Raw genomic sequence first — 72,089 nt, 5'->3', positions numbered from 1 at the left:
TAATATATATTACGTGCTATGTGTGCATAATGTCTGAATACTTGCTGTCTATGCTGGGTGAGATTTTTATACATGTTTTAAATGATTTAAACTATATATGTATTTTATATCTAAAAAATGTGTTGGGTAAAACATGGGTAGATGAAATAGTTGTTGTGTGACAAAAACAAGAATGATGAGAGGTGATATAGACCATGAGATAAGGGTGAGAGGTGAACCATGAGAGAAGCCTTTTACCCAAGTCTTGGCCCCATCATCTAGCAGAGTATGGATGATAACCACGACTTATTCTAGACAATTTGGTGGAACACTAGTAGAATCGCAACCTGTAAATGTTATTTGAACTGTGTTTTCACCAGGTGTACTCTAAAAACCCATTGACATGTATTACAAATGGATTCTAGGAAACGATACTGTCGATAAACGAGATAAAATCCCATTGACATGCATTGCGAGTGGATTCTCGGAAACAATACTGTTGAAAAACGAGATAACCCTACCAACTATGGATTTAGTTCCTGTTGAGAAAACCCTGGCAATGATGGATTTCATGCTTATTCCTTAGGATAATCCTTAGGAAAGAATGAACAAGGAATAGCTAATTCTTAGGGTAAATACTTAAGAGTAAAGAAGATAATAGGGATGGGTAATTGGGTTAACTGTTTGATGATTAAACATAATAATTATATTATTGTGGGTTGAAAACCCTATGTACTCACCAGGTTTCCCAACCTGGCCCACTCAGTTTATTTATATCACAGGTGTTGATATGAAGTCACATTACATTAAGAGATTAAGGAGATATAAATCACTAGTGATAATGAATGTAATTTCTGTTTATGCTTATGTTTCTGTATTGATGATGACATCCCAAATGTTTTAAAATGAATAAGAATATTTTTCTTCGGAAATTATGTGATAACATATTTTATCATGTTTTATTGGGAGCAAATTCCACAACATTTTATTAAAATAGGTACTCTGATTTTTATAAAGCATAAACAAAATCGGTCTTTTCTGAGCGTGAAAATGGGGATGTCACACTAAAAGAAGGCCTATTGTCCGAGTTTGGCTGCAACGAGACCGTTTTTAGCACCCGCTCCTACGACTCTCCATATTATTGATGGCCGCCAGGGCCGAGCAGATACGCCTGCGGTGAAGAGCATGGCTTTCTAGTTGACGATAAAGGAGGCATGTGCAACTCCCGATGTTGTGATGGGTATGTATCTTCTCCTTGTCTCTTTATTTGTATTGAATTGTTTGCTTATGTTTATGTGTTTCATTTTATGATCGTTCCCGTGAATGGTATCTCTGCTTTGGTATTATTTTATTCGGAGGCTACCTAATCCTTTGTATCGCTTGCAATTAGCAAGATATTTGATGGAGCTCTAGGGGAGCTGGTTTTTCCTCTTAATGTTGAGATTGCTGATGATAGGACAGTCCGGGTTGCGAGTGTTCATCAAAGTTGTACTATGCAGTTAGTCAACGAGCACTATCCGGTTAATCTGGTTCCCATTCCTCAGTGTGGGAACAAGTTTATAGTGGGAGTGGATTTGTTGAGACCTAATGGGGGTAGTGATCGACTGTGAGCAACAGTTAGTTCGGGTTCGGACCCCAAGTGGGGGAGAGTTGGTGATTCAGGGTGAGAAACTGCAACATGGTTTGATTATGTGTTCTACAGTGAGGTCCAAATGCTATCTTCATCATGGTTGGTTGGGTTTTTTCGCCTATGTCATGGATACCCAGGAAACAGTAAGGTGACCATGGATTATGTGCCAATTGTGTGGGATTATCTGGATCTGTTCTAGGAGGATTTGCCTAGGGTACCTCCGGAGAGGAAGGTGGAGTTCAGGATTGATCTGGTCCAAGGTACGACTCCGATAGCCAAAGCACTGTATCAGTTGGCTCCTTGCGAGATGCAGTAGTTGTCTACATAGCCACATGAGATGTTAGACAAAGGATTTATTAGGTCGAGCAGTTCGCCTTGTAGATCACCAATTCTATTTGTGAAGAAGAAGTTCGGGTCTCATTGTATGTGTATTGACTACCGGTAGTTGAATAAGGTAACGGTGAAGAACCTTTATCCCCTCCTGAGGATTGTTGATCTTTTCGACCAGCTTTAGGGTGTATCTTGGTATTCCAATATTGATTTGCGATCGGGTTATTGTAAGTCCCAAATCCGGAACCGAACAATGATCAAATAATGAATCAAGATTAGATCAATCAATTAAGAACAAGAATGGAGTAGAAGAAGAAAGTAATCAAGCAAGGCACATGTTTATAGATCAAACGTCAGGTACACCTCGAGAAACACACATAAAGACCGTGAACTCGACTACTGCTGTTTGCTGACATGATAGACCCTATTTATAGGACATGACCAACTGCAAATGGGTTCACAGTCGTGAACACCTTACAACCATGAACTAACTGACTGCAAACACCAAACAAATGAACAAACCCTCACCAAGACTTATACAAGATAAATACCTAGCCCAAGCCATCTAAATGTGACCTAACAGTCCCCCCCCTTGGTTTGAGCTAGCATAACTTCAGTCTTTTTCGATTAGCAACCCATCCGACTTTCCTATTTCCCCAAGCCACATTTGCTTTTCAATAATTATAGTGACCATGCTTGTAAATTCCTTGGCGGACGGCTCCAGAAGCTCATATTTGCAAACAATTTGATAGAGAGCCAAGGTGTGTATGTTCCATTCTCTGAACCTTAGGAGATCCTTCACTTTAATAAGATGGTAGACACCATGTGGAAACTTGATCATTGGTGTGGCTATGGCCTCATTGTATCCCCAAAATTCCATGTTGTCCAAAGATCCATCTTGATAGTATTGAATAATAGGAATTTATTTCATCTGTTTAGTTGGAGACCACTACACTATCTTCATAGGCTCATTGATTCTGGGGTCGAGAACATCCTTGTCTTTCCTCACCAATGAATTCAATGTTTTCATCCCAACAAACTGACTTTTAACTTGATTCTCTAAGAACATCTTGAAAGCAATAGCCTGAGGATCCTTGGATGGGTTAATAAATGGAGCTTCTAAGAGTTCAGTGACATAGACTTTCATCCAAGAACAGAAGTCATTCTTATCTTTGTAGTACTCCGGATTACCAATTCGTCTTTTCACCACCCATAACTTTAGATTGTCGTGATATCCCCACCTTTTGATTCCTTATCGGTTCCAATACTTGTCACTGAAATGCCTTTTCTCGAGATCAGTCACCGTTAAATTAGGCTGGTCTCCATGAAGATTTTCATCGGAATTCTTCATGAAAAACCATTGTGCTTTCTTTTTAGGAGCAGACGGTTTCTAAGCTCTTTTGAGTGTAACTCGAGGGTTGGCTTGAGCAGGCTCCTTTTCGGAATGATCAACAATACGTGTGGTTCTGACAGGTGGTGGATCTACATGCTGATCTTGCTTAAATGACTGGGTAAGGGCATTGGGAGAAGCCTCAGTTGCTTTAAATCCTTCGATAGAGGATTTAAATTTGTCTTCAAATTCCTCTGCAAGTTTCTTCTTTAAGTCAAAATAGTGGGCAGTCAAGGCTCCAAGGTGGGTTTGTAGATCAGAGATTTGTGTTGTCTTTAGAGAATTATCTGGTTTAATCTTTGAGACTTGGGTGTCGAGGTTTTTAATCAAAACGTATTTTTCAATAACTTTCTGCTTCAATACCCCAATCTATGATTTGAGTTCTGTAATAGATGGGTCCGCATCTCTTGAGCTTCCTTCACCAATTGATATTCCTTTTCCACGCGGTGATAGGTCTGAATCATATTGAGTAAGAAACATGGTGAGGCTTTCTGAATCAACGTTGTGCGTAGATCTTGGAAGAGAACCCCTAGGAGCTGAAGAGCCCCTAGCTTCATATGAAGATCTAATACCACTTGGACCTCTTTGAAAATCAAATTGGGATGGAATGATTGGTGTAGCAGCTGAAGAAATAGGTTGCATTGGTGGGGCCTGTTCACTAATAAGCACTCCTGGCCTCGGATCAGCTCGTCTTCTTTGCAGTGGAGGCTAGGAGGCATGGGTCATCACAGAATCACGCTCCGACGACATAGACATGGAGTGACAACCGGAAGGGGAGGAATCCTTATGGTTGCATCCGTATCAGTTGTGGCACCATCCATCTAAACTAAAGTAAGAGGCGTCACCTTTTGAAGGTCATCAACTCTTCCTATCTCCATTGCTAGTTGTGCAACTTCACTGACATTATCAAAGAAAGAGTTGAGATCCTTAATGCTTGGTTGATAGTCGTCATGCTCAAAATCAAACAGAATGTCATCACCATCAAAACCAGATAGATTACCCATAAAATCCATATTATAATCATCTTCTTCATTATCTTCTTCAACGACATTATCCATTACCCCTCTTTTTGAATCACTCTCTTCATCATCATTTTCATCTTCACTTGCTTCTTATTTTGATACTTGTACATCCTCTTCGGCGACTATGGCAACTGGATGAACGGGCTCTTCTTCCTTTTAAGAAGTGATCACATCATATTCAGATTCTTCATGAGCCAATGAGATTTCAGTCACGGATGAATCACAAAATTCTGCGAATTTTTCGAATTTCACCAATGGATACTTGCCCTGAAACGTGAACTTTCCCTTTCTGTTTTTCTTCATAAGCTCGAACATACTAGAACCAAGGTATTTGAAGTTGATAGTGTCTCTTATTTTCTCAAGTTCCGGGTATTTGCTATTGAAGATCATCTGAAGGATGTAACATCCAAAAATACGACCCAAAATTTTTTGTTTTAATATTAATAAAAATCATATACTGAACGTCATATCATAAAACCATACGTCAAATATCTCAAATCATAATAAAATGTCGTGAAACAACTGTATCAAATCAGACTATGAATCAAAACAAACTCTCAGGACAAAGACCGAAGTTGTGGTGTGTGCGATGCCATCAACCCGAGCTCTTCACTTTACTTGCGGAAGTACCTGAAACCAAAAGTGAAGCTGTAAGCAGGAAGCTTAGTGAGCTCCCCTAAGCTACCACATACCATACAATACATATAAATCACATAATGGGCCTTGCCCACTGCATCGGACCGAAGTCCAGAAACTGCATCGGAGCGAAGTCCGGAACTGACTGGGACCTTGTCCCCTGCATCGGACCGGTGTCCGGAAGTAGCTACATCGGACTGAAGTCCGGAACTGACTACATCGGACCGAAGTCCAGAACTAACTGATCATAGCATACCATAAACACATATCAACTAGCATAACACATATCATCTGACATAAACACATATACTGCATACTGCATCAGGCCGTAGCCTGGAACACATAACACATAAATCCAGTCTGAGCCACGAAGGCATCAAACACACTATCTGCTGCATCGGACCGAAGTCCGGAAACTATTGCTAGCTAATCGGGTCGGCATTGTGGCCTTAGACCCGTTGCTACTGGAAGAGAACTCACCTCGTAATCTGGCTGCTGAATGAACTGCTTGGGAAACTGCCTGCTGCTGCTCTGGTATCTCCCCGGCTACAATTTCCATAAGTATACTCAATCAATCACTGATAACTATACTGAGGGTAAAATGACTATTTTACCCCTAGTACAAGTCAACCTATTGGTCAAAGTCAACATAGAGTTGACATGACTCATCGAGTTGGGTCACCAACTCGTCGAGTCCCTACTCTCACTTTCTTGCTTTTGCTCGCTACTACTCGTCGAGTTTGGCATAGACTCGACGAGTTCCTCTTTGGTACTAACACACAGTCAATCTGCATCCGACTCGCCGAGTTGTATGAACAACTCGTCGAGTCCTCCTTCAACACATGAACACTCTGGCTGTGAGTCGCCGAGTTGTATGAACAACTCGTCGAGTCTGTTCTTGAGGTTTGAAGAGTGCCTTGGACTCGTTGAGTCCCTTCATGAATGAGTCCGATCTCCAAATCACTGAGTCCTCCCATAACTCACTGATTCCACTTGGCATAACACATAAAAGGGAAGAACTCGGTGACTCGCGACCCGACTCGCCTAGTCTGAAGAACAACTCGCCGAGTCGGTTGCATGCAACACTACTCCGATGATTCTGCTCAAATCTAATGCATACAACTTATAGATCTTGGTTCATAAATCTTAGCTACCACATAAAGTTTCCAAATTTACGTGTACAAATGCATGAAAATGGATTTAAAGGCTAAAAGGCACTTGAAGAAATAGATCTAGGGATTTCAAGCAAAAAGGCTCCATAAAGGTGCTAGATCAATGATTTTGGGACTGAAACATGGCTAGACCTGGAGTCCAATCACCCCAATTTGATTTCTCTACCATAAATAAGCTAAGGAATGGATAAAATGGTCTAAATGTGATTCAACAAGGGAGAATAAATCATAGCAACAGAGGGGATCCGGTTTTTACCTTAATAACTCTGTAATGGATGCAAGATCTTGGACCTTGTAACAACCCGCTATTTCAAGTCAGTAAAAATCGAGTCCTGTAACCTCTTTGAGAAAGGAATTAGAATATCATCGAAAAATGAAGTATTCAAAAACTCTATTTGGAGTACACTATGTGGTAGTTATCGTCTTAAGGTTTCAAAACATATAAATAACACAAAAATCCGAGTTATAATGAAGAAGTTATGATCATTCTAAGTTTTACGACAAAAACCGGCAATACGAAGTTGCGTAAAAACGCAAAGTTTCAATAAAACACTTTCCGACCTTAGGTGTCTAAATGAAAGTCGTAGATATCGTTAAACTACAAACATGCATAAAAAGAACGCTCAAATCGGACATCGTATGAATAAGTTATGAATTTTTAAAGAAATTCCTTAATCACGTCATTTTAATACATAAATAATAAAAATAATTCCGGAATTTGCCAACGGAATCTGAACGAAAGTTGTAGATTGTAGTCTCACCTTCGCGGGGATATAAAGAACGTCAAAAACGGAGTTCGTATGAAGGAGATATGAATTTTCGAAGTTTGATAAATAATTTATATATATTTTTTATTAAAACTTCGGTATTATCCGAAGGGGAGTCAGCGTCCTCATCCGAGGTACGCGCTGCGTACTCCTGTACGCCCCGCGTACCCGAGGAACTTGGCCTCAAACCGTCCACGTCGCCCTATGCGAGGCATCCGACCCGCCCGTCCGACCCGCTGTCCCATCCGACCCGACTGCCTGAGCCGTCCCATCCGAGGCTGAGGCAGTCGAGGCTTCGGTCACGCATGACGTACGCGTACGCGCTGCGTACGAGCATACGCCCCGCATACGAGGCCTCTTAGGCCCCCCTATAAATAGCATGCGAGGGTTCTCGGGAAAATGGCCAATTCTCTCTCCTTTTTCTTGCGTTTTACCTCGTTTTCCGTGCTCGCACTACCCCGAAGCCCTGGTCATTTTGTGCAAGTCCCGAAGGTCAATTTTTCTCCCGAGAAATCCCGAGATTTCCGAGGAAAATCCATTTCCCGAGACGAAAGTCTGCCCGGTTTTCCATCTTGCTATCTTCAAACTTTCAAGTGAGTTCATACCCCTTTCAAACACACTTTAAATACATTTTAAATGCTTTTATACTCTTTTAGGGGGGGAATACAAGTAAACATACAGTTATTATCGTGTATTTTATAAAGTTTCACTTCACTTGTTTTATCGAATAAATCACTTGGAACTCATTACTATTATGGAAAACTCTTGTCATACTTTGCGTGCATTAGACATTATACAAAGTATATAATGATTTCAAAGTAACTTTCATTGTTAAGTCGTTTTATACATTCTAAAAACTTATGATTTTGCTTTGTCAAACATTGTGAAAAAGGATAAACTTTGCATAGAAAACTATCACTTTAATACGGGCTTAGTTGAGAATCCATGAGACGTGTATATCTTCAAACGTTACTTTTCTTTATTAGAAAGTAATGCTGCAAGTCCTGTCTATAACCAGAGTCTCCCGTTCGGAGAACGTGTCAAATGTGTATCGATCTATACGGGAAGTCATGATCCCGCGCCCTGACTGTTAGCTACAGTCCGTCTTTTGGGGTGACAGTTGTCATAACGCTGCGACGCCTGAAGAACGTCGTTACAGGCATATTATGTTTAGTATGGTTATAAAACTCATCGGATATACAATTATTATGGTATTATGCTTTTATGAACGAGTAGCTATTAAAACTATTCTTCATCTAATAAATGCGATCTTCGTATAGTTTTACTATATAAAACTATGACACAACTTTTGAGAACGTCGGTTTCTTGCGATTTTCGGTCTTAGAGACTGCCATTTATGTTAGGAAAATAAGGGTTTCTCCTGCATACAAACCAAACAACTAATAGGAAAATAAGGGATTTTCCTGGTGCAATTATTTACAACTTATAACACGAACATTTATATGCATTTCATACTTTTATAAGAAAATAAGGGTTTTTCTTGGAAAACACAACAACTCGTATCTCAACCATTAGGGAAAATATGGGATTTTCTGGATCTAATACATTCACTTTCAACACAACAAATCACAACTCTTTACATTTGAAATGCTGCGTTTTCTGGAAAATATACACCCATTTTGGAATGGCATCCAATTTTTCTAAACTACTTATGAACTCACCAACTTAATTGTTGACACTTTTTCTTTGAAATAACTTGTATTCTCAGGGAACCACTAAGCAGGTTTGGGAATCAACTTTTGGGATTAACGCGCTGGCGTTAATTACTTCTTTTGGATGATGTTTATGTATTTATCTTTTGAACATGTAATGAATACAATTATGTAAACATCTTGGAAACTTTAATATATATGGTGGTGTGTACTTTCCTTACTATGAACTGTTATGATACTGAATATGACGTCCTCCGCCCCCGAACGTTTCCGCCGTTCTGGTTTGGGGGTGTGACAGATTGGTATCAGAGCTTTGTTTATAGGGAATTAAGTATATCAAAACCATTCCTTTTTGATATACAACTATAAACTCAACTGGGCAAAAACACTCTGAGAAAAATTCATACTTTTGAAAGTAAACCTAATTAGTTTTAAGGTAAGCATGCACTCATTTTTATACTAATAACAATTTCATAGTAAATAACTTTAGAAGTATTATAAATAAGTTGTGCAGCACAGGTACGCCTTGGGACATGTAATCGGAACTGGGAAGAATATAGCCTGATCAACTATATTTGTCCAAGAGCCGACTAACGTATGCCAAGGAGTTTCTGTAATGGACAACAAATTTAAAACTTACCAAAAGCATATCGCTAAAGAATATTGAGGGAGTATTCGAGTGCCGTCAACCATTAAACTTAAGGGTAAGTTTCATGTGCTCTAGCTTATAGTAAACTTTTAACTCTATTCTCATACAATCTAAATGGCAGGATTCCATCACCCCAATGACCCCTACTACCCCAACCAAGGTAATGGAGGGTGGATTGAAGAAGATCCTGAAGAAGACGAAGAGCCTATAGAGTTGGAGGGAGGGGATGACTCTGGCACGGATTCGGAGCCAGAAATTATAAATCCACCAATCCCACAATCTCCCGTCCATGTCAGGAATTTCCAAGGACCCACTCCAGTGTGGGGAAGTCACCTCCATCATTGGAGCCAACAACAAAGCTTACGCCCTCCTTACGGCATGTGCCGAGACTTCTATGATGTGAGAGGCGGGGGATCAGCTGACCGAGCACTTCCGGTCATGGTTGGCAAACTTGCCAACCAGTGCTATCAATCTGAAGTGCAAGCCAACCGAATCCGAGAGGTCAATGTGGAAGTACAAATCCACACGGCCGATATCAACCGCCTAGAGTTGTTGCAGAACGACATCCACATTCGCGCCGAAGCGTTTCAAGCACAAGCAAATGCGGCCTTCGCAAAATTAAGAGAACAACAAGCTGCGTTTGATAGACGCCTCATGGAGTCGAAGCAGTCCGACACGGAGTCGAGCTCCAAACGCAAAGCGCACCGCAAGTAGTACTTGCCCAACTCTCAAATTTTGTTATAAATTAGGACTTCGGATAAAAGTATTATCTTCTTTAAATTGTTCTGTAATCGGAGGCCTTTAGAAAGGCCAAGAAATTTTGTCTAGACCCCACTGTAACACAACTATATGTTTAATATATATAAGGGTATACCCCTTTTCTTGTTGTTGTTAATCATGCGCAATTCGTTCGATTCATTGGTACATCTATTCAAACTTTACTTTCAAGCTCAAGACATTGTGTCAGTCAAACCCAACTTCTTAGAAATATTAGAAGTTAACTCAATATCATTCAACTCTGAACTGCCAAAACTTATAAATTTTTCCATATTTTTTTTTCTATTGGCAGCACGATGCCTCCTCGTCCAAACCTAAGGCCCAGGCCGGGCACGGTACCACCACCACCTCCACCACCAGCTTATGATCCAGCCATGGTCCAGGCTGCTATCACAGCAGCAGTAACTGCAGCCCTCTCGCAAATAAACTCTCACGGAAATGGAGGGGCGGGAAGCAGCACGAATCATCCAAATCATGGCACTGGTCATGGTCAAGGAAGAGAATGTACTTACAAGGAGTTCTCTAACGCTAAGCCAAAAACTTTTAATGGAACTGGGGGAGTCATTGCACTAATGCAATGGTTCGAGAAGACCGAAACGGTCTTCGAGATCTGCTCATTCCTAGAAGCAAGCAAAGTCAAGTTCGCTGCTTGCACTTTCATGGATCGAGCCCTCACTTGGTGGAAAAACCATGTGAATTCAGTGACGCTCACTGTCGCCAACGCCATGAGTTGGGACGATCTAAAGGTTCTACTACTGGAAGAATACTGCCCAAGGGGCGAAGTGCAAAAGCTGGAGCAGGAGCTCTGGAATCTGAAAATGACTGGGTCTGACCTAGTCACCTACACAGCTAGGTTCAACGACCTCGCTGCACTGTGCCCTACCATGGTCAACCCAGAATCAAAGAAGGTTGAAAGGTACATTTGGGGGTTGTCACCCCAGATTCAAGGGCATGTCCTAGCTTCCGGCCCTATTACCTACAACAGCGCTAAACGCCTGGCTCAGCGACTCATCGACCACAGAGTAAAACCCAGTATCATTTCAACAACCGCAAATCCACCTAGGGAGGCTCAGGGCCAGAGTAGGCCTTGGAACAAAAGGAGGGGACAAACTCTCCAGGAAAACCCCAAGAAACAACAAGTAATAGCGACCCACGCTATGACTGTACCTGTGAACCCTGCCCCCACAAGCTCATATAATGGGAAACTTCCTAAATGCAACCGATGCAACTTCCACCACCACGGTCCTTGCCATTATCTTCAATGCACCAAGTGTAATAAGAAGGGACATACAACCCGCTATTGCAAAGGGCCAACCTAACCATCCGTCCCCACTACTAATACCAGGGTAAGCCGCGCCTGCTTTGAGTGCGGAGACACGGGGCACTACCGCAGGGACTGCCCAAAGGCAAACAACCGGAATACCGGCGGAAGGGGATGAGTTTTCGCAATGGGACAAGATGAAGCCATTGCAGACCCTACTGTTGTTACGGGTACGTTTCTTCTCGATAACTCGTATGCATGCATTTTGTTTGATAGTGGAGCAGAAAGGAGTTTTGTGAGTCACGACTTTAAAGGCCTGCTAAAATCAATACCACAATCATTAAGTGAACCATTCATAGTAGAAATGGCCAACGGGAAAACCGAAGGCACTAAGGAGATATACTTAAGCTGCACCCTAACTTTAAACGATAATCCCTTTTCAATCAACCTCATGCCAGTCTCGATTAAGAGTTTCGATGTCATCATTGGCATGGATTGGATGAGTTCTCATCATGCGGACATTCTATGTTACGATAGGGCCGTTCGCCTTAATCTGCCAACCGGAAAAACTTTCATTGTCTTGGGCGACAAACCAAGTACCACTCTTCGTATCATCTCAAGTATCCAAGCTCGGAAATGCCTACGCAAGGAGTGTCACGCATTCTTGGCACATGTTGTAGATGTGAAACGCGAAGTCCAAGACATCAAGAGGGTGCCCGACGTACGCGATTTTCCCGACGTTTTTCCCGAGGACCTTCCGAGAATACCACCCGCGAGACAAGTTGAGTTCCGAATCGATCTAGTTCCCGGAGCTACCCCAGTAGCCAAAGCACCCTATCGATTAGCCCCGACAGAGATGCAAGAGCTATCCAGCCAACTGAATGAACTACTTGGAAAAGGATTCATCAGGCCGAGCTTCTCGCCATGGGGAGCACCCGTACTGTTCGTGAAAAAGAAGGATGGATCATTCAGAATGTGCATCGACTACCGAGAACTCAACAAACTTACCATCAAGAACCGATACCCCCTACCCCGAATCGATGACTTATTCGACCAACTCCAAGGAGCCAACTACTTCTCCAAGATCGATCTGAGGTCGGGATATCACCAGCTGCGAGTCCTGGAGAGTGATATTCCTAAGATGGCCTTCCGAACACGATACGGACATTATGAGTTCGTAGTGATGCCGTTCGGACTAACCAATGCCCCGGCCGTGTTCATGGATCTAATGAATCGGGTATGTCGTCCATTCTTGGATAAATTCGTGATAGTATTCATAGACGACATACTCATTTATTCAAAGAATAAAGAAGAGCATGGTCAACATCTGAGGCAAGTTTTAGAGACGTTACGGACTGAGAGACTATATGCAAAATTCTCAAAATGTGAATTTTGGATTAGAAAGGTGGACTTCCTCGGTCACGTGGTCAGCAAGGAAGGAATCCACGTGGATCCATCAAAAATCAAGGCTATCAAGAACTGGTCTGCGCCAACTACACCAACAGAAATTCACCAATTTCTAGGTCTTGCTGGTTATTACCGAAGGTTCATCCAGAATTTCTCCAGCATCGTAAAGCCTCTTACCGCCTTAACCTAGAAAGGTGTGACCTACGATTGGGGAGAAAAGCAAGATGCTGCATTTTAGACTTTGAAATAGGCCCTTTGCAGTGCGCCCATCCTTTCTCTCCCAGAAGGGACCGAAGATTTTGTGGTGTATTGCGACGCTTCGAAGCAAGGGCTGGGCTGTGTACTAATGCAGAGGGGAAAGGTTATTGCATATGCCTCACGACAACTGAAAATGCATGAGGTCAATTACACCACTCATGATTTAGAACTTGGGGCGGTGGTCTTCGCTCTTAAAATCTGGAGACACTACCTATATGGTACCAAATGCACTATCTTTACAGACCACAAGAGCCTACAACACATCTTCGACCAGAAGGAGTTAAACATGAGACAGCGACGTTGGGTCGAATTGCTCAATGACTACGAATGTGAGATTTGCTATCATCCAGGAAAGGCTAACGTCGTGGTAGATGCCCTTAGTCGTAAGGAGTACTCTGGCCGAAGAGTGAAGTCATTAGCCATGTCAATCCATTCGCACCTGTCGACACAAGTCAAGGAAGCTCAAATAGAGACCCTGAAACCCGAAAACGTGACAGGTGAGACCCTTAGGGGAATGGACAAGAATTTAGAAATCAAGAGTGATGGAGCACGCTACCTCATGAACCGAATATGGACGCCCAAATTTGGTGGACTTAGAGAGGTAGTTATGAGCGAGGCACACAAGACTCCATACTCCGTACACCCCGTGTCAGACAAGATGTATCAAGATCTCAAACAACTCTACTGGTGGCCAAACATGAAAGCAGAGATCGCTACATATGTGAGCAAGTGTTTGACTTGCGCCAAGATCAAAATAGAACACCAGAAACCCTCAGGACTACTCCAACAACCTGAAATTCCTGAGTGGAAATGGGAGCAGATTTCCATGGACTTCATAACGAAACTGCCCAAAACTCAGGGTGGCCAAGATACTATTTGGGTAATCTTCGATAGATTAACCAAGTCCGCTCATTTCCTACCGATCAAGGAAACTAATAAAATGGAAAAGCTATTGAGAATCTACATCCGAGAGATCGTACGACTCCATGGAGTGCCAATGTCTATCATCTCGGATAGAGACAACAGATTCACGTCTAGATTCTGGCAATCATTGCAAAAATCCATGGGAACAAGATTGGACATGAGTACAGCCTATCACCCCCAAACTGACGGATAGAGCGAAAGAACGATCCAAACCTTGGACGACATGTTGCGAGCATGTGTAATCGACTTTGGTAAAGCATGGGATGTTCACTTACCTTTGGTTGAGTTCTCTTATAACAATAGTTATCATACTAGTATCAATACTGCTCCATTTGAATCCCTTTACGGCCGTAAGTGCAGATCACCTCTGTGCTAGACGGAAGTGGGCGACACACGACTAGCAAAAGGTCTAGTCCCTAATAGCACCCTCACTGGTCCAGAGATCATTAGAGAAACTACTGAAAAGATCGTGCAAATACGAGAACGACTGAAATCCTCGAGGGATAGGCAAAAGAGCTATGCCGACAAAAGACGTAAACCCTTGGAATTTCAGATTGGCGATCGGGTACTACTGAAGGTCTCACCCTGGAAGGGCATAATACGCTTTGGAAAGCGTGGGAAGCTAAATCCTAGGTACATTGGACCCTTCGAAATCATTTCAAGGGTTGGTCCAGTAGCCTACAAACTCCGACTTCCAATTGAGCTTAACAAAGTACATCCAGTATTCCACATATCAAACCTGAAGAAGTGTTTGTCCGACGAAACACTTGTAATTCCACTCGATGAGATCGAACTAAATGAAAATCTTAACTTTGTGGAAGAACCCGTCGAGATCATGGATAGGGAAGTTAAACGAACTAAACAGAGTCGCATTCCAATAGTAAAGGTCCGATGGAATGCTAAGAGGGGACCTGAGTTCACGTGGGAACGAGAAGATCAAATGCAACAGAAGTATCCACATCTCTTCCCCAGCCCCTAAGACTCTTCTTTTGTATTAAAATTTCGGGACGAAATTCCCTCTAACGGGGGGATGATGTAACAACCCGCTATTTCAAGTCAGTAAAAATCGAGTCCTGTAACCTCTTTGAGAAAGGAATTAGAATATCATCGAAAAATGAAGTATTCAAAAACTCTATTTGGAGTACACTATGTGGTAGTTATCGTCTTAAGGTTTCCAAACATATAAATAACACAAAATCCGAGTTATAACGAAGAAGTTATGATCATTCTAAGTTTTACGACAAAAACCGGCAATACGAAGTTGCGTAAAAATGCAAAGTTTCAATAAAACACTTTCTGACCTTAGGTGTCTAAATGAAAGTCGTAGATATCGTTAAACTACAAACATGCATAAAAAGAACGCTCAAATCGGACATCGTATGAATAAGTTATGAATTTTTAAAGAAATTCCTTAATCACGTCATTTTAATAAATAAATAATAAAAATAATTCCGGAATTTGCCAACGGAATCTAAATGAAAGTTGTAGATCGTAGTCTCACCTTCGCGGAAATATAAAGAACGTCAAAAACGGAGTTCGTATGAAGGAGATATGAATTTTCGAAGTTTGATAAATAATTTATATATATTTTTTTATTAAAACTTCGGTATTATCCGAAGGAGAGTCAGCGTCCTCATCCGAGGTACGCGCTGCGTACTCCTGTACGCCCCGCGTACCCGAGGAACTTGGCCTCAAACCGTCCACGTGGCCCTATGCGAGGCATCCGACCCGCCCGTCCGACCCGCTGTCCCATCCGACCCGACTGCCTGAGCTGTCCCATCCGAGGCCGAGGCAGTCGAGGCTTCGGTCACGCATGATGTACGCGTACATGCTGCGTACGAGCGTACGCCCCGCGTACGAGGCCTCTCAGGCCCCCCTATAAATAGCATGCGAGGGTTCCCGGGAAAATGGCCAATTCTCTCTCCTTTTTCTTGCGTTTTACCTCGTTTTCCGTGCTCGCACTACCCCGAAGCCCTGGTCATTTTGTGCAAGTCCCGAAGGTCGATTTTTCTCCCGAGGAATCCTGAGATTTCCGAGGAAAATCCATTTCCCGAGACGAAACTCTGCCCGGTTTTTCATCTTGCTATCTTCAAACTTTCAAGTGAGTTTATACCCCTTTCAAACACACTTTAAATACATTTTAAATGCTTTTATACTCTTTTAGGGGGGGAATACAAGTAAACATATGGTTATTATCATGTATTTTATAAAGTTTCACTTCACTTGTTTTATCAAATAAATCACTTGGAACTCATTACTATTATGGAAAACTCTTGTCATACTTTGCGTGCATTAGACATTATACAAAGTATATAATGATTTCAAAGTAACTTTCATTGTTAAGTCGTTTTATACATTCTAAAAACTTATGATTTTGCTTTGTCAAACATTGTGAAAAAGGATAAACTTTGCATAGAAAACTATCACTTTAATACGGGCTTAGTTGAGAATCCATGAGACGTGTATATCTTCAAACGTTACTTTTCTTTATTAGAAAGTAATGCTGCAAGTCCTGTCTATAACCAGAGTCTCCCGTTTGGAGAACGTGTCAAATGTGTATAGATCTATACGGGAAGTCATGATCCCGCGCCCTGACTATTAGCTACAGTCCGTCTTTTGGGGTGACAGTTGTCATAACGCTGCGACACCTGAAGAACGTCATTACAGGCATATTATGTTTAGTATGGTTGTAAAACTCATCGGATATACAATTATTATGGTATTATGCTTTTATGAACGAGTAGCTATTAAAACTATTCTTCATCTAATAAATGCGATCTTCGTATAGTTTTACTATATAAAACTATGACACAACTTTTGAGAACATCGGTTTCTTGCGATTTTCGGTCTCAGAGACTGCCATTTATGTTAGGAAAATAAGGGTTTCTCCTGCATACAAACCAAACAACTAATAGGAAAATAAGGGATTTTCCTGGTGCAATTATTTACAACTTATAACACGAACATTTATATGCATTTCATACTTTTATAAGAAAATAAGGGTTTTTCTTGGAAAACACAACAACTCGTATCTCAACCATTAGGGAAAATATGGGATTTTCTGGATCTAATTGTTGGATAAGGTGTCTAAGTCCATAACTATTTCTGGTATGTACTTGACCCGACCCGGCATGGTCCATTTGGGTTGCATGGCACCATGCAATTGGATAAACTAAATGAGAGAAATAACGCTTGGAGATTATTAATATATTATAAGTTCTAATATATTAATAATATTATTTGATTAGTTTGATCAAGAATTAATTTAGAATTAATTAAGTGATCAAAAGATAACTAATTAAATATATGGGTTGATTAAGTAAATCATCCATATCTTGTATAGTGGGCTAAAAGGCTCCATGGATCATCAAGTTGGGTTCCACCCATAGGATGCTCCATGGATGCTCCATGGGAGTTACAAACCCATGGGTCATGGAAATGAAGAGTCATGACACATTAGGGTTTAACCCTAGATGTGTCAACACTATATAAGGAATATGATCTCCTCCCAAATCGGTTACACTAAGTAATAAGGGGGCTTGGCCGATTTTGAAGAGTGTGTATTCTCTCATAAGTTCTTCCAAGAGCATTTGGTGTTGTGTGAAGCATTTGAGGCATCACCACTTGAGGTGCTAGGCTCACAAGGTTTTAAGGAACACAAGCAACAACAAGGTAAGTTATTCTATCTATACTTTATGTTAAAATTGTTCCCCATGTATGCTAGATAGGATATAACCTTGGAATTCAACTTTGCATGACAAATTAGACAAACATAGATCCAAGGTTATTAGGGTTGCATGTACACTTAGGAAGTGTTAGAATGCTCAAAACCCATCAGTGGTATCAGAGCCTAGGCTTGTTTGTTCTTATTTGTGCTTAAAAGTTGAAAACAGAATCGGAAATTTGCTGTCTGCGATCGGACTCGTCGAGTCTATAGGGGGGACTCGTCGAGTCCATGTGTATCTTCAACCAACTCGGCGAGTCATGTTCATGCACTCGGCGAGTAGGGTCGAATGAGTGCAGAATTTCGATTCAGTTGCTGGAAAATGAATTAGAAACATTATCCTAAACTATTTTAGTAAATATAAACTTGTTTTTGGTGGTGTAATGTTTTGCTAATTCATTTACAACAACTAGTTATCAAAATTACAAAGTTTTATGTAATTTTTGATTATGTTCATATTCATGTTCTTGTTCTTATGATGTTTTAGATGATCATAGGAATTATTTGTAACCTATTTGGTAGTTTAATTCTTGATCATAATGTGTTTTAATGGAGTCCATAACTTATCCTTAAGTTATGGAAAACCAAGAGTCACTTGAGTTAAAAACCATTAAGAAAACACAAGAGTTATAAAAATGAAGAGTCTTCATTTTATGACTCTATTAAACTCATAAGTTACAAGAAATGAAAAGTTTTGAAAGTTATAAAACTTGCCCTCAAGTTTTGGAACAAGTAAAGTTAAGTTAAAACTTTAGTTCCAACCCCTAGAATTTTAAAAGTTAAAATTCAACCCTTATACTTATATTATGATAATTTAATAATTATATATATATGTATAAGAACAAGTCGTCTTACCGCTAGTACGCCTCATTCACGAAGCCGGTCTATAAGGTGGGTATAAGGTTGTTGCCTATAAAATGGTGACTTAATGGGTGTATATTCTCACCCACCGCTTGCTTGACTGGTGGAGGGTCGTTAGCCGAACGGGTAAGACAAGGACTTATAAATTCTCATTCAAAGTATGATGAATATAATAAAGTAACTAAATGTTTATTAAATTCCCAATCTTAGTTACTTTAGGAAAAATGTGAATAAGGTGCTAATCCATGAAATTACACTTTACACTTTGTCAAAGTCGTTGGTGGAGCGTGTGTGGTTAACCGGCACACTAACTTGGACTTAACAAGGTAGGTAAAGGGTGACTTAAGGTTTATTATAGTATCGGTGGAGCGTGTGTGGTTTACCGGCACATCGATTGAGTGATAAACTTTAAAGGTACCAAGTGATTTGCATGGTTACTTCACACCTCGTTTTGTGATCCTCGGCATCCCAGTCACAAAACCTGGAGGGCACTCCCGAGATCGAAACATGCCTTTGAAAAGTTCATTGGATCTCAAAGAATCTAGGAATTTCTAAAACCAATAAAAACTAAATATTTAATATTTTGGTTTTCGTGGTGGAAATTGGTGAATCGTCATTCACCTACCTTTCAAATATGGTATAGCTTAGATTACGGCATACCTCTTCTGAGTTATATTATATTGTGATTGGATTCTAGCCTTAATATTACATTTGGGTGTTTTATTAAGGACTCTCTTAAATCTAAACTAAACTTATTCTTCTTTTCAGATGTCTTCAAACAATGCTTCTGGCTCGAATCCTAATGGCTCCTTTACTCTTATGAGTCTATGTGGGAAAGTCACCTTTGATGGATCCAACTTCAATAAGTGGATCAGAAACATCAGGATGATTACCCGCTACGAGGACAAAGAATATGTCCTTGACAAGGAGCTTAAGGAAATTGACGAGTCCACTGCAACTCCCCAGGAGATCGCTGACTTTCATACTCATGAAAGAGATGCAACCAAGGTGGCTTGCATCATGTTAGCCACCATGACAGCTGAACTCCAAAAGTCTTTTGAAGACTTCTACCCTTATGAAATGCACCAAGATTTGATGGAAAGATACCATCAAAATGCACGACAAGAGAGGTACGAAGTCATCTGCTCCATGATAACGACCATGATGAAGGACGGAGAGTCCGTCACGAGCCACATGCAGAAAATGCAAAGGTATGTGGATCGGTTGCTGAAGCTCAATGTGAACTTCCCTGAGGAGCTTGCAATAGATATCATTTTGCACTCCTTACCATCGTGCTATGATCAATTCCGCATGACATATCACATGAACAAGGAAGAGGTCACCCTCAGCAAACTTCAGGGACTTCTCAAGACCGCAGAAACAGGTCTTAAGGGGAAGTCGGTTGCTATCACTCCTACTCCAGAAACAACTCCGGTCTTGGCAATCGGGCAGAGTCGAGGGAGGAAGAGAAAGAGATCTTCAAAGGGTACCAAGGCTCGGACCCTTGATGGCTCTTCTTCAAGTGGAACCAAGAAAGGTTTCATTACTCCTTCTTCTGACCCAAAAGAGGCTGAATGCTTCTATTGCCACGAAAAAGCTCATTGGAAGCGGAACTGCCCAAAGTACCAGCAAGATGTAAAGGATGGGAAAGTCAAACCCAACCATGCAGGTATTTACACTATCATTTCTAATAACTCACCCCATTCGAAATCTTGGGTCCTTGATACAGGTTGCGGAATTCATATTTGTTGTGACTTGCAGGGACTAGGAAGAAGTGAGAATGTGGAGCAAGGAAGAATAAACTTAATCATGGGGAATAGGAAAGTTACACCTGTCACCAAGATTGGAGTTTATACTTTATCGCTAAGTAGTGGGTTAAATTTAGATTTGAATAAATGTTGTTATTCGCCAGAAATGGCAAGAAATATTATTTCCTTTCATGCATTGTACAAACAAGGTTTCACCTTTTCGTTTGATAATGAAGTTGGTTCGATTAATGCTTTCTTTAATAATGTACTTTATTTTAAAGCATTACCTTGTGATGGTGTGTATGAAGCTGTATCTATTGTAGATAACTTAGGAAATAATGTTTTGTGTATTGATTCTAATAATAATAACTTGGATAAAGCATCATTATGGCATTGTCGTCTTGGACATATAAGCAAGAAACGCATAGGCCAACTCCAAAAGGATGGAGTCTTGGAGTCGTTTGACCTAAAGTCAAATGATAGTTGCGAATCATGCTTACTTGGAAAAATTACAAAGTCACCCTTCACAGGCTCATGTGAAAGGGGTGAAGGTTTGTTGGACCTTATACACACGGATGTGTGTGGACCATTCAAACATGCCACAAGAGATGCTAATCGTTATTATTTGACCTTTACCGATGATTACAGTAGATATGGATATGTCTACTTAATCAAGCATAAGTCAGAGACTTTCGAGAAGTTTAAGGAATTTAAACAGGAAGTCGAGAATCAATTGGGCAGTAACATTAAGATGCTTCGATCCGATCGAGGTGGTGAGTATCTTAGTTCAAAGTTCCTCGACTATCTAAAGGAATGTGGGATTGTCTCACAATTGACACCTCCCAGGACACCGCAGTTGAATGGTGTGGCTGAGAGGCATAATCGAACCTTGTTGGACATGGTTCGTTCCATGATGAGTCGAGCTTCGCTACCAATCTCATTCTTGGGGTATGCCTTAGAGACTGCCGCCCATATCCTTAATCTAGTCCCTACAAAGAAAGTTGCCAAAACTCCTCACGAGATGTGGACTGGTAAAGTACCTAAACTAGACCACATCAAGATTTGGGGATGCGAGGCTTTCGTGAGACGCGAGACTCATGATAAGCTCGAACCCCGAAGCGAGAGGTGTATTTTCATCGGCTACCCACAACAATCCTTTGGTTACCTCTTCTACAGACCTAGTGACAATGTGGTCTTTGTAGCAAGAAGAGGAGTCTTTCGAGAGAGAGAGTTTACAAGCCAAGGAGACAGTGGGAGGCAAATTGATCTTGAAGAAATTCAAGAGTCAAGTGGTGAAGGAACTTCAAACTCTAGCCCTCATCTTGAGGAGGAAACTCCTGTTGAGCCAATTGACGAATCTGTACCTCTGAGGCGTTCCACGAGAGTTAGGAGTGCACCTGAGCATTACTATGGATTCCATATTACTGCAGAAGGTGAGACACTTATTAGTGATGAGACACTAGTAAGTCAAGATGACCCTAACAGCTACGAGGAAGCCATGGCAGGCCCCGAGTCTGCCAAATGGAAAGAGGCTATGGATAGCGAGATACAATCCATGTATGACAATCAAGTTTGGAACTTGGTTGAGAATGTACCAGGTCGAAAGACTGTAGGGTGCAAATGGGTTTTCAAGAAGAAGACCGACATGGATGGTAAAGTACACACTTATAAGGCTAGACTGGTTGCAAAGGGCTTCTCTCAAATTCCTGGAGTGGACTATGATGAGACCTTTTCTCCAGTAGCCAAGATTAAGTCTATTCGGGTTCTGTTAGCCATAGCCGCATTTCATGACTATGAAACTTGGCAAATGGATGTCAAAACCGCTTTCCTTAATGGAAAGTTGGCTGAAGATGTTTACATGAGTCAGCCAGAGGGTTTTGTCAGTAACGAGTACCCTAATAGAGTGTGTAAGCTTGAGAAATCCATTTATGGATTAAAGCAAGCACCTCGCAGATGGAATCTTTGCTTTGATGAAAAGGTCAAGGAATTTGGCTTTTCTAGGAGTGAAGATGAATCTTGTGTATATGTCAAGGCTAGTGGGAGTATAGTTAGCTTTTTGGTATTGTATGTGGATGACATACTACTCATAGGAAACGACATTCCAACCTTGCAGGAAGTAAAGTCCTGGCTTGGAAAGTGTTTCGCTATGAAGGACCTTGGTGAAGCTGCCTATATTTTGGGGATAAGAATCTTGAGAGATCGGAGTAAAAGACTAATTGGACTTAGTCAAAGTACCTACTTGGAGAAGATTCTGAAGAGATTCAGAATGCAAGACTCCAAGAAAGGAGAGGTGCCCATCCAGAGTAGCGCCAAGCTGAGTAAGACACAAAGCCCTAGCACTGAGGCTGAGATAGCAGAAATGAGTCGATTACCTTATGCTTCGGCTGTAGGTTCGATCATGTATGCTATGACGTGTACTCGACCTGATGTAGCCTTTGCCTTGAGCATGGTTAGCAGGTTTCAGGGGAATCCTGGCAAGGCACACTGGACTGCGGTAAAGAGTATTCTCAAGTACCTGCGAAGGACTAAGGACTGGGTCCTTACCCTCGGTGGGAGTGATGACTTGAGAGTTGTAGGGTATAGTGATGCTAGCTTCCAAACTGATAGGGATAACTTCCGCTCTCAGTCGGGCTGGGTCTTTACCCTAAATGGAGGAGCAATTTCTTGGAAGAGTTCCTAGCAAGAGACAGTGGCTGATTCTACTTGTGAATCAGAGTATATTGCAGCTAGCAAAGCAGCAAAGGAGGCGTTATGGCTGAGGAACTTCATTGGAGACCTTGGAGTTGTACCAGCTATTAAAGAGTCGATGGAAATTTTCTGTGAGAGTGAAAGTGCTGTTGCCTTAGCCAAGGAACCAAGGGATCACGGGAGATCCAGACACATTGACAGAAAATATCATTTCATCAGACATCGGATCGAAGAAGGACTCCTCGTGGCAAAGAGGGTATCATCAGATGAGAATCCGGCAGATCCCCTTACGAAGGGACTGACTCGGGTTAAGCATCTCCAGCATGCTCGGAGCATAGGGCTGAAGGATGATATTAGATTTAGTAGTTAGATAATCTTGAAATTTGTAAAGTGTAATTGACATTTGATGATGAATAAAAGTGTTTATTTATGAGTAAAGTGTTGCTATCTCTTGTCGATCGTTTACTATATTTCTTTTGCATGTTTTGACTTCCAGAATAATTTTGTTTGGTATAACATATTATTCAAACCTCCACAGTCGGTCATATGTCGGAAGTAGGTATGAATCAAGACTGTCATGTTTGATTGTAGAGGTCTGGGACAAGGCTACAACAATCATGAGTGCTCATAAGTTCTGAGCATTGGACTCAACCCACGCTCACTGGAATCACTTCATGGAATTCTATCTCGAGTGATCGTGAGACGGTAATATCATATAAGTCTTTAAACCTAGAGATATGATTTGTTACTTACAAGTTGGTTATGCATTGATTGTACGAAAAACGCATTGGTAACTCGATGTTATAAAATCGTGCTCTTATGTGTAATTCAATGAGTAGTAGAACAAACATATGAGTCGAAGTTTATCTGTTCCTTCTTGGATTAGAAGCTGATATCTGGGCCCCTCGATGATTTTGTTTTGACCTATGTACCGGGCCCGGTCAGAACTGAATTGATGTGTTCAATAAAGTTCTTTGTCAAACAAATCGGAAATCGGGAAACAAATGTTGGACAATAAGTAAGACATTGTTCCATGTATTTGTCCGACTGATATCTAGAACAGAGGATTATATGATCACTTATCTTAAATGGCGTACCATCATCTTCTCAAGTTTCGAGAAACCTTGTAAAGAGCTACGATTGCCGATCGGTTCCTGAAATCATACTTGCAGTAATAGTTACTAGACTTAACCAAGTGGGAGACTGTTGGATAAGGTGTCTATGTCCATAACTATTTCTGGTATGTACTTGACCCGACCCGGCATGGTCCATTTGGGTTGCATGGCACCATGCAATTGGATAAACTAAATGAGAGAAATAACGCTTGGAGATTATTAATATATTATAAGTTCTAATATATTAATAATATTATTTGATTAGTTTGATCAAGAATTAATTTAGAATTAATTAAGTGATCAAAAGATAACTAATTAAATATATGGGTTGATTAAGTAAATCATCCATATCTTGTATAGTGGGCTAAAAGGCTCCATGGATCATCAAGTTGGGTTCCACCCATAGGATGCTCCATGGGAGTTACAAACCCATGGGTCATGGAAATGAAGAGTCATGACACATTAGGGTTTAACCCTAGATGTGTCAACACTATATAAGGAATATGATCTCCTCCCAAATCGGTTACACTAAGTAATAAGGGGGCTTGGCCGATTTTGAAGAGTGTGTATTCTCTCATAAGTTCTTCCAAGAGCATTTGGTGTTGTGTGAAGCATTTGAGGCATCACCACTTGAGGTGCTAGGCTCACAAGGTTTCAAGGAACACAAGCAACAACAAGGTAAGTTATTCTATCTATACTTTATGTTAAAATTGTTCCCCATGTATGCTAGATAGGATATAACCTTGGAATTCAACTTTGCATGACAAATTAGACAAACATAGATCCAAGGTTATTAGGGTTGCATGTACACTTAGGAAGTGTTAGAATGCTCAAAACCCATCAGACATTCACTTTCAACACAACAAATCACAACTCTTTACATTTGAAATGCTGCGTTTTCTGGAAAATATACACCCATTTTGGAATGGCATCCAATTTTTCTAAACTACTTATGAACTCACCAACTTAATTGTTGACACTTTTTCTTTGAAATAACTTGTATTCTCAGGGAACCGCTAAGCAGGTTTGGGAATCAACTTTTGGAATTAACACGCTGGCGTTAATTACTTATTTTGGATGATGTTTATGTATTTATCTTTTGAACATGTAATGAATACAATTATGTAAACATCTTGGAAACTTTAATATATATGGTGGTGTGTACTTTTCTTTCTATGAACTGTTATGATACTGAATATGACGTCCTCCGCCCCCGAACGTTTCCGCCGTTCTGGTTTGGGGGTGTGATAGACCTTCTTCTACTCCCTTGGATCTAGCTACTTCTTCTCTTCTAAAACTTCAAGATTCACACAATAATTACTCAAAATGCTCAAGGAAACGTTAGGGTTTTCTAAATGATGCTCTGAGGGTGAAGGGGAAGAGGTTGGGGCTCATAACATGGCTTAAATAGTGTGCAAAACCAGGGGATTTAGGGTTTCATTCAGACTGATGGACTCGCCGAGTCCAGGATATGGACTTGCCGAGTCGCCAACTCAAACGTGCTCGAAATCCCGTCTCTACTCGACGAGTCGGGCTACTGACTCGTCGACTCCCTCTTGAAACTTGAATAAATAAAAATATTAAATAACATACCAGAATCGATGCGTTACAAAGGAACCTTGGAAACATGAGAAATTTGTCTCTCTTTTTCCCTTCCACATTACCAACCAATTCATCTATGATGTATCTTGAAAAATTGAAGTCTAGATCAGCAGCAAGAGCACTGATGGCACCAATGTTGTGCAACGAGACCTTGTCAGCCCCTGCTCTCCTCCCAGAGACACATCTCACGAACACGGGGACCAAGAACCTCCAGTAGGGTGGCAATAGTTTCTTGATTATTGGAGGAAACACATGCTCATAGCCTAAGCGTACGATGATCTCCTTGGTCTGGTCCATAGAAACCTCGATTAGAATACCCACCTGCTCGTTGATCTGGAGTACTTCACGAATGACCTACTCTGTTACTGTGATCTTCCTTCCATTAACAATAGCTTCCACAGAGACAACATCACCAAATTCTTTGCGCACCACAGTAGTGTTCCAAAACTGCTTCACAAGCTCTTGGTAGATGATAGGACTGGTTGTGAGAGCATACGCCAAACATCATTTCTTTAGTCCGTCGATCATGGACTTGAAATCGTTGTGAGTAGCTGGTGGATCCATCAGAAAAGCATCAACATTGTGGTTGTTAGAGATCTTCAAAACAACCATTCTGCACCAATCAAGCCAAGTGAGAAAACAATTGATTTAAACAATCAAGTTTAGGTTTTACTCATTAAACAAGGCCTTATATTGAATTAAACGATTGGAAAATTGAGTTCAAGTCCAAAATTGGGATTCACAGTCAATATGGGTATTCATGTTCAAAGAAGGTTTTTGGCCATGAACGCTTCAAAGGCTGTGAAGCGTTCATCGGTCGTGAATGCTTCAACGGAGCAGTGATCGCCAAAAAGTCTATTTTTTTCAATAATCCCATTAGACACGGTTGATTTCTGTTGGATTTAGCATATATGTGATCGCAATGAGAATACCTACACAAATTAGTAAACAATTTTGACAGAAATATACGTAAAGTTGATGAATTGAAAAACCGAAGGAGAGAGAAAACTATCAATGGTTCACGTTTGTGATCAGAAAATGAGGGTAAAGAGGTTAACGACCGTTAACCCTTGTTTTTATACCTGGATTAACACCCGATTCATCACCCTTGGATAGCAAACCCAAAATGCTTTAAATCCAAGCCCACTACTCCAATTAATTAAAAACAATACATTTTGAAGACTAAAAAAATAATAAAAATAAAATAAAATAAACATAAAGTAAAATAAAAATCTAAAAAAATTAAACTAAACTAATTTTTTTAAATTTTTAGAAAAAAAGTAACTTAAATTAAAAATAAAAAAGGATTACCATAAATTTTTCCTCCTCTAATGCTAATATTATTTTTGTAATATTGGGATCAAAGCTTTTAGACAGCCTCAATCCGTTTATCGATACCTCCTCCTTCATGAATAGATCTGGTCAATCGCCGGTATTGTGGTTCACTTAAGCACGAAAGACTGTGACAGATTTAGGACATACTACAAATGACAAGACATTATGACCTTACGTTCCTAGACATAATTCCTAAGGACCATCATCTGACGACGACCAAGGATATTGTTATCCACCTAAATTGTGTCGCGAGATCTATAGACAACCTATTAATTGTTCAATTTTAGATGTACTAGTGTTGGGTCAAAAATATGGTTTATACTTGGCTTTTCTAGTTGATTGTAATTTTCTGTAATATGTTATGAGTTTACGGTCAGGAAATGTCTTTACGACCGTAAACATAGTTTACGGCCGTAAACATGTTTACAACCGTAAACCCAGTTAAGGGCCCATGTTTCCCGTGTGTATATATATGGGTGAGGGGTGTAAGGAAAAGGATGATGAACGCCAAGGAGCTTAAGTGTGTGCATTTGAAGGTGTTCTAGAGAGAGAAACTAGAGAGTGTGTGTTAGTGTGTGTGAATCTTATATCCGGATCTTCATTCTAATCATATCATACAAGATTCATATTAATCTTCTTCTCCTTCACTTCTATTTGATCTAACATCATCCGTTTGATTGGGATTCCGCACCATCAAACGGATCTGATTGATACACAAGCGTTTTTGGGGACTTACAATTGGTATCAAAGCTTGGTTGTATCAATCAATTTTTTTTCTTCAGATTTGGAGCTTATTTAATCTGATTTTAAAAAGAAAATAGAGTTTTTGGATAGAACTTGCAAAAATAAGGGGGGTTTGTTCTTTGCGTTTTTGATAAAAACGAGTTTTTGATCGAGTTTTGGAGCAAAAAAGGGTGAAAAACGCTGTTTTTCACGAGATCTGCGAAGTGTTTACGGCTCTTGAAGGGCTTGCGGTCCGGAGTTCACGGTCCGGAGTATGCGGCCCGAAGCCTCGGAGTTTACAGCTCGCGTTTACGGTCAACAACATTTACGGTCTCGTATCCTCGCACCAGGTCTTCGCCTTCGCGCCACAGATCCTCACCTCGCCTCGCATCGGCCTCGTCCTCGTCCTCGCATCAGCGCCTTCATAAAAAAAAATAGAAGCGGATTTTGGATTTGCCGGGGATCTAACCCGGGACCTCTAGTTTTCAATCATCGCGCCTTGCCAACTCCACCAACAGATCACTTGTAGATTTCATTCCGATATTTTAAACTTAAACACTCCTAGTCGCATCCAACTTTTGAAATTTTGTCAAATTCAGCCCAAAAATCAATTTCTTTCATTTTTAAATTTCTTTTTCAACCAAAAATTTTAATTTTTAATTTTTGAATTTTATTTTTGACTTTTTACTTAAAATTTTGACTTTGACTTTAAAGCTTGACCTTTGACTTTGAAATTTGACTTTCTCATTTGACTTTTAAAATTTCAAATTTAGCTTTTCGGTTTGACTTTTAAATTTGACTTTTCAAGTTTGACTTTTGAGTTTGACTTTTTAAATTTGACTTTTAAGGTTGACTTTTGAGGTTTACAGTCAAAGGGCATTTTCTTTTAAGTTCTAGTTTTACTTTTAATAGTTTTTGAAGTTTACGAGGAAATTAAAAAAAAAACATGAAAGAGAGTCGTCAGGATCAGTTAAGGCAAAATTTCAACATGTTCGATTATATCCCTGGAGAAACCATGGAAGCTCAGTTGCAGCGATTTACCACACTCACTACTGAGATGAATATAGCTGGGATCTTCGTGTCCAAATCTGAGATAAACAAAAAACTATTGAATTCACTTCCGAAATCGTGGGATATGAATGTGGCCATCATCAAGAAGAGAAAAGATCGCAATCATCTTAGTCTTGCTGATGTAATTGTAGAACTTGATACTTTGAAGTGTAGAAAAACAATGAGTTCTGAAAACATTCCGGTCACTGAAGTTACATGTACTCCAACTTGTGAAGCTACGATTAAATTTCTTCGGGAACAAATTGATTTATATAAAAGAGAAGTTGAGGACCTGAGATATGAAGGATATCAACTCAGGAAAGGACAGAAACCCCTGAAGGCTGAATTAGAAACAAAAATAAAGGATTTTAGAAGAATTCAGGCAGAGTACAGTGAAAAATGCGAACTTTATGATTATACTAAGAGACAACTGGATGCTGTGACCAAAGAACTTGATGAATTGAAAATTAAAAGTGGAAAAATAGATGTTAGCTTCAAAAATTATTCTGCGTCAAGTAAAACAGTTCAGTCTTTATACGAAACGCAATTGAAATTCAAAGAAAATGAAAACAAAGGCTTAGGGTATGATAGTATACCTCCTCCTTATAATCATAACTACACATCCATCCCTTTGACACAAGACGAAATTGACAGGGAGGCACATCTTCGATATGGCAAACCAGCTGGATTTGTGTCAGGAGGATTTATTCAGGTTGAAGATTCTAATATTGCTACTTCATGTGCAAGTAAAGTACCAGAAGATGAGAACAAGGAGCGCACCATTGAACAAACCAACATCTCCTTGAACTCTGAATTTGTTGCTTTGAACTCAACTGTTTCTGATCAACCTGCCATTGAGAAATACAGGCCACCAATTCCAACGCAATAGAGTTCTTGTGGCAAGTGTGCATGTGGGAACAACAAGAGACAAGGCAAAGATATGCCACTAGGGGCAGGAAGAGATAACTTCACAATGAAGAAAAAGACATGTTTTCACTGTGGAACACCTGGACACATTGCCAGAAATTGTCCTAATCGTGCATACGTTCCCTACTATGCACAAGGATGGCAAAATGCGCCAAGTGGGAGATACTTCAAAAGAAACCCTTCCAGGTCACGTTCAGACAATGGTGACTGAAATGAGAAGAAGGACAAGAATGTAACTCCTAAGGCCAAGAATCAAACTACAAAGGACAAGAATCAGAATCCCAAGGGCAATAAGGGAATGCCGGCCAAGAAGTCCAATCGAAGAGATGCTCCCGTGAAGCCAAAATCAAAGTTATCTCAACGACCGACATCAAGTTCCAAAGCAAGTACTGAGCCACCCATTAGATCGAAAAAGAAATGGGTTAAACCCAACTACAAATAGGTTCCAAAGGCTCACTCTCCCAAATCAACTAATGACTCTAATATTTCTTCATCTTCTGTTTGTGATAAACAGGATATGTCTTGGGAGAAAGTACCGTGCAAGGATGACAAAGGTCGACCCAGTTTCAAAATGGACTAGGTTCCAAAAACCAACTGATCCCGCTCTGTGTCGGAGCAGCTATGGAGGCATATCATCAGACTTTGGTTTGTTGGTAGTGGCTGTTCCAGGCACATGATAGGAGGCATCTCTCAACTGTACAACACTCAAAACATTATTTGAGAGTAAGGCACGTGAACCGTGAGAAACATTATTTGAGAGTAAGGCACATGATAGGAGGCATCTCTCATTCATCACCACAAACTTCTTGATTAAGGCAACTATCCCAGACTTGTTAGACAAGAAGAAAACCCACGTGAACCGTGAGAAATCGTCGATCACAACCAAATAGTACGAAATTTTGTTGATGCTGAGGACGTTGACCAGACCGAATAAATCCATGTGCAACAATTGGAGAACTTTGCTGATCGAGTTGATTTGTTTTGGCAGGTCTGGCTTCCGGTGATGTTTTCCTTGTGCGCATGCCACACATTTTTCAAATGTAATGAATTATTTGACTGGGAGTCCACGTACGATATCGTTCTTTTCAAGTTGATTCAGGTTCTTTACATTAGCATGTCCGAGCCGACGGTGCCATAGCATTGCATTGTGCTCAGAGACTTTGGAAGTGACTTGTTCCGGGAGATTATGATTCACGTCTATGATGTAAGCATGCCCATCTCTTTTTGAATTTACTAGGATCCATTCTTCAGGTACGATGATGCCTGACTTCTAAATCAAACATTCTTTATCAGTGAAGTGAGTGGAGTAGCCCTTGTCACAGATTTGAGAGACGCTCAACAAACTATGCTTCAACTCGGGCATGTAGTTGACGTTCTTAAAGCTTAGCACTCCATAACAATTCCTTTTTGCATGATATTTCCTCCATCCCCTCCCGCAAAGGAAACAAATCCCCCATTAAAGTTTTGAATGTCGTGCAACTGGGAAATGTCTCCTGTCATGTGTCGGGAACAACCGCTGTTGACATACCATAGTCTGGCGACATTCCTCCGCAACTATTCCTGCACGATGAGTGGGATCAATTAGATTTTATGACCCAGGTCATTAAAACCCTGGGTTTACCCTTGACACTCAAAAATTTTTCTTTTTCACTTTTTGATTATGAATTACTATTAGATGCATTGTCAGAAGATGAAGATGATTGGCCGATTGAAGATTTAGGCACCCACCTGTAATTAGGTTTTAAAATATTTACAGGTGATTTTGAAATATTTTTCTTTTGTTTTGAGCGTTTGGATTTTTGGCTAGGGTTAGTCGAGGATCCAGACACTCTCTTTGACGAGATCGATCTTGGCTTAGCCACATTCGATCTTGTCAAAACACTTGTGCCTTTTTTTATTCTTTTTAAGATCATCCCTTTTCTTGTCCTTATGAACATTCCAATCATCATTTTGTAGATGAGATATCGAGGACATTCTCATTAGAGACCTTCCTCGAGACTCATTTTCTATTCTTGGTGTAGAGAAATGTACAAATTCCGTATTAGGACAATTGCGAGCAATATGGCCGGCAGTTCTGCAGTTAAAAAATATTTGCTTTTTATCATGAAAACTAGTACCACCTTTTTCTGTTTTTGTGCTCTTGTTGACTCTTCTAACTTTCCCACATGTGCAAGTGCAAGAGTCAGGTTGTGTGTTAGGTCTAAGATGGAGTGGATGTGCTAGTGTCAGATTCAACAGTTTTAACAAAGGCGACATCACATTTATCAGAAACATTAGACTTAGACACCAAATCATCACAAATCAAAATATCAGTTTTAACGACAGACACAGAATCAACATTATTCAAAATAGAAACACCAAATTTTGACACAAATTTATTCTCAGACTCAGTCTTTCCATCCTCTTGATTTCCCTGACTTACTAACAAATCTTCAAAAGAAGTAGAAATGTTAGTATCTATTTCCCTAGCACTACATTTTGTCGCCTGTGCAACTGGTTTACCATACACCATAAATGGTTCTCGATCAATCTCCTCCTGAGTCAAAGGTTTTGCAATATAGTTGTGATTGAATGAGGGAGAGACACTCTCATATCCTATCCTAACTTGTTTTTGATACTTCCACTTCATTTGATTTTCAATTATTGTTGCAACCTTTTCACTTTACACATCGAATTTCTTGAAGTTAAAATCAAAATTTTGAAAACGGATCTTCAATGTGTCAAGTTCTTCAGTTACACAAGCAAGTTCTTTCTGAATATATTTATAATTGACACAGTTGTTACTATACTCCTCCTGCAATTTCCTAAAGTCCTTCGTCTTGGCCTCTAGTTGTGATTTTAATGGTTCCTTGCCTTTCCTAAGTCGGTATCCCTCATATTTAAGGTCCTTGTTCTCCTTTTTTTAAATTTAATTTGCTCACGTAAAAATTAACAATGTTAATACAATTTTGAGAACAAGAGTTTTCACTGAACTCGATTTTTGCAGGCTCCGGGGTAGTTTATACCATGGAAGGATTTTGTAGTTTCATCATTTCTTCCTCCGGGTCCACCTCAGCTTGCTCCTCTGAGACATAGTGTAACGCCCCAATTGTCAGGTATCATTATTTTTCAATTTAAATTTCATCTTTTAAGACTCACTCGACGAGTTGATGCTATGACTCGTCGAGTAGAAGCGTATTGGGACACGTCACTTAATAAGTTGACTCGACGAGTTGGGAAGGGGACTCGACGAGCAGAAGCTGGTAGAGGAAACCCTAAATTACAGGGTTTTTGCACCCTATATATTGGACCATTAGCGCCTTCCACTGTCCCTTATCACGCCTTGAGAGCCAGAAACCCTAATTTCGTGTGTGTGAGCTTTGTGAGTGTTTTGGAGCTTTGGGAAGTGATTTATTGAAGGAAACTTGTAGATCAAGTGGCTAGCATCAAGGACATTGTGTAGATCTTGAATCCATCTCAGTTTGGGCCCGTTATGGAGGTAATCAGCTGCTATTTTGATCTCTTTCTTCTTAGAACCTTTCATAGATGAAGTTAGGGTTTTCTTTAGCATATTCATGAAGGGAATGTGGCGTATGAGCTAGATTTGAAGTTGAAACTTCAGATCTGAACCTCCCTGGGGTCCTAAGTTCCTAAAGTTCCTTGTATGGCCATTAAAGAACCCTCCGTTATGAGTAGAGCTTCATTTCAAGATTGGATTCAGATTTTGAGGCATGTAAATACGTAAAGGTAGCAACTTTATGTTGCTAATAGACTCTAAGGACCTAGATCTACTGGTTGGAACGAAAGAATAGTTCTATATTGTTTGGTCATGGGAAAAACCATATGGACTTGGCGAGTCTGGGAGATGACTCGGCGAGTCGAACATGGTTTTTGTCTGAACAGGTCCCGTGTGGACTCGACGGGTTCGGGAGATGACTCGGTGAGTCAGTTTGGGTTTTCAAGCATTGGGTCGCATATTGACTTAACGAGTCTGTTAGAGACTCAACGAGTCGAGTCGGATAATTCTTGAATCATTAGGGACTCGATGAGGGAAATTTGCGCTCAGCAATAGGACAACATGGACTGTTGACCATCGACCAGTGACTTTGACTTTGACCAAGGATTGTCTTGTGCCTTCCAAGGGCATTTTGGTAATTGAGTATTTATTTAGTGGGTCACTCATGGGTACAGGTGAGGCTATTGTAGCTATATCTGGAGGAGTGGACGGTATTATGCCGAGCCACTAGCGAGTGAGTTATTCTCACTATATCAACAGGGTCTAAGGCACCAATGATGGCCGTTTTCTCAGATTGTATACTTATATTTGTTTGATATGCTTATTGATCTGTTAGATCGGCATCCTGGTAAGTTATGATGGTATTATGTTAGTGACATGGTTTAGGTCGGTATCCTGGTTAGGATTGTTGCTATGCTTTGTGATCTGTTAGATCGGTTTGACGGTTATATATACATACATACATACATATATATATATATATATATATATATATATATATATATATATATATATATATATATATATACATACATACATACATGCTAGTGTTATATGATATCTATGTGCACATGATTGTCGTGGTTATAGGATGATGATATGTTAGTGACCGGTTATTGGGATGTTTCTATGATTAGTGATCGGTTAGATTGGTTTCACTGTTATATGATATTAGATAGAGTATGATACTTATGTGAACATGTTTGTTTGGTTGGGAGTTGGGTTGAGGCGGTCCTGCTTTGTGCTGTCGGCTAACATACCCGGTGAGCGGTCCGGATAGGCTGTAGGCCCTACGAGGCGGTCCAGTCGTGCCGAAGACTCAGGAGTGGTCCAGTCAGGCTAAAGGCTCATTATGCATGTTGTTCTGTATTTGTTGATATGGTATGATTATGATTATGGTTATATAAGGTTGGTATTTTGGGGGTAACTCACTAAGCTTTTGGGCTTACAGTTTCAGTTTATTGTTTCAGGTTTAACGGATGGCCGTGGGTAGGCGAAGGCGTGACCGTACACTTCCTCGATTGACAATTATGATTTCTGGGAACTCTGATGTATAATCTATTTTGGAAACAAATTGTAATAATTGAATGGTTTCAATGACTTAAAAAGTTTTAAATTGGCTGGAATTTTATAGGTGTTACAAGTTGGTATCAAAGCCTCGGTTTGATTGAATTGGAGGAACACTCGTGTGAATCCAATCTCAAATCAAGGTAAGATTTTCAAAATGATTTTGAATGGTTTTCAAAATAATTAAACAAGGATGCGAAGTGTACGATCAGCCATAGCCAGTAAGCAGACCATAAAATACCATACAATTATTTGATATTATGAGATGTTAAAACACCATGCTAGTACTAGGCTAGGGATCTTCAGATATTTCATGATAGAATTGTCTGAGTACATGATGCCTGTTAGCCTAGGGTTTTCCTTATATGAGATTGACATCATTACTGTAGTTACTTGTGTATGCATCACAACTGTATATAATTAAGATCTTATAGCCTGAGAATGTTTGATCTGGACTTATGTTCTATTCTTATTGATTAGGGCTTAGGGTAGGATGGGATATTCGAAAGTCTATAGGGTCCAAAGTTAAGTATGGCTATCGTACACTAGTGATGCAAGGGTTGGTGGAATGTTTCATGGATGGGTGTGTAGTGAGAGACCGAGAGGCTAGTTATGAGATATTTATCATTCCTCTAGGGGTGAGGATTTATCGCTTGCTATGTGTATATATATATATATATATATATATATATATATATATATATATATATATATATATATATATGGTACGGTGTTGTGGTGATACTTGAGACAAATATGGGTAGGTGTGGAAGGTAGTATGGGCCCATACTACTGAAAGCACAGGACCCGTACACGTATCAAGGAAGTCACAACCCCTAGGGTTGGGTTGGGAAGTCGGTTCTCAATTATGGTATGGATTATTCGAGACGTCTTGAGACCAGATCCAGGTTAGGATCGGGAGCGGACAGCCATGATAGGCCAGCATTTTCATGGGATCATGTTAGTGAGATCATCCGGGAGTAGGTGATCAAGATTTTCCGGGGGTAGCTTCCGGAGATGTCAGGTCTATTAAGACCGCCATGATTGAGTATTTCGATGAGCGTTGTGCAACCATTTCTGAGACGGTTGTTGTGGCAGCTTAAGCAGCTGTAACGACAACAGGGAGAGGAGCTGTTCGAGCTTTCCAGTACCGGGACTTGTTATTGGTGCATATTTTGATGAGCAAGGGGCTGCAGTTAGCTGGATCTGTTGGATGATCGATACTCATTATATTTCTGCGAGTTGAGCGGGAGAGGCTAGTATATGGGTATCTAGATTTAAGGCTCGAGGGTTTTGCTCGAGACTAGAATGTGCGACGCAGGGTCACTGGAAGGGAGTAATGGTGATGTTCAGTTGGGGATTTGCAGCTAGAAGTGGAATGGTTCGTTGATGGATCGGATTGTCGTTTTGTAGGGAAAGGATTGTTCCCTCTCATTTTTTTGAGCTCGAAGGAGTGATCAGGCTAGTGACCCGGGGGCAGGTTGTCTTCTAGCTTGGCGTCAGTTGGTTGCAGAGGTTGGCAACATTATTTCAGTGCCGGTGAATGCAGGTGGGTCGACGTGGCATAAGTAAGTGTGGAGTCCAGTTTGCCTTGGATCTTTTGCATCGGACGGTAAGGATTGATTGTTCGATCTATTGCACTTTTGGAATTGTGGATTACGTATTGGGAGTAGTTGTAGCCTGGTTTAGGGAAGAGGTTGTTTCTGTTGGATAAGGTGTCTAAGTCCATAACTATTTCTGGTATGTACTTGACCCGACCCGGTATGGTCCATTTGGGTTGCATGGCACCATGCAATTGGATAGACTAAATGAGAGAAATAACACTTGGAGATTATTAATATATTATAAGTTCTAATATATTAATAATATTATTTGATTAGTTTGATCAAGAATTAATTTAGAATTAATTATGTGATCAAAAGATAACTAATTAAATATATGGGTTGATTATGTAAATCATCCATATCTTGTATAGTGGGCTAAGAGGCTCCATGGATTATCAAGTTGGGTTCCACCCATAGGATGCTCCATGGGTGCTCCATGGGAGTTACAAACCCATGGGTCATGGAAATGAAGAGTCATGACACATTAGGGTTTAACCCTAGATGTGTCAACACTATATAAGAAACATATTCTCCACCAAAATCGGCTACACTAAGAAACAAGAGGGCTTGGCTGATTTTTGAGAAGTGTGTGTTCTCTCATAAGTTCTTCCAAGAGCATTTGGTGTTGTGTGAAGCATTTGAGGCATTACACTTGGGGTGCTAGGCTCACAAGGTTTCAAGGAACACAAACAACAACAAGGTAAGTTATTCTATCTATACTTTAAGTTAAAATTGTTCCCCATGTATGCTAGATAGGAATATAACCTTGGAATTCAACTTTGCATGATAATTAGATAAACATAGATCCAAGGTTATTAGGGTTGCATGTACACTTAGGAAGTGTTAGAATGCTCAAAACCCATCAGTGGTATCAGAGCCAGGTTTGTTTGTTTTTTATTTGTGCTTAAAAGTTGAAAAAAAGTCGAAAATCTTGCTGTCTGCGAGTGGACTCATCGAGTCTATAGGGGGGACTCGTCGAGTTCATGTGTATCTTCAACCAACTCGGCGAGTGAGTTCATGCACTCGGCGAGTAGGGTCGACTGATTGCAGAATTTCGATTTAGTTGCTGGAAATGAATTAGAAACATTACCCTAAACTGTTTTGGTAATTGAAAACTTGTTTTTGGTGGTGTAATGTCTTTGCTAATTCATTTACAACAACTAGTTATCAAAATTACAAAGTTTTAAGTGTAATTTATGAATGTGTTCATATTCATGTTCTTGTTCTTATGATGTTTTAGATGATCATAGGAATTATTTGTAACCTATGTGGTAGATTAATTCTTGATCATAATGTGTTTTAATGGAGTCCATAACTTGTCCTCAAGTTATGGAAAAACCAAGAGTCACACTTGAATTAAAACCATTAAAACAAACACAAGAGTTAGAAAAATGAAGAGTCTTCATTTTATTACTTTATTAAACTCATAAGTTACAAGAAATGAAAAGTTTTGAAAGTTACAAAACTTTCCCTCAAGTTTTGGAACAAGTAAAGTTAAGTTAAAACTTTAAGTTCCAACCCCTAGAATTTTAAAAGTTAAAATTCAATCCTTATACTTATATTATGATGATTTAATAATTATATATATATATATATATATATATATATATATATATATATATATATATATATATGTATAAGAATAAAGTCGTCTTACCGCTAGTACGACTCATTCACGAAGCCGGTCTATAAGGTGGGTATAAGGTTGTTGCTTATAAAATGGTGACTTAATGGGTGTCTACTCTCACCCACCGCTTGCTTGACTGGTGGAGGGTCGTTAGCCAAACGGGTAAGACAAGGACTTATAAACTCTCATTCAAAGTATGATGAATATTATAAAGTAACTAAATGTTTTATTAAATTCCCAATCTTAGTTACTTTAGGAAAATGTGAATAAGGTGCTAATCCATGAAATTACACTTTACACTTTGTCTAAGTCGTTGGTGGAGCGTTGGTGGAGCGTGTGTGGTTAACCGGCACACTAACGTGGACTTAACAAGGTAGGTAAAGGGTGACTTAAGGTTTATTATAGTATCGGTGGAGCGTGTGTGGTTTACCGGCACATCGATTGAGTGATAAACTTTAAGGGTACCAAGTGATTTGCATGGTTACTTCACACCTCGTTTTGTGATCCTCGGTATTCCAGTCACAAAACATGGAGGGCACTCTCGAGATTGAAACATGCCTTTGAAAAGTTCATTGAATCTCAAAGAATCTAGGAATTTCTAAGAACCAATTATAAAACCTAATATCTAATATTTCGGTTTTCGTGGTGGAAATTGGTGAATCGTCATTCACCTACCTTTCAAATATGGTATAGCTTAGATTACGGCATACCTCTTCTAAGTTATATTATATTGTGATTGGATCCTAGCCTTAATATTACATTTGGGTGTTTTATTAAGGACTCTCTTAAATCTATACTAAACTTGTTCTCCTCTTTCAGATGTCTTCAAATAATGCTTCTGGCTCGAATCCTAATGGCTCCTTTACTCTTATGAGTTTGTGTGGGAAAGTCACCTTTGATGGATCCAACTTCAATGAATGGATCAGAAACATCAGGATGATTACCCGCTACGAGGACAAAGAATATGTTCTTGACAAGGAGCTTAAGGAGATTGATGAGACCACTGCAACTCCTCAGGAGATCGCTGACTTTCAGGCACATGAAAGGGATGCTACGAAAGTAGCATGCATCATGATGGCCACAATGACAGCAGAACTCCAAAAGTCCTATGAGGATTTCTACCCTTATGAAATGCACCAAGATTTGATGGAAAGATACCATCAAAGTGCACGACAAGAGAGGTACGAAATCATCTGCTCCATGATAACAACCATGATGAAGGATGGGGATTCCGTCACGAGCCACATGCAAAAAATGCAAAGGTATGTGGATCGATAGCTGAAGCTTAATGTGAACTTCCCAGAGGAGCTTGCAATAGATATAATTTTGCGCTCCTTACCATCGTGCTATGATCAATTCCGCAGGACATATCACATGAATAAGGAAGAGGTCACACTCAGCAAACTTCAGGGACTTCTCAAGATTGCATAATCAGGTCTTAAGGGGAAGTCGGTTGCTATCACTCCTACTCCAAACTCAACTCCGGTTTTGGCAATCGGGAAAAGTCGAGGGAAGAAGAGAAAGAGATCTTCAAAGGGTACCAAGGCTCGGACCCTTGATGGCTCTTCTTCAAGTGGAACCAAGAAAGGTTTCATTACTCCTTCTTCTGACCCAAAAGAGGCTGAATGCTTCTATTGCCACGAAAAAGCTCATTGGAAGCGGAACTGCCCAAAGTACCAGCAAGATGTAAAGGATGGGAAAGTCAAACCCAACCATGCAGGTATTTACACTATCATTTCTAATAACTCACCCCATTCGAAATCTTGGGTCCTTGATACAGGTTGCGGAATTCATATTTGTTGTGACTTGCAGGGACTAGGAAGAAGTGAGAATGTGGAGCAAGGAAGAATAAACTTAATCATGGGGAATAGGAAAGTTACACCTGTCACCAAGATTGGAGTTTATACTTTATCGCTAAGTAGTGGGTTAAATTTAGATTTGAATAAGTGTTGTTATTCGCCAGAAATGTCAAGAAATATTATTTCCTTTCATGCTTTGTACAAACAAGGGTTTACCTTTTCGTTTAATAATGAAGTTAGTTCTATTGATGCTTTCTTTAATAATGTTATTTATTTTAAAGCATTACCTTGTGATGGTGTGTATGAAGTTGTGTCTGTTGTAGATAACTTAGGAAATAATGTTTTGTGTGTTGATTCTACTACTAATAATAACTTGGATAAAGCATCATTATGGCATTGTCGTCTTGGACATATAAGCAAGAAACGCATAGGCCAACTCCAAAAGGATGGAGTCTTGGAGTCGTTTGACCTAAAGTCAGATGATAATTGCGAATTATGCTTACTTGGAAAAATGACAAAGTCACCCTTCACAGGCTCGTGTGAAAGGGGTGAAGGTTTGTTGGACCTTATACACACGGATGTGTGTGGACCATTCAAACATGCCACAAGGGATGCTAATCGTTATTATTTGACTTTTACTGATGATTACAGTAGATATGGATATGTCTACTTAATGAAGCATAAGTCAGAGACTTTCGAGAAGTTTAAGGAATTTAAACAGGAAGTCGAGAATCAATTGGGCAGGAACATTAAGATGCTTCGATCCGATCGAGGTGGTGAGTATCTTAGTTCAGAGTTCCTCGACTATCTAAGGGAATGTGGGATTGTCTCACAATTGACACCTCCCAGGACACCGCAGTTGAATGGTGTGGCTGAGAGGCATAATCGAACCTTGTTGGACATGGTTCGTTCCATGATGAGTCGAGCTTCGCTACCAATCTCATTCTGGGGGTATGCCTTAGAGACTGCCGCCCATATCCTTAATCTAGTCTTTACAAAGAAAGTTGCCAAAACTCCTCACGAGATGTGGACTGGTAAAGTACCTAAACTAGACCACATCAAGATTTGGGGTTGCGAGGCTTTCGTGAGACGTGAGACTCATGATAAGCTCGAACCCCAAAGCGAGAGGTGTATTTTCATCGGCTACCCACAGAAATCCTTTGGTTACCTCTTCTACAGACCTAGTGACAATGTGGTCTTTGTAGCAAGAAGAGGAGTCTTTCGAGAAAGAGAGTTTATAAGCCAAGGAGACAGTGGGAGGCAAATTGATCTTGAAGAAATTCAAGAGTCAAGTGGTGAAGGAACTTCAAACTCTAGCCCTCAACTTGAGGAGGAAACTCCTGTAGAGCCAATTGACGAATCCGTACCTCTGAGGCGTTCCACGAGAGTTAGGAGTGCACCTGAGCATTACTATGGATTTCATATTACTGCAGAAGGTGAGACACTTATTAGTGATGGGACACTAGTAAGTCAAGATGACCCTAACAGCTACGAGGAAGCCATGGCAGGCCCCGAGTCTGCTAAATGGAAAGAGGCTATGGATAGCGAGATACAATCCATGTATGACAATCAAGTTTGGAACTTGGTTGAGAATGTACCAGGTCGAAAGACTGTAGGGTGCAAATGGGTCTTCAAGAAGAAGACCGACATGGATGGTAAAGTACACACTTATAAGGCTAGATTGGTTGCAAAGGGCTTCTCTCAAATTCCTGGAGTGGATTATGATGAGACCTTTTCTCCGGTAGCCAAGATTAAGTCTATTCGGGTTCTGTTAGCCATAGCCGCATTTCATGACTATGAAATTTGGCAAATGGATTTCAAAACCGCTTTCCTTAATGGAAAGTTGGATGAAGATGTTTACATGAGTCAGCCAGAGGGTTTTGTCAGCAACGAGTACCCTAATAGAGTGTGTAAGCTTGAGAAATCCATTTATGGATTAAAGCAAGCACCTCGCAGATGAAATCTTTGCTTTGATGAAAAGGTCAAGGAATTTGGTTTTTCTAGGAGTGAAGATGAATCTTGTGTGTATGTCAAGGCTAGTGGGAGTATAGTTAGCTTCTTGGTATTGTATGTGGATGACATACTACTCATAGGAAACGACATTACAACCCTGCAGGAAGTAAATTCCTGGCTTGGAAAGTGTTTTGCTATGAAGGACCTTGGTGAAGCTGCCTATATTTTAGGGATAAGGATCTTGAGAGATCGGAGTAAAAGACTAATTGGACTTAGTCAAAGTACCTACTTGGATAAGGTGCTGAAGAGATTCAACATGCAGGACTCCAAGAAAGGAGAATTGCCCATCCAGAGTAACGCCAAACTGAGTAAGACACAAAGCCCTAGTACTGAGGCTGAGATAGCACAAATGAGTCGAGTATCTTATGCTTCGGCTGTAGGATCGATCATGTATGCTATGACGTGTACTCGACCTGATGTAGCTTTTGCCCTGAGCATGGTTAGCAGGTTTCAGGGGAACCCTGGCAAGGCACACTAGACTGCGGTAAAGAATATTCTCAAGTACCTACGAAGGACTAAGGATTGGGTCCTTACCCTCGGTGGGAGTGATGCTTTGAGAGTTGTAGGGTATAGTGATGCTAGCTTCCAGACTGATAGGGATAACTTCTGCTCTCAGTCGGGCTGGGTCTTTACCCTAAATGGAGGAGCAATTTCTTGGAAGAGTTCCAAGCAAGAGACAGTGGCAGATTCTACTTGTGAATCAGAGTATATTGCAGCTTGCGAGGCGGCAAAGGAGGCGTTATGGCTGAGGAACTTCATTGGAGACCTTGGAGTTGTACCAGATATTAAAGAGCCAATGGAAATTTTCTGTGATAGTGAAAGTCCTGTTGCCTTAGCCAAGGAACCAAGGGATCATGGGAGATCCAGACACATCGACAGAAAATACCATTTCATCAGACATCGGATCGAAGAAGGACTCCTCGTGGCAAAGAGGGTATCATCAGATGAGAATCCGGCAGATCCCCTCACGAAGGGACTGACTCGGGTTAAGCATCTCCAGCATGCTCGGAGCATAGGGCTGAAGGATGATATTAGATTTAGTAGTTAGATAACCTCGAAATTTGTAAAGTGTAATTGACATCTGATGATGAATAAAAGTATTTTATTTATGAGTAAAGTGTTGCTATCTCTTGTCGATCGTTTACTATATTTCTTTTGCATGTTTTGACTTCCAGAATAATTTTTTGTTTGGTATAACATATTATTCAAACCTCCACAGTCGGTCATATGTCGGAAGTAGGTATGAATCAATACTGTCATGTTTGGTTGTAGAGGTCTTGGACAAGGCTACAGCAATCATGAGTGCTCATAAGTTCTGAGCATTGGACTCAACCCACGCTCACTGGAATCACTTCATGGAATTCTATCTCGAGTGATCGTGAGACGGTAATATCGTATAAGTCTTCAAACCTAGAGATATGATTTGTTACTTACAAGTTGGTTATGCATTGATTGTACGAAAACGCATTGGTAACTCGATGTTATAAATCGCGCTCTTGTGTGTAATTCAATGAGTGGTAGAACAAACATATGAGTCGAAGTTTATCTGTTCCTTCTTGGATTAGAAGCTGATATCTGGGCCCCTCGATGATTTTGTTTTGACCTATGTACCGGGCCCGGTCAGAACTAAATTGATGTGTTCAATGAAGTTCTTTGTCAAACAAATCGGAAATCGGGAAACAAACTGTTGGACAATAAGTAAGATGTTGTTCCGTGTATTTGTCCGACTGATATCTAGAACAGAGGATTATATGATCACTTATCTTAAATGGAGTACCATCATCTTCTCAGTTCCAAGAAACCTTGTAAAGAGCTACGATTGCCGATCGGTTCCTGAAGTCATACTTGCAGTAATAGTTATTAGACTTATCCAAGTGGGAGACTGTTGGATAAGGTGTCTAAGTCCATAACTATTTTTGGTATGTACTTGACCCGACCCGGCATGGTCCATTTGGGTTGCATGGCACCATGCAATTGGATAGACTAAATGAGAGAAATAACACTTGGAGATTATTAATATATTATAAGTTCTAATATATTAATAATATTATTTGATTAGTTTGATCAAGAATTAATTTAGAATTAATTAAGTGATCAAAAGATAACTAATTAAATATATGGGTTGATTATGTAAATCATCCATATCTTGTATAGTGGGCTAAGAGGCTCCATGGATTATCAAGTTGGGTTCCACCCATAGGATGCTCCATGGGAGTTACAAACCCATGGGTCATGGAAATGAAGAGTCATAACACATTAGGGTTTAACCCTAGATGTGTCAACACTATATAAGAAACATATTCTCCACCAAAATCAGCTACACTAAGAAACAAGAGGGCTTGGCCGATTTTTGAGAAGTGTGTGTTCTCTCATAAGTTCTTCCAAGAGCATTTGGTGTTGTGTGAAGCATTTGAGGCATCACACTTGGGGTGCTAGGCTCACAAGGTTACAAGGAACACAAACAACAACAAGGTAAGTTATTCTATCTATACTTTAAGTTAAAATTGTTCCCCATGTATGCTAGATAGGAATATAACCTTGGAATTCAACTTTGCATGATAATTAGACAAACATAGATCCAAGGTTATTAGGGTTGCATGTACACTTAGGAAGTGTTAGAATGCTCAAAACCCATCAGTTTCAGCTCCTACAGTTCGACTGTGGACATTTGAACTGGTAAGGGAGTCAGGGTGCGAACCCTGAAGAGACTGATTCTAGAGCCGGAGAGCGGGAAGTTTACTGGAACACCTTTGGGAAAAAGGGGTATTACGTGGGAAGTCTACGGATAGGGTTTCACAGGATGGTTATTCAGCATTGTTAGGACTCAGTGGTCTTAGCAACCGTTCGTGATTAACGGACAAAAGTCCCATTAGATAGGCAATTGTTGCTAAGGTACTAGTTAGAACATTTATCTTTTGGCCTTCAGGACATGAGTGGGGGGTCGCTTAAGCATTAGTGGCTGACGGTTTCTCTGGGGTTCAACAAGTTTTCATCTAGTTCTTGGAAGTGTGTGATCATTCAGGATGGGCTTGTAATGGAGTACTAGTAGGAAAGAGTTGGTTGTCATCAAATAGGTCGTTGGGAAGTGAAAAGGATTGAGAATCCTCCAGTTTTCATGTATTATGAAGGCTTAGTCGAATCTAAGTGGGGGAGTGTTACCCCGAGATGCGGAAGTCGGAGAGGTTTTGAAACGGGGATAAGTTTCACAATCCGACATGGAGAATGGAGGCCCTAGTGGCTGCATGGTTTGAGGGTTGTGTCGATTGGGGGTTCGGTAAAACTCCCCAACATAAGAAACACGTATTTTGGGTGCGTGATAGCAGAAGTTGGGGAACCAGATGGGAGTTCTAGTCAGTAATTGAGTTCAGTTAAAGTATTCGGTCAAGGGCGTAGTCGAATCTGAGGGTTTTTGGATTGATAGATTGAGGGTTTTGTTAGCTTCCAGGGATCAACCGTGTATTCAGCATGGGAGTGGGGGTTATTTAGCATATGTGGTAGACATACGGGTCAGGGAACAAACCACAAATTTCTGAGAAAGTGAACGATCAGCATGAGGCCTAGGGTTAGGTTGGAGATATAGTCCACAGAGTAGATCCGGAGTTTGAAGCCCCAAGTGGGTGAGAACAGGATGCATGAGAGAGAGCATCAGTAGGAGGTCAAGGAAGATGCTCAACGGTTTAGAGCGGTCTGGATAGAATGAAGGCCAATGGGGCATACCAGTCAGACCGAAGGCTCGAAGAATGGTTCAGACAGACTGAAAGCCTGCTAGGGCGGTCCAGTCATGTTGAACACTTTGTATATGTTCATAATCTATATTCGGGTATTGAGTAGGCTGCTATGCTATATCAATCAGAAGGTCTATCCCCAAGTATTGAACATGTTGTTGGAGTAGGTTGAAACTCTGATGTATTTTTGGTTGATCGAAAGTTGTTACTAGTGGTCAGACGGAGCTCAAAAAAGTCTTGGTGATATCATCAGTTCGGAGTGTCTCCGACGTTCCATCTTCTAGGATCGGGTAATACTCCAGTGGGGACTGAGATTGGATCCATATGGGTATTCGACAATTATCAGAAGGTTTAGGATTGGAATATCCTTTCATTCAGGTTCTGGCAATCGGGTTAGATCTTTCTCATGATCGTCTATCGCAGTTGGATGGGGTTGAGGCAGTCTTGCGCTATGCAGTAGGCCAAGATACCCGGTACGGGCCGACCGTAAGTCGTAGGCACGGAGGCACAAAGGGATTGGTAGGGTTGAGGAGGTAGGCCATCAAACCCTAAGAATTTCAGCTCAATAGTTGAATTGATTAGACATGATTGATATTCCAACCAAAAGAGCTAATATGGGTCAGATATGAGTGCCGTACCTGTTGACCGGTAATGGTAGGTATGTTGATGATTGTTTGAGTTATTGTGATGTGTCTTTGGTTGGTTTCATCCATGATAGAGCCATAGCATGTCTAAAGTAAGGAGAAGATGAGTCACTAAAGACCAGCTAGGATGTGAGGCTGGCATGGGTCATGTAACGTTCATTATGTTGGCAGGAGTTGGTGGCAGGGTGTAGAGGCAGGTCCAGCCAGTCGGTTTCTTTTTGGGAAGATGCGTGGGATTGCTATTTGTGAGTGTGTTTTGGTTTAGTAATCGGTGAGGTTTCCGTAGTTCGGCTTGTGAGCATACAAGTCGGGACCAAGGAGGTTTCGACTTCGCTTGAGAAACGTCATATGGTAGCAGGACGAGTTGAAGTGAGTTTATAACTCGGGATTCATGTCTGGTAGTAGTTTTTGTATCATTATGTTGTTCGTTAATGAGAGGAGCGTTGATTAGGCCCTTCGAGTGGAAGAGGAAAGTGGATATCTGCAGGGTTGGAGTGTTGGGCAACTGAAGTGATGACTATAGTGTCGATCGGTCATCGGGAGCATTCCAGCCATGAGCTGAGGGTCGGGGAGGGCATACCAGACTCATGATGTAAGCTCAAAGGAAATCCAGGCCTATGTCGAGGACCATGTAAGGGTATTCCAGTTATAGGCTGTGGGCATATCGATTGTGTTGGTTATGTTTGTTGTTGGAACGCATTCGAGTTGGATGTGTTGTTGAAGATTCGGGGGAGTTGCACTCGGTCGTGACGAATCTAAGGATGGTAGAGGAGACGCAAGGATAGATCCTTGGATCTCCGGTTATGAGTAGACCCAAGTTATATTCTTGGAGGTTTTCCAATCTAGGGTATTTCATCGTGAGGATGACTGGACCCTATGATGGACTAGATTTGATATGTTTGGTACTCCAACCCGGGGCTTGATTGAGCCAAACATGTGAGGGATACAACGGTATTCCCTCCTAGGGATGATTGGAACCGTCGTAGGCTCGCCTAGTATTTGTAACACCCCAATTCTGGTATGATATTTATATTGTTATTTATTGTTATATTTCTTCATGTGTTAAAGGGAACTCGACGAGTCAGTAGCTGGACTTGTCGAGTTGGGTCGCGATTTCGAGCATGTTTAAGTTGGCGACTCAGCGAGTCCATATCCCGCACTCGGCTAGTCCGCCAGTCTGGATGAAACCCTAATTTCAAGGGTTTGCACCCTATATAAACAACTTTTGGGGGCCTCAAGTCAGCCTCCATCACCCCTCAGAGCTTCATTCTCGAAACCCTAGAGTCCTTTTTGCATTTTGTGTGATTTCGGTGTGTTCTTTGAAGATTTGAGAGATAAAGGAAGGAAGATCAAGAGGAGAGAAGGAGATCCTAGATCCTTGATGAATTTTAGAAGAAAGTAAGGTATATCTTGGCCCTTTTCTGTTTCTATGCTTAAATGTTCTTTGTGAAGCCATTCTTGAACCATTTCTTAGCTTAGTAGTAGCATAGAGGACTCATGGAGTTGATTAACCTTCAGATGTAGCTAGATTTGATTTCCAAGAGCTTAGATCTAGCACCTTTATGGATCCATTTTGCATGAAAGCTCTAGATATACTATTATAGTGTGCTTTTAACCTTAAAACCTTCATTTGATGTTATTTACACGTAAATTTGGGAACTTTACATATAAATCAAGTCCCAGGAACCCAGATCTATTAATGGCATGGATTAGTTTCAAGCAGAATCGAGTGTATAGTATTTGCATGCATACGACTCGGCGAGTCGATTCGCGAGTCCCCTGTGTTTCCTTTTTCAAGTTATGCCAAGTGGAACCAGTGAGTGAGAAGTGGACTCGGTGAGCTAGAGGGTTAGACTCATTCGTGGAAGAACTCGGCGAGTCAATGCCCTGACTCGGCGAGTCCAAGGCCATTTTCATACTTCAAGAACAGACTCGACGAGTTGTTCATACAACTCGGCGAGTCACAGCTAGAATGATCATCTGAGGAAGGAGAACTCGACGATTTTTTCATACAACTCGGCGAGTCGCATGCAGATTGTCAGAGTGTTAGTAGCAAAGAGGAACTCGCCGAGTTTGCGCCAAAACTCGAGGAGTAGTAGCGAGTGGAATCAAGGAAGTAAGAGTAAGGACTCGATGAGTTGGCGGCCCAACTCGACGAGTCAGGTTAATTGAATGTTGACTTTGATAAGTAGGTTGACTTGGACTAGGGGTGGGAGAGTCATTTTACCCTCAGTATTATTATTATTAGTATTTGATTGATGGAGCTCATGGATATTGTAGCCCGGGTGAAACCGTAGACGCAGCTGACAGATTCCGGAGCAGTCCTTTCAGCAGCTAGCCTACGAGGTGAGTTTCCTTCCACTAGGGACAGGTCTAAGGCCACAATGTCGGCCCGTTTAGTTAGTATTAGTTTCCGGACTTTGGTCTGATGCAGTTGTTAGTATGTTTGATGCCTTCGTGGCTTAGACAGGATTTATGTGTTACGTGTTCTGGGATACGGCCTGACATAGTATGCAGTATATGAGTTTATGATGATGTATGTTATGCTAGTTGATATGTGTACATGCTATGCTGTGATCAGTTCGTTCTGAACTTCAGTCCGATGCAGTTAGTTCCAGACTTAGGTCCGATGCAGCTAGTTCCAGACATCGGTCCGATGCTGGGGACAAGGTCCCAGTCAGTTCCGGACTACGGTCCGATGCAGTTTCTGGGCTTCGGCCCGATGCAGTAGGCAAGGCCCAGTACGTGTTTATATGTTATTGTATGGTATGTGGTAGTTTGGGGGAGCTCACTAAGCTTCGTTTTGGTTTCAGGTACTTCCGCAAGTAAGGGGAAGAGCTCGGGATGATGGTATCGCACACACCACAACTTCAATCCTTATCGTGGGAGTTTGTTTTGATTTGTAGTTTGATTTGATACAGTTGTTTCACGATATTTTATTATGAGATGAGATATTTGACACATGGTCTTTATGATATGACAAATAGTATATGATTTCGATTACTATTTAAACAAAAAAATTTGGGTCCTGTTTTTGGGTTGTTACAAGTTGGTATCAGAGCCTTGGTTTAAGGGATTCAGGTATACTTCCGGGTGTGTTTGAACTCACACTAAGGAAATGGTAAAATGTTTTTCGAAAGAAAACAGTTTTAGAAAAGTAAAAAGAATTTTTAAGAAAGATAAAAACCTTGAAAAAAGAAAAGGGGTATGGTGCATGCGATCAGCCGAGCTCAAGTAAGTACTCCCAAATTACCCATACAAGTTATGTTATGAATATCGACTCCAGTTTCAGTATCAGTAGAACAACATGCTAGTATAGAACTAAGGATCTAGGAGGATGCCTTATATGTCTACTTTATGTGTTTTAGCCTTATAAGAATTGCATGCTAGCATAAAGTAGTCAGCAGTAGGATAGCATGTCTACGTTATCCCTGAAATATGAACTTAGCATTGTATGCTAGTATAGTTTCACTCAGATGAGGATAGAAATGCTTGAGTGATCTCCTATATCTGAATGTTGCTTGCTTTGTGCTTTGTGGGACTTTGAGTGATGGGGGTTAGCTATCAGGTGAATGCGTCACGTCACATGTGAACAGGGTTGAATAATCTCAGAGTGCTAGATTTAGCCCTATTGCACATCTCTTGTCTGAGTATAACCGCTGTAGAAATGAGTCTTTTACTTGAAGGATTATCTGAGCCTCGCCGCATGTGGTGGTATTCAGGTGATGGCTAATTGGCATCACAGGGAAGCTTTCAGCAGTTGAGGACTGGATTAAGTATAGTCAGAGAATTCCCTAGGGCAAGCCTAGGATGAGAGTAGCAGAGATTATTAGCAGTAATAGTGACTTGGTGGAGTCAAGTAAGTACTTGAGGAAAGTACGGATAGATGTGGAAGGTAGTATGGGCCCATACTACTGGAAGCAGAGGATCCGTACTCGAATCAAGGAAAGCTGAGATGTGACCGGGGAACTTGTGGTAGTAGTGATTCCTCGAGATATATCAGTGTTCCTGACATTTATTATGTTGTGTTTCAGAATGGTGGTATTACGCCCTAGACCAGCAGTCGGCAGTTCAGGTGCCGGAGGGGGATCAGGATCAGGCCCGGAGGCCGGGCAGTTGGATGAGCAGACTAGGGAGTTTCTCTCTTCAGATATTACTTGCACCATACTTGAGCAGACTCCTTTGATCTTTGGTTCGATCAAGGAGGGTATATTGGAGTTGATGGATAAGAGACTGAGTACTTTCCATGCTGAGGTAGCGGCCATGATGGGGTCGCACACGCTTACCTTCATGGAGTTCTGTGCATGTGGAGCTCCAGATTACAATAGGGCGCGGGACCCCATAGCGAGTACCAGATGGTTGGCAGATGTGGCCAACGCCTTCCGCACTAGCAGATGTCCCGAGGGGGACAAGGTTAGATTGGCATCCTGTCTTCTGAAGGGCAGGGCACGGGATTAGTGGGAAGAGATTGTTCATGCTATCGGGGATGAAGCACTCTTGGATGCCATGACTTGGGCAGACTTTACTTCCAGATTCATAGCCGAGTTCCCACCGGTTATTAAGGTGTAGCAGTTAGCCCGTGAGTTTAAGGATCTTACCCAGACTACTGAGACGGTGGCGGAAATTACCGCCAAGTTCAGGGAGAGGGCACTTCTTATTCCTCAGTGCAATGCTGATGAGGAAATGAAGAAGGCTCGTTATCATGAGATGCTGTGGAGTGATATCCGCCAGTTCGTGAGCCGATCCAGCTGTAAAACACTGGATGACATGATTGCTAGGGCTAGAGAGAGAGAGAGATTGACCTTGAGATGGAGAGGAAGATGAAGTCGGAGGCGGCTCCAGGTACAGGGAATGCGGGCAAAAAGCCCAATGGTTTAGATCATAGAGCTAGGAGTCAGCAGAGCCACACTCGGTGTGGCAAGTGTGGGAGATTGCCTGACGGGGCGTGCAAGGCAGGGAGTGCCGGTTGCTACAAGTGCGGCCAGACTGGACATATGAGCAGAGATTGTACAACCACTACCACCGCCGTTTCAGCATCAGATCTAATTTGCTTCCATTGCAATCAGAGGGGGCATAAAAAGTCCAAGTGTCCGAGTTTAGCTGCTGCAGGGAAGGTGTCAGCACCAGCTCTTTCTACTTTGAGGATTTCAGATGGCTGTCAGGGCCGAGGCGAGACGCCGGTGGCGAAGAGTAGGGCTTTTCAGTTGACAGCAGAGGAGGCGCGAGTGACTCCTGATGTGGTGGCGGGTATGTATTTTTCCCTTATCTCAATATTTATTTCTTCATTGTTTCTTATGGTTATATGTTTTGTATAGGGTCGTTCTCGGTGAACGACATCTCAGCTACAGTATTGTTTGATTCGGGAGCTACCCAATCATTCGTCTCTCTTTCACTTAGCAAGAGGTTTAGCAGAGCTCCAGGGGAGCTACATTGTCCACTTGAGCTTGAGATTGCAGCTGATAGGACCGTTAGGGTGGCAAGGTTGCACAGAGGGTGTTCTTTGCAGTTGTTCGATGAGTAGTTTCCGGTGGACTTGGTCCCTATTCCCCTGCAAGGGAATAAAGTCATAGTAGGCATGGATTGGCTGAGCCCCAATAGAGCGGTGATAGATTGGGAGCTACAGTTAGTGAGAGTACACACTCCCAGTGGGGGAGAGTTAGTGATTCAGGGAGAGAAGCCACAACGCGGGCCAGTTCTGTGTTCAGTAGTGAGGGCAAGACGCTACTTTCAGCAGGGTTGTGTCGGCTATATTACCTATGTTTCAGATGCCCAGGAGAAGGGCAAGATGACAGTTGATGATGTTCCGGTGGTGCGAGATTACTCGGATGTATTTCCGGAGGAATTGCCGGGGGTACCTCCTAAGAGACAGGTTGAGTTCGGGATTGATCTAGTCCTTGGTGTGCCTCCGATAGCCAGGGCACCGTATCGGTTGGCTCCCCCAGAGATGCAGGAGTTGTCTACGCTGCTGCAAGAGCTGCTGGACAAGGGATTTATCAGGCCGAGCAGTTCGCCCTGGGGCGCACCGATTTTATTCGTGAAGAAAAAGGACGGGTCGCACCGTATGTGTATAGACTACCGGGAGGTAAACAAGGTAATGGTGAAGAACCGTTACCTACTTCCGAGGATAGATGATTTGTTTGATCAGCTTGATGGAGCGTCTTGGTTCTCCAAGATTGATTTACGCTCCGGATATCACCAGATGCGGGTCAGAGATGAGGATGTGCAAAAGACCGCCTTTAGGACTAGTTATGGTCATTATGAGTTTGTGGTGATGCCATTTGGGCTCACCAACACTCCAGCCGCGTTCATAGACCTCATGAACCGTGTGTGCAGGCCGAGGCTGGATCGGTCTGTGATAGTATTCATAGACGATATTTTGGTGTGTTCCAAGACTCAAGAGCAGCATGAGGAACACCTGAGAGAGGTGCTACAAGTTTTGAGGAGGGAGAAAATTTTCGCGAAGTTCTCCAAGTGTGAGTTTTGGTTGTGCGAGGTGCAGTTCCTTGGTCACCTCGTCAACCAGAAGGGTATTTTGGTAGATCCGGCCAAGATTGAGGCTGTGATGCAGTGGGAGGTTCTGAGGTCTTCATCCGAGATTCGGAGTTTCCTAGGATTGGCAGGGTATTACAGGAGATTCGTCCAGGATTTCTCCAAGATAGGAGTACCGCTCACCCGTTTGACCAAGAAATTGGTAGTGTTTCATTAGGGGCCTGAGCAGCAGGTAGCGTTTGAGGCCCTTAGGCAGAGATTGTGCGAGGCACCGATTCTTACCCTACGAGAGGGAGTGGAGGATTTCATAGTCTACTATGATGCCTCGATCACAGGTATGGGAGCAGTGTTGATGCAGGGAGGCCATGTGATAGCTTATGCCTCGAGACAATTGAAGCCTCACGAAGCTAATTATCCTACGCTTGATTTAGAGCTAGGGGCAGTGGTGTTTTCCCTCAAGATTTGGAGACATTACCTTTATGGGGTCCGTTGTACCATTTACACGGATCACAAGAGCTTGAGGTACCTCATGGATCAGCCGAATCTGAACATGAGGCAGAGGCGATGGTTGGATGTGTTGAAGGATTACGACTGTGAGATACTTTATCACCCGGGGAAGGCCAATGTGGTGGACGTCACCGTGATCCGCAAGGCTGTAGCGGCCCCGATCAGAGACATTTGTTTGAGGATGACGGTGATTGCTCCATTATTGGAGCAAATTAAGGAGGCACAGGTAGAAGGCCTCAGGGAGGAGAGACAGAAGTGTGAGAGAATCGTGGGCCGAGTAGTTTCTTTTGACTATGATAGTAGAGGATTGTTTCCCCTTCACGGGAGAGTTTGGGTGCCGTACTGGGGCGGAGTATGGCAAGTGTTGATGGATGAGGCCCATAAGTCTCGATTTTCCATTCATCCAGGGGCTACAAAGATGTATAGAGATCTTCGACCCTATTATTGGTGGCCCTGCATGAAGTGGGATGTCGCCTGGTATGTGGAGAGGTGCCTGACCTGTAGGAAAGTTAAGGCAGAACACCAGAGACCTCACGGCAAGATGCATCCGTTAGACATTCTGGTGTGGAAATAGGAAGACATTACCATGGATTTCATCACAAAGCTTCCCAGGACTGCGCGTGGAGTGGATTCTATATGGGTTATTGTGGATTGATTGACGAAGAGTGCACATTTTATACCGATATAGGAGATCATATCAACAGAAAAGTTAGCTGATATTTATGTGAGGGAGGTGGTGGCACGTCACGGAAAGCCTGTTTCAGTGGTGTCAGACCGAGATGTCGGTTTCACTTCCAGATTCTGGAAGCGGTTTCACGACAAGATGGATACTCGTCTCCGTTTTAGCACCACTTTCCATCCTCAGACGGACGGACAGAGCGAGAGAATGATTTAGACCCTTGAGGACATGCTACGGGCATGTGTTCTAGACTTCAGTGACGATTGGGATACGTACCTTCTGTTAGCGGAGTTTTCGTAGAAAAGTTACCACGCGAGTATCGATCGACCTCCTTTCGAAATGCTCTATGGGAGGAAGTGCAGGACCCCGATTTGTTGGGGCGAGGTCGGTCAGCGAGTCATTAGGAGCACCGAGGTGGTGCTCAAGATGACATAATTGATCCAACAGGTTCGTGGCAGACTGCAGACTGCTCAGCATCGGCAGAAGAGTTACGCCGATAGGAGGCGTTCAGATTTGGAGTTTTAGGTAGGCGATATGGTCCTCCTGAAGGTATCGCCCTTGAAGGGTGTTATTAGGTTTCATAAGAGGGGCAAGTTGGGCCCCAAGTTCATTGGTCCTTTTAGGGTTTTGGCCCGGGTGGTTCGGGTTGCTTATCGGTTGGATCTTCCATCAGAGCTTAGCCAGATCCACAACACTTTCCATGTTTCTCAGCTGAGGAAGTGTTTGGTGGATGAGTCAGCAATAGTGCCCATTGAGGATATTGTAACAGCCCGGAATTTCAGGTATTGCTTTGATATTATTTTGGGGCATTTTAGGAAGGGACTCGGCGAGTTGGAGCCAGACTCGCCGAGTAGGACCACAGACTTGGTCGCGGGTTCGCGACTGGACTCGACGAGTCCAGATATGGACTCGGCGAGTCTACGCTGTTCAGCAGAAACCCTAGCCGTTTGGTTTTGGATCGTATATAACGCCCTATATGCCGTCATTGTCCGTCTTTTAGCCGATTGAGAAGAACCCTAAACGTCTGTGGACATCTAGAGCAAGATTAGAGGCTATTGGAACTTTGAAGAGATTGTTGGGCAAGAAGGAGAGGAGTTTTGGCTAAAGGAACAGCAAGGGATTCGAGCCCTGAGGTTTGGGGACACAGAGAGTACGTTTTTCAGGTAATACTTCGGACCATTCCTGTTATTTTGATGTGTACACGGATTTAGGGTTTATGAAACCCATTTGGTGATTAGATGGATTATTATATTGTTACCCAAACGTTTATAACCCAGTAATAGGATGTTTAGAGGTCCAGAAGGTCCCATGATTGTGTATTTCGGGACCATACGTATTTCAGGAAGCAGTTTGATCGACTGCATGGCATGGACTCGCCGAGTCCAATGAACAGACTCGGCGAGTAGCTTGAAGATTGACTGGGACTCGTCGAGTTGTTCTTCAGACTCGGCGAGTGGAGTCGGGGTGGCCCCGCGATTCTTCCACGTGGATCTCGTCGAGTCAAGAGGGATACTCGACGAGTAGAAAGGGAAACATCAGGGAAAGTTGGAGAGGACGCCTTGACTCGTCGAGTCACCTTTGCACTCGACGAGTCCGGTCCAGTTGACCGTTGACCGTTGACCGTTGACCAGAGTTGTCCTGCATGTAATTTCTTAGGGTCGGTTGTCTTGAATGATAAGAGTATTAATAAGGGTATATGGTATTATAGGGAGTCTGCAGATCGGCGGAGCGAGTGCGAGTGATTTCAAGAGTTGATAGTTTTCATTACCACGAGGTGAGTCTTCTCACTATACTATACCCGGAAGGGTTTGACTGTGTGACTGGAAGGTCGGATGTAATGTATGTTATATATGCTATAAATAGAAAGGTAGTTGCTATGCGTGCTATGTATGTTTATACGGGCCGGAAGGCGATATGTTATGTGACAGAAAGGTCAGGTATGATATATGATATATGTGCTATGTGTGTTAGATTAAATGTATTATGTGTTGTATATGTTATGGGCCGGAAGGCAATATGTTATGGGCTGGAAGGCAATATGTTACGGGCCGGAAGGCAATATGTTATGGGTCGGAAGGCGATTATGTTATGGGCCGGAAGGCGATGTGTTGTGGACCGGAAGGTCAGGGCCTGGAAAGGCGTATATGTGTAAGTCGTATACTGGGGAACTCACTAAGCATTTATGCTTACAAGTTGTTATGTATGTGTTTCAGGTACTAGCAAGGACCGTGGGAAGGCACCGGCGTGATGCATACACACTGCTGCTATTTGAGATCTTGGGGATTTTATATATGTATTTGATATGAAACATGGAATAAATATTATTGGTTGAATGAAATCACTTTATTTTAAATGAAAAATTTATTTGAAAATTTGCGTTGTTACAATTGGTATCAGAGCCTTGGTTTGAGGGATTCGGGTGTACCTTCGGGTGTAACTGAACTCAAACCGAGGATTTGAGGAAAAATCTTTTAAAAATAATAAAGACATAAATTTTTATAAATGGTAAAGTGGTAAACAAGAACAGAGCAGTGTGTACGATCAGCCAGCACCCGAACGGTAAAGATCCCCAGAATACCTTACAATGTTATGTTATGCACTGAATTATGAATTGTTATGCATGCTAGAAGACTAGGTATTCATGATAGGACTAGAATGGTCTGTTTTGTGATGCCTTAGTCTAGGAGTTTGCTTATATGGGATATTCGATAGTGTGCGGGTAGATAGTGCATACTAGAGGTAGAGTACTCATTATTCGGGGTTTGGGGAGGAAGATTTGGGACGAATACTGATACGGTGTGGTCGGTAGTATTGGGCCCGTACTACCGAAGACACCGGGTCGGTGGAAGACCCAAGTAAGAATCCCTGGACATCGGAGACTGAGTAGGGTTGCGTTATCGAGTACAATTGTACTTGATGGAGTCTCTGATAATTTTATGTTGTATTTCAGAGACATCATGGTTACCACACGTCATGGGGCGAGTTCGAGCAGTGTGAGCGACGAGGATATTCGTCAGATGATCCAGGAGGAGGTAGCTGCAGCGATCCGGGCTGAGATCCCGGAGATGTTTGGGTCTATTAAGACCACACTGATGGAGACGTTCGAGGAGCGGTACGCCGCACTGACTGAGGCTGCAGCCGCTGCCGCTACCGCAGCCGTGGCCGCTGCCAGGCCGCAAGGGGGCGATTCGTTGCTGTTCCGGGAATTCAGCAACACGAAACCCCCTGAGTTCGATGGGACGCAGGATCCGATTGCTGCGATGAGGTGGATCACTGACATTGAGGGGTGCTTCTACACTTGCTCATGCCCGGAGCACCTGAGGGTACGGTTCGCCTTGAACCAGCTCCGTCTGCGAGCGAAGGATTGGTGGAAGTTCGTGACAGCGAACTTCACTCTGGCGGAGATTACAGCGGTGACATGGGAGAGGTTTATTGAGATGTTCAGGGACGAGTACGTTCCCCCAGTGGAGAGGGAACGATTGATTCAGGAGTTCTTGACCCTTAAGCAGGGTACTGATTCCGTTGCGGTGGTCACACGGAAGTTTCATGAGAGGGCGATGTTCTGCCCCGAGCTGGTGTCTACAGAGCAGTCACGGATGAGCCGGTATTTAGGCGTTTTGAGGAGGGATATACGGGAGTTTGTGTCAAACTCCACCTATCGTACTTTCACTGAGCTTCAGGTGAACGCCAGGAAGCGCGAGATCGAGTTGGAGACCCAGGCCAGGGAGGAGGCCGAGTCTTGGCAGGTGGATCGGCGGCCGGCTCAGTCTCAGCCGGCAGCCAAGCAGATCAAGTCCGCTGATTCGAGGATGGGAGGTCCGAAGGGCCGCACTTGCGGAAAGTGCGGCAAGGGTCATGAGGGGGCGTGTCGAGCTGGTGGTTGCTACAAGTGTGGCAAGGAGGCACACACCACAACTTCAGTGTTTATCCTGGGAGTTTGTTTTGATTTGTAGTTTGATTTGATACAGTTGTTTCACAACATTTTATTATGAGATGAGATATTTGACACATGGTCTTTATGATATGACAAACAGTATATGATTTTGATTACTATTTAAACAAAAAAATTTGGGTCGTATTTTTGGGATGTTACAGTATTACAGCCCGAGGCTGTTTGGGCCAGGCATAAGTGTTCGTCTTCATTAGTGGATTGAATATGTATGATATTCTAAGAGCTGAGAGATGCATCATCATGGCAGCAAAGTGGGTTCGCTCCAAGAAAAAGGAAAAGTTGGGTTTCTGATGCTTTGGATCATCAGGATTTTATAAAGTTGGCAGAGTGGCATGAAGGGTAGACCTTATGAAAAGGTTCAATTGGAATGCACATCACCTTTCACGTTTCGCAATTGCGAAAGTGTATTATGGATCAGGAGGCAGTGATACCACTGGATGTCATTCAGGTGGATGAGAGTTTGAATTATGTAGAGAAACTGGTGGCCATTCTGGAGAGGAAGATGAAAGTTTTGTAGAACAAGGAGATACCTTTGGTGAAGGTACAGTGGGAGCATCAGATGGGATCTGAGTGGATGTGGGAGCCGGAAGCGGAGATGTGGGAGCATTACCCGAAGTTATTCATTATGGCAGACTTCGAGGACGAAGTCTAAATTAATTGGGGGAGAATTGTAATGCCCCAATTGCCAGGTATCATTATTTTTCAATTTAATTTAATGTTTTAAGAATTACTTGACGAGTCGATGCTATGACTCGTCGAGTAGAAGCGGATTGGGAAATGTCACTTAATGAGTTGACCCGACGAGTCAGGAAGGGAACTCGACGAGTAGTAGCTGGCAGAGGAAAACCTGAATTTCAGGGTTTTTCGCACCCTATATATTGGACCATTAGCGCCTCCCACCGTCCCTTATCCCCCCTTGAGAGCCAGAAACCCTAATTTCGTGTGTGAGCTTTGTGAGTGTTTTGGAGCTTTGGGAAGTGATTTAGTGAAGGAAACTTGTAGATCAAGCGACTAGCATCAAGGAAATTGCATAGATCTTGAATCCATCTATGTTTTGGCACATTTTGGAGGTAACCATCTGATATTTTGATCTCTTTCTTCTTAGAAACTTTCATGGATGGAGTTAGGGTTTTCTTTAGCATATTCACGAAGGGAATATAGTGTATGAGCTTGATCTGAAGTTGAAACTTCAAATCTGAACCTCCCTGGGGTCCAAAGTTCATAAAGTTCCTTGTATGGCTGTTAAAGGACTCTCCCTTATGAGTAGAGCTTCATTTCAAGATTGGATTCGGATTTTGAGGCATGTTAATACATAAAGGTAGCAACTTTACATTGCTAATATACTCTAGGGACCTAGATCTACTGGTTGGAATGAAAGAATAGTTCTGTATCTTTTGATCATGGGAATAACAGTATAGACTCGGCGAGTCTGGGAGATGACTTGGCGAGTCGAGTAGGGTCTTTTTCTGAACTGGTCCCGTGTGGACTCGGCGGGTCTGGGAGATGACTCGCTGAGTCAGTTTGGGTTTTCATGCATTGGGTCGCATATTGACTCGACGAGTCGAGTCGGATAATTCTTACATCAATAGGGAATCAATGAGGGGAAAGTTGCGCTCAGCAATAGGACAACATGGACTGTTGACCATCAACTAGTGACTTTGACTTTGACCGGGGATTTTCTTGTTCCTTCCAAGGGCATGTTGGTAAATGAGTATTTATTTAGTGTGTCACTCATGGGTACAAGCGAGGCTATTGGAGCTATATCTAGAGGAATGGACAATATTATCCCAAGCCTCTAGCGAGGTGAGTTATCATCACTATATTAACAGGGTCTAAGGCACCAAAGCCGACCTTTTTCTCGGATTGTATACTTGTATTTGTTTGATATGCTTATTGACTGTTATATATACATGCTAGTGTTATATGATATATATGTTCACATGATTGTCCTGGTTATAGGATGATGCTATGTTAGTGACTGGTTACATGTGTACCCTGGTTATTGGGATGTTGCTATGATTAGTGATCTGTTAGATTGGTTTGAGTGTTATATAATATCAGCTAGAGTATGATACTTATGTGCACATGTTTGTTTGGTTGGAGGTTGGGTTGAGGCTGTCCTGCTTTGTGTTGTAGGCCAGCATAAACGATGAGCGGTCCGGATAGGCTGTAGGCCCTTCATGGCGGTCCAGTCATGCCGAAGGCTTTGGAGCGATCCAGTCAAGCTGAAGGCTCATTATACATGCTGTTCTGTATTTGTTGATATGGTATGATTATGATTATGGTTATATAAGGTTGGTATTTTGGGGGTAACTCACTAAAAGTTCAGGCTTACAATTTTAGTTTATTGTTTCAGGCTCAGCGGTTAGTCGTGGGTAGGCGAAGGTGTGACCGTACACTTCCTCGATTGACGATTATGATTTTTGGAACTCTGATGGATAATCTATTTTGACAACAAATTGTAATAATTGAATGGTTTGAATGATTTAAAAAGTTTTAAATTGGCTGGAATTTTATAGGTGTTACACATTGTTGATCTGGGCAAGGTGAACATTTTCAGGTCCTACGATGTTCAGGGCCTAAATCTGATCTTCCCAGTCAAACGACTTAGCCACCACTACAAGATTGGATGTCTGATTGTTGGTGGTAGCTCCCTAGCTGCTTCCTACAGGCACCATGGTTCTTTCACTGTTTTCCCTCCTGTCTGGCTTTGGGCATTCTCTGGAAAAGTGACTAGGTTCATTGCAGTTGAAACATCTTAGTTTTCCCTTATTGAAACCGACCTTCTTTTTTGCGTTCATTCCCCAGTTGTTCTTTTTTGTTTTTTTTTGCAAATTGTTTGGCCCTGAACACACCCATGCCAATTTTCCATGTGATGTCCATCTCCTCGAACTTTTCTGGGTGTATTTGATCCAGGTCAGCAAAAGAGAGCTGAGGAGGTAGTTCCCCAACCACAAAAGGCGTTATAGTAGTTAACAATTCTTGTTGCCAAAGCCATGTTCTCGTCTGATTCTTTAGTAGCAGGAGTGGAAATGGGTGCTTTGGAAAAGGATGTTGCTTGTTAATAAGGAATTGGTGGTTGAATACCGTGCATCAGTGGTGGAATGAGATGAGATGGTTGTGAGGGAGCAACAAAGGTTTGTAGTTGTGGTGTGGTGAATGATGAGAAGGCATTGTTGGATGAAATCCCAAGGTTAGCAGCTAAGTATGAGTTTACGTGATTGATCTCCCTCTGCTTGTCATCCAGGTTGCAAGCTTTGATAATCGCCATGGTTTCAGCGAGACTTAAACGGTTAAAATCTTTTGTCTTCTTTATCACTAAGATGTTCATATCCCATGACTTTGGCAGTGAGTTCAAGAGCTTCTTGTTGATTTTAGACCTTGTGACCAAAACACCAGCAGAGCTCATCTCAGTAGTGAGAGTGATGAACCTCTACAGTTGAGCTTCTAAGGATTCTCCTACAATATAATTGAACATATTAAACTTCTGCCTAAGCATGTCGTGACGACTCTGCTTCATATCCTCATTTCCTTCGTATACCTCAATCAGTGCTCCCCACAAAGATTTCATAGAAGTGTATTCTCTGAAACCCTGAGCAATCTCTAGAGATAAGGCCATGGTGAGTGTGGCAAGTGCTTTCTCTTGCTGTTCAATTTTCTAAAATTCTTCATCGGTGTAATATTAAAACTCCTTGGCAATGATTGTTCCATTCTCAAGTGTTGTGGTGATTCGAACTGTTCCTTTCAAGATGCTTCTCCTAATATTGAAATCCTTCATTTTTATGTACTTTTTCATGCGGTATTTCCATTCAGGGAAACCCTCAGCAGATAACAATCGTGGAATGTGTGTAGTCGTACCCATAACAGAATCCAATTCTTGATGAATTGTTGAGCTTTGTGAATCCATTTTTGTTTTTTTAATTTGTTTAAATTTTCTTGATTAAATGAAAAAGAACTTGAAAAACAAAGTGTTAGAACAAAAATAGTGTTCATGGTAAAAATCTGTTCACGGTCGTACGCACAATCACAGTTCAAACTTTTATGGCCAAACAATGCTTCACGGTCTAAGAATTGTTCACGGTCAATTTTGGATGAATGGTTTAAGGTCAAGCAATTGATAAAGGTCCATAAACAGTTCACGGACCTTGAAGATGAATGGTTTATGGTTGTATCAAGTGTTCACAGTCATAATCTCTTCAACACAGCAAACCATAAACTCCCAGATTTTGATGAAAACAAGTGTTTTTGACCAGGTTTCGATTCACTTAGCCTTGAAAATGCAATTAGATGCAGAAACAAGCTTGAATAATGAAGAAAACAAAGACTCCTTCAACCGTAAATGCAACTTGAATATGTTTTAACACCAGAATGGCTCTGATACCAACTGTAAGCCCAAAATACGAAACCAACCGGTGATTTAACAATGAATCAAGCTTAGATCAATCAATTAAGAACAAGAATGGAGTAGAAGAAGAAGGTAATCAAGCAATGCAAATGTTTATTTATCAAACATCAGGTACACCTTGAGAAACACTCACAAATACCATGAACTCGACTACTGTTGTTCCCTAACATGATAGACCCTATTTATAGGACATGACCAACCGCAAATGGTTTCACGACCGTGACCACCTTACAACCGTGAACTAACTTACCGCAAACACCAAACACCTGACCAAACCCTAACTAAGACTTATACAAGATAAATGCCTAGCCCAAACCATCTAAATGTGACCTAACAGTTATCATCAGATGCGGGTCTGGGGTGAGGATGTGCAGAAGAAAACTTTCCAGACTCGATATCGTCATTATGAGTTCGTGGTGATGCCTTTTAGGCTCACCAATGCTCTAGCCACATTCATGGATCTCATGAACCGTGTGTGCAGACCGATGCTGGATCAGTCTATGATAGTATTTATTGATGATATCTTGGATTATTCCAAGACTTAGGAGCAACATGATGAGCACTTAAGGGAAGTGTAGGAGACATTGAGGAGGGAGGGACTTTTCGCAAAGTTCTCCAAGTACGATTTCTGGTTGTACGAGGTGCAGTTTCTGGGGCACCTTGTCAACCAGATTGAGGCCGTGATGCAGTGGGAGGTTCCAAGGTCTCCATTTGAGATTCGATGCTTTCTTGGTTTGGCTAGTTATTATTGGATATTCGTTCAAGATTTCTCCAAGATTGCTGTTCCATTGACCTGACTGACCAAGAAGTCGGCGATATTTCGCTGGGGGCCTGAGTAGTTGAAAACTTTTGAGGCTCTTAGACAACGGTTATGTGAGGTGTGCATTCTGAACCTACCAGAGGGTGTTAACGATTCCGTGGTTTATTGCGATGCTTCAATCACATGTTTGGGGGCAGTGTTGATGCAATGGGGTCGTGTGATCGCTTACGCTTCGAGGCAGCTAAAGCCTCATGAAGCGAGCTATAGATGCATGATTTGGAGTTGGGGGCCATAGTGTTCACCCTCAAGATTTGGTGGCATTACCTCTATGGGGTCCAGTATACCATCTACACAGATCACAAGATCCTAAGGTACTTAATGGATCAGCCGAATCTAAATATCAGGCAGCATCGATGGTTTGATGTGGTGAAGGATTATGATTGTGAGATCCTTTACCACCCAGGGAAGGCCAATGTAGTGGCTGATGCTCTCAACTATAAGGGGGTCAAGGCTCCGATCAGAGATATATGTTTACGAATTATCGTGATTACTTAATTGTTGGATCGGATTCGTATGGCTCGGGACAAGGCTACGAAGGAAGAGCACTGGAAGAGTGAGTGCATTATAGGTCAGGTGGCCTCCTTCGATTATGATAGTCATGGATTGTTGACTCTACATCGGTGGGTTTGGTTTCCTTATTTGGGCGGAGTACGCCATGTTTTGATGGAGGAGGCTCACAAGTTGAGGTTCTCCATTCATCACGGGGCGACGAGATGTATAGGGATCTTTGTCATGATTATTGGTGGCCTTGCATGAAGCAGGATGTGGCTTGGTACGTGGAATGGTGCTTGACTAGCAGGAAAGTCAAGGCTGAGCATCAATGACCTCACAAAAATATGCAACCGTTGGAGATTCCCGTATGGAAATAGGAAGAAATCACCATGGATTTTATCAATAAGCTTCCCAGGACTGTACACGGAGTGGATTCGATATGGTTCATCATGGCTCGGTTGACCAAGACCACACATTTCATTCCGATTAAGGAGACTATTTACACAGAGAAGTTGGATGGGATTTATATTAGAGAGGTGGTGGCACGCCATGGGGTGCTGGTATTAGAGGTTTATGACAGGGATATTCGGTTCACCTCCATGTTCTGGAAGAGATTCCATGATGAGTTAGGCACCCGTCTTCTTTTCAATACAAATTTTCATCCACAGTTTGATGGTCAGAGTGAGCAGACTATCCAGACTCTTGAGGATATGTTGCGTGCGTTTGTGTTGGATTTTGGTGGGAGTTAATATATGAATTTTCTGTTAGCATAATTTTTGAATAACAACAGTTATCATGCTATCATAGATCGACCTCCTTTTTAGATGCTCTACAGGAGGAAATGCAGGACCCCAATTTGTTGGGACGAGGTCGGTTAGTATGTTATAGGGAGTACCAAGGTGGTACTCAAGACCATTGAGTTGATTCAGTAGGTTCAGAGCAGGCTCTAGATAGCTCAGAGTTGGAAGAAGAGTTATACTGATAGGCGCCAGTCAAATTTGGAGTTTCATGTGGGAGTTACAATTCTCCTAAAGGTGTCACCTTGGAAAGGTTTCATTCGATTCAGGAAGTGGGGAAAGCTAGGCTCCAAGTATATTGGTCCCTTTAGGATTTTGGCTTGGGTGTGTCGGATTGCGTATCGTCTAGATCTTCCAGCTGAGCTCAGTCAGATTCATAGCACGTTTCATGTCTCTCAGCTACAGAGGTGTTTGGCTGATGATTTCGTAGTTGCTCCATTGAAGGAAATGCAGGTGGATGACCGCCTGAATTATATTGAGAGACCGGTGGCAATTTTGGATCAGAAAACAAAGACCTTGAGGAACAGCATTGCAGAGTTAGTGAAGGTGCAATGGGTACACTGCAATGGGTCAGAGTCGACTTAGGAACCCGAGGATGACAAGAGGGAGCACTATCTAGAGTTGTTCGGGGCAGCGGACTTCGAGGATGAAGTCTGATTTAGGTGGTGGAGAATTGTAATGCCTGATATTTCTAAGATATTTATTTAAATTTGCTTATCTAATTATTTGATCATTGGGCCTTGAAGCCATTTTACTTTTTCATTTTGGGCTTAGGGTATTCCATACGAGGGGCATACCACCCCATGTACATAGGGCGTACTAGAGTAAAATGAATGCAGATACCATGCATCGTACGAGTTGGTACACACATCGTATGTGTCCAGACCCCAAAACCCTAATATTTAGGGTTTGAAAAATATTTAAAGAACATTATGTCCTAAGGATCATTTCTTCCAGCCTCCCTTTAGTTCCTAATCAGCCTCTATGAAACCCTAACTCCATTATTGAGTGTTCTTGAGCTTAGAAGGTCATTTTGGGTGTATTTTGGTGCTTTTGAAGGGAGGAGATCATCTTAAAGCTTCATTGTAAGAGTGAGAGCTTGTAGATCTGGAACATCATCATCATTTGGCACTCATTAGAGGTATAAAGCTCTGAACTTGTTGTGTTATAGTTTAGATCTAGTTCTAGCTTGGTTTTGGTTAACTTTTGGTCCCATGAGTGAGTTTTGGTGGCTTGATGCAGTACTAGAAGTTATGAGTTGCCCCTCTTGATGTTTTTGAGGTTTCTAAGTCTTAAAGTTAGCATCTTTTGGGTTGGATCTCACCCATGCAAGAGTTTGAGTTCATTTCATGGAAGTAGAATGTTATATTTTAAGTTTGGGTTCATTTTGCGAATATAAAGTCACCAAGTTAGTGATTTATGGTTCTAGATACTCTTTGGAGCTCAGATCTGTTTTTTGGAGTGTTGAACTTAAGCATTAAGAGCTTAATGGAAAAGTTTACTTAATGAAAGAGTATGTTGGGCGTACAAGTTAGTACGCACAACATACAAGCCATGTAGCATGTACACTTAGCATACAACTGAGTATGCCCCATGTACTCGGTATGTTTGGGCTTCACATCGTTTGGGGCTCGGTTGGGCCACTTCTTTGGACCTTTTTGCTTTAGGCCTTATGGGGCCATCTGAAATCAAGATTTTGACTAAGGAATATTATTGGGCTTTAGGGTAAGGCCCATATGCGGGGTTTGGACCCAATTTAGAAAATTACGACATAAATGGGCGTTGGAGGAACAATTGGTTTTGGGCCTTTTGGTTTGTGGATTTGGACCTTGGTCTTGGATCAAATTGGGTCAGGGGTAAGTTATTTTACCCCAAATATGGATTATTGGATGTATTTTAGAACCCAAGTGTTAATTGGGTGTTATTGTGTACTGATAGCTTAGGGAGTCCTCAGGACAACAGTTTGTGATCTTCAGTGAGATTCAACATTTGTGGTGAATTTCCTCACCATGTATAGTCGGTCGAAGGAACCAATGCTGATCCATGATATGATTTGTTAGAATACTCATTGTTTGTGTGACGCTAGTATGTGTATGTGCTTGCATGTTTTATTAGTGGGGCCCTTTGATTATCTTGTATGTTAATAGTTGCTATATGATTTGAATGTGGGCGGGGACCGTTATGCGAGTTAGGTAGGGGCACGTGATACTCATTGGGCGGGGCCCATTATACTCATTGGTTAGGGCCTGTTATATTCTATGTATGTTGGTATGTGGTATCTTGGGGAACTCACTAAGCTTTGTGCTTAGGGTTTTCAAGTTACTTCCGGTTCCAAGCGGATGAGCTCGGGATGACTGCATCACACACACCACATGGACTCCAAATTTTATGTTTCACTCTGATTTTATGATATTTGATACACTTTCTTTAGTTGGGATGTATGGATGATGTTGGAATACTGTTTTACATAATTTAAAAATGAAATTTTTTTGTCATATTTTTGGGACGTTACACCTAGAGAGAGAACTTACCAATACTTCTAATTTTAGAAATCATCTTCTCAACTAACCTACAAACCAACTTTCGAAGAGGACACTACATATTCAACGTTTCCTAGAGATCTTCAACCTTACCCCGATCCCTAAACCCTTCACGAATCTTAGGCTCAACCCAATTCATCAACTACTAATGACTCTTGGGCTCAACACGATCCATCAACCACTAATGACTCTTGGGCTCAACATGATCCATCAACCACTAATGACTCTTGGGCTCAACTTGCTCTATCAAATGCTAATGATCAACCCGATCCATCAATGGCTAATGACTCTCATGATCAACCCGATCCGTCAACCTTCCACAATAACATGTCAAAACGGCATAAGACATAAGCCGAACTCATGAACTCTAACTATCTGTAATAGAATTTCAAACTATGACTCAAATAGCCTAAACCCTGTCAATAATAGACAAGGAGATCTTCATGAAGATCCTTATCCTGAGTCCCTTAATATCCTTGAATTTTATACATCAACAAACACCTTAAAGTCATAGGAAGTACATGTGCAATCTACATCTATGGCTACTTGGATGGAAAACAACATGGCTAACAAAACCAACTCTAAACTGTAAATCTCGTACGTCACTACAAATACCCTCAAACTCAAGTTATTAAGCAAAAGATCGAACGACTCCATACTCTTCCATCACAAAGTGTCGACTCTCCCCTACTTCGAAATATAGACCATCTAAATGTTGTTGACACACCATCATAAGGCTCCGAAATCGACCCATCCAAAATAATACCAACCTTGATCCTAAGAAATAGAACATAAGTGCAATTAAGTAGTCCTTCAAACCATTAAACTATACCCCAAAACCTTTATCATACAAGAACAAGTGGAAGGCCTACATCAAAAGTTTTGATTTTATGAAAGCTCACTCTTGCAATCTTCTGCAAGACTTAAGGAGGTATAAACAGAAGATTTTTCCATAAAAATAATAATCATTTCAAAAATGATAACAAAAGAAAAACACAGTATATACATATAGAATGATGAGGCGAAGGAAAAACATAATATAAATGGAGAACATACATGCAATGACCATGAGTACCACTTTTGAATCCTCTAAAATAAAATGGTATACTCTTCCTTAATCTCTAAAGCCTCAACTTCCCCTTTCATGCATTCGTGATCCTCGGTGTTGCAAGTGATAGAGTCTGCACCACACCTGACACAATAAAAGGACAATCAGCCTTTTTATGGACCACCAGATCGCAATTGAAGCACAATCGCATACTCTGCATGCTATCTCTGCTATAGTGTCCCTCCTTCCCACAAATATAACACCCAATCAACACACTCTATCATGAAGTTTACCATACTTACTATACTTAATGCCGCTTTGGCCCTCTGTTCCTAAATTGTTTGTCCTGAATTTCTTCGCTACATCATGTGATTGGACTAAAGTCTGTCTCTTCTCTCTTTTCTGGGTCTCTAGCTCCAACTCTCTTCTCCTAGCCTGAGACTTCAAATCGGATAGGGTCTGATACTTGAAATTCACCATGAACTCCATGATCTCATTCCTCGATATGCATAGATATTGAGACATCTTCATTTCCTTATTAGTTGAATAATCAGTAGAAAACAAAGCTCTCTCGATAATGTTCACGTTGATATCAATCACCAGCTTCTTCGTTTGCTTCAAGGACATATACACTTATGCTAGATGTTGCCTCTCCACCTGCAGAATGTACTATGCTCTAAGCATATTGGAAAATTGCTCCTAATTCATAACCTCACACTCAAAAGGTTAAAGGGTCTTGGAAACCAGGCCCCGCCAATCCTTCACCCCTGCTTAAGAAGGTTCAATGTAAACTTCACCTTCATCTCATCCAGAAAATATAGCATGCTAAATGTACTCTCAATATCGTATATCCATATCATACAGATGATCAGATCCATACCACCATCAAAATCAGGAGGGTGGGTAGTATAGAACTCATGGGTGGTCACCGTCTGTACATTCTACTATCCAAAAGCAGCAGCGACAGAGACAACAACGATATCATCGACAAAACTTATCGTTTCCTCAGCATGGCAATCAATTCTATTTTGATAAACCCAAACATTTCTGGAATCTTCTGCCTCACGCTCGCAAATACCTTAGTAACAATCAAATCATGAATCTCAACATCACTCATCCCGATCTCCCCAGATTATTTGTGTCTGCACCAGAACCATCACCCGAACTAGTTATCACCAGAACCATCACCCGAACTAGTTATCACCATGCTGGAAAGTATAAATGAAACAAGTTAAAATGAGATCATAGATCTAGATCACATTACTCACTCATTTACCAATTTCTTAGTAAATTCATGACTCTTTATGATCACTTACAGATCCTATGTTTCCGACAGTACACACCCATATTACCTATGCGTACTCGTCCTAAGAATTATCCCAAAGTTTCCAAGTCACTACACTTGACTACTGCTACATGTACTGTTAAGACATGTCAAAACACCTAAAAATAAATCATATGAATAAAAATGTTGATCAAATACACTAAGGGGTAGTATAGGAAAGTAAGATCGAATCCATAGGGACACGTCCTAAAGTCTTTGCCTTTATTGTGAAAGGCACGCACTAGTCTGGAAGAAATTAAAATAAGGGTGGGGGTTGGTGATTATTAAAACTAATTTGAGCATAAATTTATAAAATGAAAAGAGATTTAAATACTTGAGAAAAATTCAGAAAGTAAAAATCAATTTTCTTTTCGCGGTGACTCTCTTAATCATGCACATAATCTTTTGTCCGATTGTGGAATTGTGTACTATTTAAACTGGTACTAAAAATCATTAATAACCTCTAACAATTTTCTTTTACTAAAATGTTTAACCAAAATAATCTATCTGAATTAAACCTTACTTTTTACTGAAACTGTTATTACCGCCCATGTAGTGTTTTGGTATGTCATTATTTATTTATTTATTATTATTTTTTTACAGTTGGCGTCTTAGATCATAGTGTTTAGTGTGCCCTACTTATGGAAGCTGCTTTTACACTTCCATTATTGATCCTGTTGTTTCATACCTTCCTTTTCCACCTTTACAGGGCTATCGAATGTAAAAATATTCTCATATCACATTTTTTTTTCTAGAAAGACATGCTAAATGGAAATATTTTTGGATTTTTTTAAATGCAAAATGCAAACATAAAAAAAAAATAGAAAAATAATTTTAAATGATTTTTTTAAGAAAAGGGAAAAATACAGAAAGATGCAAAAATAAAATATTCTTGTAATTGTTTTAGATTGCAAACAAAACAAACCAAAAAATCTTTTTGGTTTTGTTTTTTACATTTTTTATTTTTTAAAACTAATGTTGAAAAATAAAAGATTTGTACAAGATTTTTATAAATCCCCTCCTTAAGCTTAATTTAAAGCATTGTCTTAAATGCTTAGGAATGAGAGATAAAAATTTATTAAGGAGGGGGAGGAAGCAGAAATTGCCAAAACAATTCATATTGAAAGGAGTCGAATGTGAACCAAAAATAAACTAAACTGGTATCTATGTGCTGAATAACAGAGCAGATGCTAACGATATCCTAACGGAGCTCGAGATAGTGCTGGTAGGTAAGAGGGGTATCAGGGTCAATATAAGGGGGTAGGTGAGGTTATGATGCATCCTGAAAGTCAGCCTACATAGGGTTAGGCTGATCGAAATCATCGTCATGGATGGCCTAGATAAGGAGACTGCTCATAGTCCAAATGTAGGGGGAAGATCAAGGGACATCCCGATGAGGAGATGTTGAAGGAAGAATGGAGTGATGAGGCGAGGCACCTACCTGCTAAGAATAAGGTGCAGTAGCACCAGCCATATTTAGATGAAGGAACCAATTTATGGAAGTGATTGGGTCGGATAGGGCGATGGTAGATAATTCTGTAACAAGTAGGTATCAGTCACTCCCAAGGAGCCAGACATATCTTGATGGGACTTGACAAAACAAATGCATTGACTCATGGTTTTGAATGGAAAGCTATGTGTCTCCCTTTAAGAATTGATACTCGCCATACACGTGGTCAGTAGTGTACATTATGATTAGGGTCACTAAACTTCCAATATTCAATCCTTCGTTTTCGGAGGCGAGAAACTTTAATGAGCTTCTGAACTAACAAGTAGATGTGGTGTGTATAGGTGGACATGGTTATCATGCACAAAAGAATTTCGAGCTCGACTATGTTGGCTTTGGTGGTTTTATATTGAGGGAAGATGGTGGTGCAAATGATTTCGAGGGTGAGTTTTAGGACAGGGTGTATTATACTTGACGCTAAGGATAAAGAAGGGTTATAAGAGTCAAGTCTAGTGATACAAGTCCAAAAGGTGTCCAAGTCAAAATCATGCAAGTGAAGGTGGTGGGTAGAATGAGGGTTGTAAGTCTGCACCATGGGTTCACCAATGATGACGCAAACATGGTCAATGTAAACATGGTATATAGCACTAGAGCAACGAAATGTGAAGTGTCCTTCCTGATTTATTTCCGAAAAGGTAGCTAAAAACTCACAAGTCAATGGTGGTGAAGAGGGAGGAGTAATCCCCCAACAGACCCTGCCTGCCAAGATTGGCTAAAAGTGTATGGACCTGCTCATAAATAAGTTCAAAACTTTTTCAGAATTTTGAATGATGATCTCGAGATAATCTGGACAATTAGAACCTCTTGATGTTGTTTCTAGTAGTCTAAGAGTGTAGAAGAGGTAAAAAGAAAGAGATTGATACATTGCATGCTTAATTCTAACAACAGATGAATATTTTATGGTTTTTGGAGTGAGTTTTTGAAGTTCAACGAGAAACCAACGAAATATGAGAGAGTTTTGAGCTTGTGAGAGTTGCAAATGAAGCCAGACGCATATTTATAATTGTTATGGATAAAAACACGCTCGTTTTTTTGCAATATTTTGATCGTGTTTTCATGGATAAAAACACTCTCGAATTTTTTTTTCTTTTAGAACTGCATGGGCTTAATTCCATCGTGCTTTACTGAGAAACACGACCGATTTAAAAAAAAAACCCAACTTTTTGATTTTTGAAATACCGAAACTCTCTCTTGCTGCCTTGTTTTGAAAAAACATGATTTAATTTCTAAAAACAACATTTAAAAACCCAAAGAAAATCACACTAAAACAAATGAAAAACTAACAAAAATGACTTTAAACACCCGACTTGCCTCTAGGTAAGCCGCCTGTTTTTAGTGTCGTTTGCTTGACATTGGTACTCGGTTTCTATTATTGTAGTATGTTGGGTCCTCAACAATTTCCACTTC

The sequence above is a fragment of the Lactuca saligna genome, chromosome 6 (genome assembly GCF_052625555.1).
Source record: "Lactuca saligna cultivar CGN05327 chromosome 6, ASM5262555v1, whole genome shotgun sequence".
Classification (NCBI taxonomy): Eukaryota; Viridiplantae; Streptophyta; class Magnoliopsida; order Asterales; family Asteraceae; genus Lactuca; species Lactuca saligna.
This window is presented reverse-complemented; position numbering follows the sequence as displayed.